Consider the following 60,948-nt stretch of genomic DNA (forward strand, 5'->3'; position numbering starts at 1 on the left):
TGGACCTCAAAATTTCTACCCGAAGCCAACCAAACTTATTAAAACACCTCAAAACATATTTATAATCATTTCATAAACGTAACCTCGAGCTCGTGCAAGAACTTCTATAATTCGTTTTAAAACTTGGACCAGGGTCCCAGTTTTAACCCGAATTAACCCGAAACTCAACCAAATCTTTCCAACATATACCATGACTCGAACCTACATGACCAGCCCTTAAACCAATTTTTTTAGACCACCTAAGGCCCTCAAAAACCCTCGACCAGCTGCGGGAATTTTTTGCACGTTGTAACCTTCAAACCCTACTGCACCTAACCCTCAAATTTTTGACCCTAACACAAACTAGACCGGACCAGCCCTGAACCAGAACACCCTAGGACGTGAATGGACTTTCTTGGAACAACCTAACCCCAGGTCACAACCCCATGCATGCGCGAACTTGCAAGCTTCTCCCGAACACCACAAAATCGAGCTCTATCGTGTCTATCCCTTTAGATCTACTCCTAGCCCGCAACTAGCTATGCTCGAGCCATCCTATGCCATGTCTCGGACCCACCAGAGTCTAGTACACATACTGGAACAGCCCTTGAACCGCTTCACATGAGCAATCGTCTGAGCTAGCCAATAAGTACACTACACGACCCAACCGATCGGCCCCCTTACCTAGACTCGATCTTGGCATCTAAGAACCTTCAAAACCCGCTGCAAATCGTCTCTCACATGACAAAGGTCGTAAGCCCCTTAGAACATATAAAAAATGTTAGTTTACATGAAGAATAATGGAAAGAAACCATGTAAATTTGATTCATGTTCACATAAACCCGATGTTCCTCATGCATAAACACACAAATAGACATATATTGATGTGAATGATGAGAAAAAAGAGGTATAGGTCGTGCCTTTACTTATTTACGATCAAAATTCTCGAAATAATCGCGTAGAACGGGTACCACAAGGACGGGGAGGAGTTCCTTTGAAAGTTTTTGAGAAAAGCCAATGGAAATGGCTGCTGAAGTTCACGAAAATCTACTGCTAGAGTAGGGTGAGGGGCAGCCGAAATGTGTGTGTGGTGTTTAGGGTTTTGGGATGTAGGGTTAATTATAATAATTAGTGTATAATGGGCCTTTAATTAAAATAATGAGTTTGAGTAGGATTTTAGGCCCATACTGCATTAAATTAGTCCCATTAAGCCCAAACACACTCTCGTAAAATATTTCATTTTGGTACGTTTCTGAAAATATTGTCCGAACCCTCAAAAAGTCCTCTGATTTGCTAAAAATTGCATACCGATTTAAAATATGACTCGATGAGTAAAATACATTACAAAGGCCCATTTTCTAAAATCACACATATTTACATCATATATTAATAATTAAAAATAATTATTTAATAAAACATGTTTCGTTAACTGTCCCCGGTCTCCGTTCCTCGTTCGAGCGTGAAATACTGCTAAAAGCCCTAATAAATGAAATCTTAACGAACCATGAAATAAAACATATGTTAATGTCACAATCATTAAAACTAACTGAACACTCATTTTAACAAACCCTAGATTTGCATGCGGTCAGGTTACATTGTTCGAATTTCTAGACCTTACAAGAAATCTTCATTGGACTTTTTTTAGGTAGCTTTTTCCTTTGATACAGAACAAATCCTAATTTTTTTAAAATTATTTAATTTATTTGTTCAATCTTCTCAAGCCACTGTTCACATGGAACGAGATCATGGGTACATGAACATCCCTCAACTACTTAATGACTTAGTCAGAGCATATATCATGACCAAGTGTGTCGTTTAAAATAGAACTGAGAAATTGAAAGAACATAAAAAAATAGCCACCACAGTGCAAACATCACATATAACAAAATGAATGAAAATGCAAAATGCCTAATTTCCTAAAAATGTATATGCATGCTAGATGTTGTCCTAGATATTGTGACATCCAAGACAACATCTGTGAGTGATCAGAATGTACACATGCTGAGAGATTTTCTAATATTGGAGAATATCTCGAATTTTAATGTTTTTGTGAATATGTCTGTCTGCCAGTTGGTTATTAGTCTCAACAAATTCCATATGGATGAAGCCTTTCTCTACTGAATCTCGAATAAAATGATGTTTAATATCAATGTGTTTTGTTTGAGAGTGTTGTACTGAGTTTTTTGAAATTTCAATTGCGCTTGAATTATCATAGTATATAATGAGAGTCTCACTCTGAAGGCTGTGGTATTCTACCATTTGATTCATCCATATAAGTTGTGAGCAACAACTTCCAACTGCCATATTTTTCAGATTAAGCAGTTGAGGGTGACACACATCTTTTCTTTCTATTATACCATGAAACTAAATTATTTCCGAAATTGAAACATCCTCCTGTAGTGTTATTTCTATCATCTAAATCTCCAGCCTAATCAACATCAGAAAATCCAACTAAGTTGGTGTTGGTTTCTTGAGTGTACCACAATCCTAAATCTATGGTTCCGGCTACCTATTGTAGGATACACTTAAGAACTTTTAAGTGCGAGATCTTCGGATTTGCTTGGTACCTAGCACAAAACAAACACTTAACATGATATTGGGACGACTAACAGCCAAACACAAAAGTATACCGATGATGTTGCGGTAGAGGGTGTTGTCAACAGCTTCGGCAACATCATCCTTGCTCATTTTTTTAGTGTTCTATTTCTTCTCTCTGTGATACCATTTTTCTGAGGCGATCTTGAAGAGAAAACACAATTTTATTCTATTTTCATCCATATAGGTTGAAAGGAGCTGATCGAGCAAAACTTTCCCTGTATAATCCTCAGTAAAAGATCAATAAAATTAAAGCTCGATATAATCGCAAGTGTACGATGTCGAGTAATAATAAAGTGTACAAGAGTACAAGTATCGTTCCTCCAGAGATTGTAATTCACGATTATTATTCCCGATTATTTAACTTTCAGCAACGATGATTGGAATAATTACTTACTACTAAGATGATTAAATAATAACTCAAAGAAATGATTCACGGATTAAATGATGATTAAATTACTTACTATCGGTTCACCTAGCATTCGTTCATTTACTTAATTTGTTTGACAATGATCAATGCTTTCGACATGATTTCCTAAACAATTGAACACGTCCTCTCGAGCTATGCCAAACTAATTCAACTCAGTGAAATAATTAAATCTCTTTAATTATTTATCAAAGGTGAATTGCATGTCGTTCTATGAAATCTCCCAACTTTCGACCTACTGGACTATGACTATCGACGTGTATCCAACTTTGTATCTCTATGCAAATTGTAAATCCACGGACTATGCTACTAGTTCCTATCACAAGTTATTCTCTCGAACTCACTTGCAATATGAGATTATTATTAAAGTTAACTACGCTTTAATATTGCAATGAAAATAATACACAATCAAGAATCAATCAAAAGTCGATAAATAAATTAACTAAACACAGTTTCGAGGTAGGATCCCTTTAAATCCCAACAAATATGAAAGTTAGCTACTAGATTTCATGATAAAAATAAGTAAAACGATGTTTAAACAACAATTTTTAAGCTAGAAATACAAGATGTGACAAAAACGAGAAGAAATGTGCTCGGAAATCTTGAATTTCTTCACGTCAAACTTTTTTCTACTCCCCAAACTTTGTGGCTGCTGAAAAGTGTGTCTTTTTCGTGCCCTCCTCTTTCCCATATGCCATCTTTCCGCCCCACTTGGTAAAACTCCAGCAAAAGGAAAGTAATCACGCACATATTTTTTCCAAATTTGAGTCCCGCTAGGGCGGTAATATTTTACCGCCCGAGCGCCGACTCCTCTGTCTCAGCTCTTCTAATCTACAGCACTCGTGCTCGAGCAGTAAGATTATACCGCCCGAGCACCGAATCTTCTGTATACATTCTCTCTTTCTCGCGCTCAAGCGGTAAGATCCTACCGCCCGAGCGCCAACCTCTATGTCAACATCCTTAGTAAATCAATATTCGCGCTTGAATAGTAAGATTCTACCGCCCGAGCGCCAGTCTATTCTCTCTTTTTTCTTGTGGCTTGTGTACTTCAACACCTATTTCAGTTTTCCAGCAATTTCACCGGCAAATTCATCAAGTACGAGTGAGCCACGATCATATGCATATGTTAATTATAAAACAAATAAAATGTAGATGAAATGAACAAAAACAATGCAAATAAACGCAAAACTAATGCAATAAAACGTAAAAATAACACATTTCAACCCCCTCATACTAATATTTTGCTTGCCCTCAAGCAAAATAGGTCATAGACCATAACTACGACACGAAACAAGACACCAGATAAAAGTACTAAAACAACCAACTCAATGACGAAACAGCAAACTAGTATTTCTTGCCCCGTGGGTTTTTGAAGTAAACCGCATCACTCAAATCACAAAATCCATTAACACCCCTTTTAAATCACCACATATCATTTTTATTTGGACATAAAGTATGTTTGTGTGTGTGATGTGGGTCCGACAAGTTTTTTTTACTTCAGATAGCTTTATTTTCAAATCATGTGAGTCACCAAATCAACAATTCAATGCAATTTTTCACTCTCCTGAGTGCAGTTTCCATTTGTGACCAACCAGTAAACACAATGTAGTAGAATTTCATGGTTCCACAATGATGTTTTAGGGAGGTATTGTCAACATGTGTTCAAGTTGTCCAAAAATATTGGGAGTACACCGATCATTTTCATTATGCACTTGTCAGAATTTTTTATCCGACATTCCTCAACTCTGTACATCTCCCTCTTTTCAGCCTAGGGATAAAATTTCATCCCCTTTTTGGCTCACGTCACCTTACATCCCTGTTTGTTTTTCTTTTTATTTATTTATTTTTCATTTTCATTAAGTGCATAATTTTCTCATGTGTACTCTCTAGGCTCTGAATATAAGGCATGTATGTTTATTTGAACCAGGGAAGAATTTTCAGGTTCTATGCACGATTGAGGAGAAGGTTATTCCAGGTTTACACATGATTTCTACTCGAGTTCATGCTACTGGTTAGTCACACATTTCCACAAATATTCATTCAAGTTCTACTCACATCTCATGCCTCTCAAGTTTCTCCCACAAATTTTTAAACACAAATACTCACTTTTGTGTGCATATAAAAGAAATCAAAATTCAAGTCAAAATGCATGTTTTTACCAAATGGAGTATCAATAACAAGTGACAAGACTAAGGAGCATGTAAATCATCAATCAAAATCATCATCGGCTACCAACATACTTGTTTCACCATCAATTGGCAACATTACATGCAATACACAACCGACTGACCCTCGACACCTTATACTAAGTGTGTGCCATGTCCCCATGGCAACAAATGACTGAAACAGACACAAACGAACACAAATGCACAACACATAAACTAATGCAATTTAAATGACAAAATGAAACAACGATGATAAAAAAAAAAACATAATGCAGCAGAAAATAAAAAAAGAAAAGAAGGGGAAACAGTGAACTTTCCTGATCAATTCTCGTCCTTGTCATGTTCCGAAGGTGGTACCCCAGGTGCATCCTCGTGCTGCTGATAGTCATACTGAAAGTGGAACGGGAGAATAAACGGCGGAGGTGGTAGAATGGCTGCTAGGTCAGTGCCTCCTTGGATGAGCATGGTGCGTATCAGAGACTCAATATAGGCAAAATGGTCATTAAGTTCGCATTGAATCGGTCCTGATGTGTCATGAAGGCGAGAGACTCATCCATCTTATTGTTCTGGGATCGCCTTCGGAGTTGTGACTGCAGGCAGCGCGGTGCGGCTATGCTCGATCCACCCTCATCTCCCTCGTGAGTGGGAAAGTCAATTTGTCGCTTTGCACTCTTCTTCTGTAGGTCCTCCACACAAATGGAATTCATCGGCTGCAACCATTCCTCGTCATCACGGAAGACAACTCCCGCACTCGCACACAACTCTGAGATGATAGTGGGAAAGAATATACCAATGTGGCTGTTGTGAACACTCACCATGATTTGAGAATTTAAGAGCTTTCCCACATTGATGTCGTAATCCTCGGATAAGGCAAACAACACCACTGCCCTCTATTTTTGCACCTTGCTCTTATGAGAGACTGGCATCATCCGTCTTGACAAAAATAGGTACCATAGAGCATTTTTTGCCTTCAAATATTTCTCATCAAAGCAACTCGGCGGCCCGCTAATGGTTTTCAGGTCACTCCCGGATGACACAGTGTATCTCGAGTATCATAGCATAATTGGGGGCAGCGAGCAATGTCTCGAATTGAGAGTCATCGACCTCGGTTGTTTCTAACAGTGTGTTAATAGTGACAAAATCAAATGAAACGAGTCTACCTCGAACAAACGCTTTACCATCTGTCCTTTCAGCTGCATTTGCATAAAAATTCCCTAACAACCGACACAACAGCTAGATTTGGGTTATTTCCAAATTTCTCTCATCCATGCCTACTCAAATCACAAAAAGGCCTAGATGTCATCCTCTATCTGCCTATGAAAACCCCTCTCGGCAATCCGAACATTAACAAAGTGATTCCTATCAAATGATGAAGATGAGAAAGAACCGAGGGTACCTTTCAATTTCTTTGGAGGAATGGTGAATGGTGATGTAGATGGTGGCCGGAGAGTGGAGACTGCTTAATTCCTGCCGAGAAGTGAGAACCATGCCGATTGAAGCTGGATTTGAGCGATTTCTTACTGAAAACGACAAAAGTGCGCTTTTAGTAGGGTTTGGGGTAGAAATTCATGCAGAATGAAAAAAGAGGAAGGGGAGGCGTGTATTTAGCCGCAGTAGCGCCCGAGCGCTAAGAATTTACTGCACCAGCACGAATTGCTCTGTAAATTCGTTTGTGCAGTGGTGTTTGTGCTTGAGCGGTAAAATCCTACAGCTCGGTTGCGAACACAAATTATTTTTTCCCTTTTTCAAAAGTTTTTTCATAAAAAAAACAAAAAACTAAAATATATCTTAAAAACTTAAGTAAATAAAAAACCGATTAGGAAGGGAAATAAATTAGTTTTCAATTTATAGTCTAGAGTTAGACTATAGGTTCTTCTCAGCTTTGACTGTTTGGGAATCGAGTGACTCCAATTTGTGGCTCCACTGTACCACCCAAATAGTGCTTAAATCATTGAGCATTGACTGTGAACAGCTCATTCTTTCCATCTCTCAAAGTTATGGCTCCCGAGGGGAACACCTTAGTAATCATTTAAAAAATGTTGTAACTGAGGGTGTTGTTGAAAGTCTGTTCAACAACAACGGTTAAAACCTATTTTTGTAGCTCAATTTGCGACGGAATTCATTAGCGACGGGTTATCATAATCTGTGGCAAAAATTACCGACGGAAATCAACCAAAATCATCGCTAATTAGCGACGATTTTCTAAATCGTCGCTAATATTAGGGACAGTTGAAATTAGCGCCGGTTTTTTAATGATGTATGTCGCTAATATTTTATTTAAAAATAAAAAAAATTACTTTTAATAATTTAATAAAGATAAAAAAATACTTATAATCTGACAATGCTAACAATATTCATGATTTTAAGCAACACTCAAAAATTTTAAAAAATTAAAGCGTAAAATATTTATCCTAAATCAAAACTAAAATTGTGTAAGAGAGAAAATTTTGAAGTGATGTGAAGTGGTGTGGAAAAAATGGATTGAGTATGTTGATATTTATAGACAATTTAGCGATGGATTATGGTTAAACAGTCGCCATTAGCGACAGTAATTTCATTTAACTGTTGCAAATTTAAAAATTTTCGCTCATTTTAGCGACGATTTTTATTAGATAGTGGCTAATTTAAAATTAGCGACGGTTTTTAATCCGTCGCTAAATGAGCAACGATTTTATCAACACCTTCGCTAAATTAAAACACGTACAATTGTCGCAAAATTTAGCGACGGATTGCGATGGTTTCAGCAAAATAGTCGCTAATTATAGCCACAGTTTAAAAACCCTTGTCGTTTGTCCAAAACACGCAATCGACAACGGTTTTCAAAAATTGTTGTCGATTGTCCAAAAAAACATGCCGAAAGACAACGGTTTTAATGTGGGAAAAAACGCTGAAAGACAACGGTTTTTAGAAAGACAACAGTTTTTAATTTGGTGTACTTAGGTCCCAAAAAAATGTTGAAAGACAAAAATTTTTAGAAAACCGTTATCGTTGACCCTTTAAAAGACAGCGGTTTTTACAAAACCGTTGTCAAAACGTACCTACGACAACGGTTTTCACTAAAACCGTTGTTAAAAACTATACGACAATGGTTTTTCACAAAAACCATTGTCATAGGTGCGTTGTTGTTGGGCGTTTTTCTTGTAGTGCATGTATGGGCCAATCCACCTTGATTTGAGTTTGCTAGGAAACAGGTGCAACTTGGAGTTGTACAGCAGCATCGCTTCACCTTCTTTAAATTCTCTTGGCGTGATGCACTTGTCGTGTGCTTGCTTTGTATGCTCTTTGTAGGTCAATGCCAGGTCATTTTCTTGACCTCTGAATTCTTCTAATTGATCCAACTAGAGCAACATGTTCTCACCTAAGTACACGTAATTCAGGTGTGGAGGCAGTGGTTTGAGCTCAAGTGTCAGTGGTTCCTCAATGCTTGACTTCTTAGGGGTCAAGTCTTTCGATCCCCCAAATCCTCCAATTTCATCCTTACTGGCTTCTTCCATAAATACTTGACATTAAAGTATGCCACTATTTCATATTTTTCTTCATCCAGTTCATCCTCCTTCAATTTAGTGGTGAGAGTGGTTTCCAATGGATCATTTATAGCATCCTACAAAAATTATACACGAGTGAATCCAAAGAATCAACTTTAGAACAATCTATAGTGTGCAGTGTGTTCTTAAGAGAGTTAAAGACATAAAAAGTTATTTCCTCGTCTCCCACCCTCAATCTCAACTTCCCTTCTTGATTATCAATCAAGGTCTTGCTAGTTGCAATGAACGGTTTCCCTAAAATCAAAGGCATCCCCTATCCTCCTCCATGTCAAGCACCACAAAATCTGTAGGAAATATAACTTTTCCACTTTCGCCAATACATCCTCTATGGCTCCTCTTGGATACTTGACATATATCTCTTCTAGCTGCAAAGACATCCTTGTTGGTTTAGGCTCTCTCAATCCAAGTTTTCTAAATACAGAAAAAGGCATAAGGTTCATACTTGCACCAAGATCACACAAAGTTTTATGAAAAACAACATCACCAATCATGCAAGGAATATAAAAACTCTCTGAATCCTTGAGTTTTGGTTGGATCTTGTTTTGCACCATTGCATAGCAGTTTTCAGTTGAGTTTACCATCATAAGGTCTTTCAACTTCCTCTTATTTGCTAAGATGTCCTTCAGAAATTATGCATTACTAGGCATTTGCATAAAAGCAATAGCAAAAGAAATATTAATGTGCAATTTCTTAAATACTTCAAGGAACTTAACGAATGGCGCATCAATTTTTTCTTTTTTCAATGCATTTGGAAAAGACGGAGGAATAAAAATTTTAGATTGTGTAGTGGGTGCAGGCGTAGAGTTAGAAGACTTACCCTTGGATGTTTCTACATGTTCCTCTTGCGAGTGGATATTTGCGTCCTCCTTTGACTCTAAAGTCTTCCAGCTCTTTAACTCAATGGCATTCACTTGCTCTTTAGGATTATTCTTGGTGTTGCATGGCAAGGTGCCTGGATCTCTGCTTGAAATTATCTTGGTCAGCTGTCTTATCTTAGTTGCCAAGCCTTTGAGAGCTGCATCTTGATTTTGTAGTCTAGTTTCCGTTGCGGACATAAATTGAGTCATCATCTACTCTAAATTGGATTTCTCCTCTCGAGGCTCAGATATATACATCGATTTCTTCCCATATTGTTCGCCTCCTTGTAGAGACCCAGGCTGTTTTGACCACCCTATGAGAAATTTGGGTGCTGCCTCCATCCAGCAATAAATGTGTTGGAATATGGGTCATTCCTAGGACGGTTATGAGTCTCCACATGGTTCATTGGTGCCTCATTTTGCATATAATTAAGATTCCTATTCTTGTAATCCTTCGTGAAGTGCTGACCTCCACAATCATCACAGAATATCTCTTGCAGTCTCATGGCCGTACCACCAACATTCATATTATCTATTTTCCTACTCAGAGCCTCTAATTGTGCAGCAACCGCAGAAAAATCACTTACTTGGTGAACTCCTGCACTCCTTCTCTGATTGTTTCTCTTCAATTGAGGATGATAACTTCTGGTAGCCATCTCATCCAACAATTCAATCCTTCTTCGGCGGTTTCCTCAACAAATTCCCACATGTAGCAGCATCTATCAGAGTACGATTGGCAGTGATCAAGCTATAATAAAAAATTTGAACCACTAACCCAAGAGGCAGTTTTTGATGTGGACATCTCCGCAATAAATCTTTGTAGCGTTCACACTCCTCATATAAGGACTCTTGCTCTAATTGGGCAAAGGTAGTGATGTATGCCCTCAACTTCATGGTCTTAGAGGGAGTGAAGTATTTGATGATAAATGTTATTGCCATGTTTTCTCAAGTACTGATGGAACCTACAGAGCACAGTTTAACTACGCTTTGTCTTTGTCACGTAAAGAGAAATGAAACAAATGCAATCTAACATCATCATCATAAACTCCATTGAATTTAAAAGTATCGCAAATTTCAAGAAAGTATGCTATGCGATGTGAGTGTTTGGGTCATCTAGCGTAGTTCCCCCAAACTAGACAGTATTCTGAATAATCTGAATAATGGCTGGCTTGATCTCAAACTGATTTGCCTTGATGTTTGGTCGCACTATGCTCAGACGTGCTCCATCCAGCAAAGGCTGTGCGTACTCGAGCATGGGTATGCTCCTTGGCTCCTCGACACATAGGTCTTCATGATTCTCTTTGTAATGCCCAAGATTTTGATTATTGTAATCCGGAATGATTTGAGATTATTGATTTTGGAACTTTTGGAACTGATATGATTATAGATGCATTATGCCGAGACCGAATGGGGCCAAGTAGATGAATTATACAAAATTGGACAGAACTAATGGCGCCCGAGCGGTAGTTTTTGACTGCCCGAGCGCCAATGTTCAACAGAAATGTGTCTCGGGCAGAAGATGTGGCGCCCGAGCGGTAGAATATTACCGCCCGAGCGCCAATGGATGATAAGTCTCGACATCGGGCAGAACATTCGGCGCCCGAGCGGTACTTCCTTACCGCCCGAGCGCCGACGGGGATTCAAGAAAATAGGACACGTTTCTTGAACATGCAAGTTGAAGTATAAATATATATACATTAAGTGCATTCTTTCAGAAGAAACGATAAGAATCGAGAAAAGTTTTTTTGAAAAGAGTGAAAAATCCTTACGCCTTTTGTGAGAAATCCGTCCGTCCGATTTTGAATCCGACTTCGGTATTGAGTTCCTATCGACGTAGGCTACAACTGGACGTAAGTTTTGCTACGTTTTGATATGTTTTGAAATTATGGTATTGTCAGAATCTGATATGATTCACATATGATGTTCTTAGCATGTTAGACATCGTATAATCGAAACCGGACTGAGGAATAGATACCATATGAAATTGTTATGATTTTTAGAGTTGAGTTGATTGAGAATTTATATCAGGATCGGAGTATTATCGAGTATGAGATGTAGGATTGATATCTGACTAATATGGTAGTGCTGGATATATTGAAATTATGACGTTATGTTGTTGAAACAGAATTTGATTAAATTCTGATTATATCCAGTATTGATTGAGTGGTGTATTGATATTGTACCCTCGATATTATTATTGTCAGATTTAATATTGACAGGCTTGGGGTTCGAGACTTCGACAGAGCCAGAGTATCAGAAAGAAAGGTATAAACTAATGTTGTGTTGGGATTGCACAACTCGAGTGAGGTTTGACTCGAGTTTCCCTAAATCACATACTTAGTCTATTGCATTGATAATTGTAATTGATGAGATTGATGTTTGTAGTCTATTGATTTATAGTCACTGCATGTATTGACTACTGATTCGTTTAGTCATTGGTTGATTCGCCTAGTCACCGGCTGATTCGTCTGGTTATTGACTGATTCGTCTAATTATTGACTGATTCGTCTAAACTCTGGCTGATTCGCTTAATTATTGGCTGATTCGTCTAGTTATTGGCTGATTCGCTTAATTCTTGACTGATTCGTCAATCCTGCGGCTGTTTCTCCCAGACACTGGATATATGAATTATATCGATGTCGTTTAGGGATTGATTCATTCCTATCGACTAAGATTCGGTATATTTATCATTATCCAGATATCGGGATCCCTAGGTTATAGTTGAGTCGAGTCTGAGACGACGCGTTGTTTGAGTCGAGTCTAAGTATGAGTGTGATTCATTGCTTGATACTGATTTATGTTTCTGATTTGATACATGATAGGAATAATTCTTATATGCTTTTGCTTTTATATGATTTCATGTTTACATTGTTTATACTGGGAAGTAATTCTCACCGGAGTTATCCGGCTGTTATCTTGTTTTGTATGTGTGCATGACAACAGGTGGGGCTGGATCAGGGTCAAGAAGAGGATGAGAGAAGACAGTTACCGTGGAGATCCGGACTTAGGAGTATAACTGTTATATCACCTGAAATGTAGTGAAGAAACAGTAGTTATTATGATTTCTTGTTATACAGGACTTGTACTTAGATCTGATTAGTGATCTTATAGATGAGAAAAGACTTATTTCATATGCTGCGTACTCTCGTGTTTTAAAAAAAAATTAGACCCTGTTTATTTTAATTGATTAATTATTCCCAGAAAGTGATTAAGAATTGAATTAGCGTCTGGGTTCCCACACTCTTCCTCATGCTCGTTCTTGTTCACCATGTCTTTAAGCCTTTGTTGTTGCCTTCGTCTGCGGAGGGTTCTTTCAATCTCAGGATTGAATCCCTCAAGTTCATATTCAATAAACTTTGGCATGCGCCGAAAGGGATATCAGCAAAGAAATGAAGATCTCAATTCAAATAAAATATAATAAAGAATGCTAAAGTAAATAATTGAGAATAAAATTGTGAATTAACAGTTCTTGGCAACGACGCGAAAAATTTTGATTGAAAAAAACTTGCACTGTATAATCCCCGGTAAAACATCAATTAAATTAAAGCTTGATATAATCGCAAGTCATGATGTCAAATAATAATATAGTGTACAAGAGTATGAGTATCGTTCCTCCAGATACTATATTTCACGATTAGTATTCCTAATTATTAAACTTCTAAAAACGATGATTTGAATGATTACTTACTAATAAGATGATTAAATAATAACTCAACGAAATGATTCATGAACTAAATGATGAAATAAATGTGCTAATGTGATTGATTAAAAATTCAATGAAATATGAATTTGTTGGGAATCTCGATTCACCTATCCCTCATTCATTTACTTAATTTTTCCGACAATGATCAATACTTTTGACAAGATTTCCTAAACAATTGAAAACCCCTCTAGAGCTATGCTAAACTAATTCAACTCAGTGAAATAATTAAATCTCTTTATTTATTTATCAAATGTGAATTGTATGTCGTTCTATGAGCTTTCGACCTACTGGACTATGACTATCGACGTGTATCCAACTTCATATCTCTATACAAATTGTAAATCCATGGACTATGCTACTCGTTCCTATCATAAGCTATTCTCTCGAACTCGCTCGCAATATGATATTATTATTGAATTTAGGTACGCTTTAATAATGCAATGAAAATAATAGCACAATTAAGAATCAATCAAAATTCGAGAAATAAATTAACTAAACACGGTTTCGGGGTAGGATCCCCTTAAATCCTAATATATATGAAAGTTAGCTACTAGAATTCATGATAAAAATAAGTAAAGCAATGTTTAAACAAGAAGCTTTAAGCTACAAATACTAGACGTGACGAAAAAGAGAAGAACGGTGCTCGGAAATCTTGAATTTCTTCACTCCAAGCCTTTTTCTCCCTTCCCAAACTTTGTGGCTGCTGAAAATTGCGTCTTTTTCGTGCCCTCCTCCTTCCCATATGCCAACTTTCCACCCCACTTGGTAAACATCCAACAGAAAAAAAGGAATCATGCACAAAAGTTTTTCCAAATTTGAGTCTCGCTCGGGCGGTAATATTCTACCGCCCGGCCGTCGACTCCACTGTCTCAACTCTTCCAATCTGCAGCACTCGTGATCGAGCGGTAAGATTATACCGCATGAGCGCCGATTCTTTGGTCTCCATTCTCTCTTTCTTACGCTCGAGAGATAAGATCATACCGTCCGAGCACCAACCTCTCTGTCAACATCCTCATGAAATCAATCTTCGCGCTCGAATGGTAAGATTATACCGTCCGAGCGCCAGTATTTCTGCCAATTTCTCTCCCTTTTCTTGTGGCTTGTGTATTTCACCCCCGATTTCAATTTTCCGGCCATTTCACCTGCAAATTCATCAAGTACGAGTGAGTCACGATCATATGCATATGCTAATTCTTAAACGAACAAAATGTAGATGAAATGCACACACACACAATGCAAATACACACAAAACTAATGCAATAAAACACGTAAATATGACACATATCAGGAGATTGTTGGTAAATCAGTTCCTCTGTCATTCTTTATATTATCCATCACTGAAATTCATTTTTAAGTCTCTTAGTGATCACACGATTACTTGTGGTTGTTTAAAAACCCTCACTTCATCTTAAACAACAATACAATCCAACCGTTATATTTTGACGATTTGAGTTGGTAGGATATCAAAAATTGATCCTTAGATGATCTGATACAATCTGATACGTGTGTGCTAAGACGAGCAGCTTGAGAGTGCTAGAAGATCTTGGAATAATGTAGAATACGAAATTGTCGTATTTTTATTTTCTCTTAAGTTATCGTATACACTATTAAATGCTAATGCTTCTTTGCTTTTGCAACTTAGCTTCTGAATAAGCTGATTTGACTTTAGACACTTTGAGAAATAATATATCAATCTAGAGTTGGTAGGATACTTGTGCTTTGGTTATTTAAGCGATAGTCTCTGAATGGTTGGAGTTAAAGTATCAATTTTGATCTGCTAAACTTTGACTAGCTAGACTTATACGGTTATATGTAGAACATTTTAGTAGTGTGGTTTGAAGTAGATTCTTGAGATGATCTCCCAACGTTCTGCAGTTTGAACTCTTGATACTATGTTGAGCTGCTAGATTTGTCCAACGACTGAAAATCCTATAATACAAAAGAATTAGGAGCTGGAATCCTGAAACAACTCGATGATGTTAATGTCATTACTTTTAACGTAGATATATAGTATCTGTCATGTATGTGCTTTTGGAGAATGAGCACGTGAAGATGGGGCAGCAATTATGAAAATTATGATTTTGTGTTGGCATAAAATTGTCCAAAACGATTCGCCAAATTATTCAAGACCCTTACTCATGCAATTATACACATCATAATGCATTATCTGATCAATAGTACGTTCGTGTTGCTTTCGATGATTCGTTGAGATTTGTGGCAAAGTTTTTAGCTCATTGTGTGGTTGTGATTTAGCTTAGGCATGGCAAACAAATGTTATCATGAGTCATACATTTTGTTTGATTCATCAATTGGGCAAATAATTATCAAATACGAACCTGAAATTCTTATATATTGTATAATTTATAAGAATGAGGTACGGGGTATTATCCAAGTGTATATAGTAATCTATTTTTTAAGACGATGAAATTCGCGATCGTTATCATTCCGTGTATACTGAATAAATCTGAAGGTCTGCAAACTATGCTAGTCAGGTAAACCGTACTGGATAAACTCTGTGCGGTAAGTTCCGCGTCCGGAAAAGTGCTTTTAATCATTTGTCAAATGTTCAACTACTGCACCAACTCGGACACCCCCTCAGGGATGCATCGATAATCCATATATTACTCTTACATATTGTGAATTAATGAATTTTTACGTGGACTCCGCATATAAGAATGAACGAGGACCATTTGTTATAGATCAAATAATTTCAAAAAAAACTGCGAAAATAAAATTTTGTAATTCTCGACATTATTATCATATAATTGATACAAATGTACTTTTTGTCGAACAAGAAAATTGAGCATGATTAAGATAGGATTATTAAAGAATAATCAAAATAAGCGTTTTTCGTGGGGAGATCAAAATTTAATGAGAGTCGGAAAAGAAGTTTCATTTAATTTTGAGACAAGTTGATTATAGGAATAAAGTCAGGTAGACCCTAAATAAAGAACTACTGGAAATTTCATTCAATGGAAAATTAAATTTTACAAGTTATAAGCATATGGTACATATTTGAGTGAGTTCTCACAGTACTATTAATTGTAAAAACATTTATTATATTTGTATAGTACCAAACCCAATAGGTCATTGTCTTTCTTGTTATATTTTGCATTTAAACTATTCAAAATCGATTGCATTTAGCACGTAAAACCTTTTTTTTTATATAGAGAATTAGTACTGCTTTAGTTTTTATAAATTAAATGTGCATACTTTTTTAAAAACAAAAAGTATAAAACTCACCAAGTACTATTTTACTAAACTATATATAATTAAAGAGTGAGTCTCATGTGAGACCGTCTCACTGATCATTGTGAGACAGGTCAACCCTACCCATATTCACAATAAAAAGTAATACTCTTAGCATAAAAAGTTATATTTTTTCATGGGTGACCCAAATAAGAGATCCGTCTCACAAATACGACCCGTGAGACCGTACCGTCTCACATAAGTTTTTGCCATAATGAGTAGGTCTCTTATGAGACGGTCCCAAAAATCTTTATCTGTGAGACGAGTCAACGCTAACCGATATTCAATATAAAAAGTAATACTTTTAGCATAAAAAGTAATATTTTTTCATGATTGATCCAAATAAGATATCTGTCTCACAAAATACGACCCGTGAGATCGTCTCACACAAATTTTTATCTTTATGTATAAGGCTAAGATCTCCAACTTTCTAAAGTCAATTCTTGAGATAAGAATGCCATGTTATGTAACATGACATTGTGACAACAATAAATATCTAATAGCAAATCAAGCTCCGCAAAAGTACCCGTCAAGTAAAGTACAAGCTGTAAATGTACAATTTCATCATATTTTGTAAATAATATCGCATGTTGGTACATGTGAGTCTATATATCTCAGAATCTAAGTCCTAATCGTGAACTGACATCCATCCAGTCATGAATCAATTAAAAAATTTAATATGCCTCGTCGCATACACAGACTACACAAATAATTTTTTTAAAAATGTTGCCCCGCCCCTTCAATTCCTCGTCTCTCCAACCAGAGACGTAGCAAACCGAACCGACCGAACTTTACTACGTAAACCTAAAAACCTAAATCGAAAATCAATTATTTTGGTCAATAACACAATTAATCAAAAATTTAGAATTTTTTAAATAATCATGTTTTAAATAAAAAAAGATATAAAAATAGGATTAAATAAATTTAAATTTATTTATTAATTTTTTTTTTCAAATATAGTGCTATTGTATAATAAATTTTATTAGAAATTGTAATATTTATTTCGTTTTAAACTTTATTAGAAAATTTAATAATATTAATTTTATTTATAAAAATTTAGTTTGTTAGGTTAATTGAAATTTTATATTAAAAAAACTGAAATCAAACTAAACTAACCTATATTTTAAAAATTTTAAACCGAACTTCCGAATAAACTGATTATAAGACCAAACGCTTGTCGTTTATCAAAAGTTATAGCTGATGCTAATGGCGTAAGGCAAATATTTTAAATTGCACAGCAACCCCAGCATCATGGTTCGATCACTCTACCTAGTAGGGACAATTATTGCAACTTAACACCGAACCGAATTTTCAAATTAATTCATTTCGGTATGTTATTTGGTTGAAACCAATATTTTGTTCACTCATAGACTGTAATTGATGTTCGCCTGTTATTTGTTGATATATGCTCTTTTGGTTTAAAAATAAATTGACAATTTTTGTTTTCTTCACTCCCCGAGTTTAACTAGAAAAATTCAGCATTCCCAATAATTTACAACAAAGAATTATTTTTCAAATTTCATACTTATTCATTTTTCGGTTATTATAAATAGAAAAAACAAGCTCCATATTAATTGTACATCAATAATCATCAAACATTTCAATCAATTGATTATTATTCCAAAAGACGAAAATTCAAACTCCAAAATTTATATACATCATAAGACAATATTATTACAACTCGAATAATTACAACTAAATATTCAACATAATTTTAGAATCATCGAATTTTTATCTCAAAGTTTCATAATTTCAGAACATACGACAATAAACTATCCAATACACAATAAAGAATTATGATTTATGAGAGTTGCTTTATTTTTACTTTCTTAACGTGAGACTAAAAAATATAAAAATAAATAAAAACTTTGTTCTAATTTTATTATAAGCTAATAAAATTTAAAAATTTAAAAAATTAACTTTTAGAAAAAAACTAAGTAGGGCTGGAGCCTACCCCAGGCCGAGGGTGGCTCCACCCCTTTTACCGCAGGCGAAGCATTGAAATTATTAAAATAAATTTATTGATATTAAAATAGTAACTACAATTTTAAAAATAATATAAATTAATTATAAATTAATAATAATAATAATAAAATTAACAAAAAATATAATATTTATTTTTCAAAATTTAATATATGTATATTTTAAATTTAAGAATAAAAAAATAAATAATAAGTGTAAATTTAATATCTAAATTGATATTTCTTAACTTCACAGACTAAAATTAGATAATAAAATGGAAAATAATGCTAATAAATACTATAATAAATAATTACAATAATAATGTAAATTATATATCATTATTTAATAAATGATAATACAAAAATAATAATAACAACAAATTACTTTAAAAAATATCTTCGGTAATTTAAAATATTAATTAATAACAAATAAATTACAACAACATATAAAATAAATACATATAACTACAAGAAATATTTGTACAAAAAAATATATATCACTATAAAGATAAAATATTAACTAATATATTTTATAAACTACAATTTTTTAGTATTATTTTCTTTTTTACTATCTAATTTTAGTCTGTGAAGAATTTAGATATTAAGTTTACGCGTATTATTTATTTTATTACTCTTATAATTAAAGTGTGCAAATATTAAATTTTAAAAAATAAATTATTAAATTATTTTTTAAATTAAAATTATTTTAAAATCGTAGTTACTAAATTAAAAACAATTACAATATTGTAATAATTTAAATTCCCCGTTGAGGTGGGGGTGGGGCATTGAAATTTTTTACAAGCCTTCCCCGCCTTTTTGAATGGCAGGACAAAATTTTTAAAAAAAAATTATTTGTCGTGTATATGGAGATGTAAATGAACCAAATTGTTTTCGAGCTACTCAGATATCTGATCGATAAAAAATTCATTTGAATTCGTTTGTTAATCATATCAAGCCAAATTTGAACTCGAAAATTTAATCAAACCAAACTCGAGCAGGGGCGGAGCCACCCTTTTACAATTTTTTTTAGTTTTTCTGTATTTTTTTATTTCTGTCTTTGTTAAGAAAATATTATTCCCAAGAGTTTTGGAGTATGACAAAAACAAGTCAGCTCGAAAACAGCTGCGGTTCGTATATGAGATATGCATCAGTTCAACCGCTCGGCTCATCAGCTGGTATATCTTCCTAACCGGCTAAAGCTCAAAGAAGTCTCAACCGCTTACTTCAGACCATTAGCAGATTCAGCTTGGACTTTAATGATTCTCAGAACCGAATCATTAAAGAGAATCATTTATTGCTCAAAGACATTCTCTAACCGGCTTAATACATTCAAAGTATTACACCGACTTGGAGTTAACGTATACATTCATCAGCTCCAAGAATGATCTGCATTTATATCTTTATTCCAGAAAAGAAAGACCAAGTATAGACTTCATGTTCTTATCAAAAAAGATAGTTACCATAAAAAGAACTCCTCAGGTAAAGCGCTTCATAACTTCGCTGAGCAAAAAGAACATTAAATGCTTTTATGAAAGATCATTTAATGCTCATAAAGTCGACAGCAACACATCTGTTCAGTGGATCACAATAACGTTGATGCATCCTTTCCGACCGTTAAGAAGATCACATATATATTAACGGAGGAGTGTGCTAGCTCCACTACCTCTCGATCTACAAGCTAAAAAATCTCGTTGCTAGTGTACACAAAGATCTCATAACGCAATCACAAGCTTACATACTTCATCGCTCTCTCAGCACGCTAAAAACATCATTACATTCGGTCTTCTCAGGATCAATTTCGTGCTACTAAAAACAAACTGATTGTTCACATCAGTAACATTTTGGTTATTTGATTTAGTCTCAGTTTCTGGTGAACTAAGTGTTCTTAAAATCCAGAAGTATAAAGTGATCACTAAGAGTTCCAAAACAGACAGTGTGATAAGTCTTGATTGGAGTGGGCTGTTGCAAAAAGTTTGTAGAGAAAAAGTTTTTTAGTGGAAACCTTCATAGGAAGGAAAAAGGGGTGACGTAGGAGTATTCATTTTCCGAACATCCATAAAAACAATTGTGTCACTTTTCTTATCGCAAGCATTTTCTTTGGTTCTAATTGTTGAATAAGCTTGTTAACGTGTTCAAGTTTCTATTGGAAATTGTGAACCGACTTCCGCACTAAATAGTGGTTCATATTTCCAACCATTTGAGAAAAATTGTCTCAACCGCCTAAAAATGGTCGAAACCAACATTTTACACGAGAAAATTTGAAAAATTTCATTCACCTCCCCCCTCCCTCTCTAAATTCTTTCCCGATCCTAACAAGTGGTATCAGAGCGGGGTTTTCTCAAACACTGATATTCTTTTTGAACACTTATGGCTTCTTTCAATAAAATTCCGATGTTTTCTAAAGAAGATTATGATGATTGGAAAATTCGTATGCAGGCACATCTAGCAGTCCAAGATGATGATATGTGGTATATTATCACTGATAAGCCAATGAAAATCTTGAAAGTTAATACAGATGCCGCTACAATCGAAGGTGCTCCTCATATGGTAGAAAAGCACATATCCGAATGGACAGCTGAAGACAAAAATAAGGCAAATCCAACGTTGCAAAAGACATCCTCTACAAGACTCTGGACAAAAATATGTTTGCCAAAATCAAAACTTGCACTACTGCTAAGGAAATATGGGAAAAACTCATTCAATTATGTGAAGAAAAAGATCAGACAAAAGAAAACAAGTTAACTGTCACCATCCAGAAGTTTGATAATGCGAAAATGAAACCAGGAAAAAGTCTGGCAGAATTTGATGAACGGTTCTGCGGTATTATCATCGAACTCATTTCATTAGAAAAAGATTATTCTGACCGTGAAATTGCCTTAAAGGGAGAATGGGATGTAAATACTATAGCAATGCGAGAATCCAAAGATCTAAACAAGCTGGAACTTCATGACCTCTTCGCCGACCTTAAAGCGTATGAGTTCGAGCTTGGGATACGAACTAAAGAAGAACCATCCACCTCCCAACAAACAAAAGCATTGACAGCTACCACAGTGAATCTTCCGGTCGATGTAGTATCCCGATGCCTAATTTGAGTTAATTATTGGATTAATTGTATTTCGGTGGGATCGAAAGGACCGAACCGGGTTCGGATCGTCCGAAGTTGGTTCGGATCGTCCGAAGTGGGTTCGGATCGTCCGTTCTGTTCGGAGTCAGACGAGTCATGTCATGTCAGAGTTCGGATCGTCCGATCAGGGTTCGGATCGTCCGAAGACAGGTGGCTGGACACGTGGAAGACATGCAATGTTCGGATCGTCCGAAGTGGATCGGATCGTCCGAAGTGTACCGGATCGGAGCGTCCGAAGTGGATCGGATCGTCCGATCGTTGTCTATAAATAGAAGCGCGAGGCTTCACTTTTCACTCGCCAATTCCGAGAGTTCCAGAGCGTTTTAGTCGTTTCTGATGGGTTTCTAGTCTTTTCCCGAGGTTCGGGCACTAGCGGGGAGCTACTGGTTTTGTAGCGGAGCTGTGCTCTAGTTGGGGGCTAGCGGCATCAGTGGGCTGACTACGGACGCAGGTATAGTTCTGGGTTCCCTTTGAGATTTGGGAGTATCTATTAGTCTAGTTAAGGCTTTTAGATGTGGTTTAGTGATATGGTATCACTTGGATTGTAGGCTTGATTCTAGGGCTGATTGCTAGGATCTACTGGTTTGAGGTACGAAAGTACTATCCGAGATAGCAGGATTGAGTATGCTTTACTATGTGTTGCATGTTTATATGTTGCATTATTATCTGTCATATGATGCATGGTTTATTATGCGGCATTTGCATAATCATGTTGAGCCTGATTATCTTTGAGATAGCCTGTTGAGAGGGTGCTCAGCCCTCGTTTGTTGTGGATGGTTGGACCCCGTTGGCCGACGGTGGTCAGGTCACCGGTATATCCACAGGTTTATTTTGGTATGGGAGCCACCTCCTGGTGCGACGGCGCAGAGTGCTACATACCTTGACGTCATTTACCTGAGCAGTATTTCGATATACCCAGATCCTGGTATCCAGTTCATTTTGCATACATGCATGTCATAGTCTTGTATACTCATGCTTTCGGTGCTGAGCGTTTTATGCTCACGTCCTCGGTTTATCTCTGTTTTGGACACCCTATTCGATGGGGCAGGTCTCAGGTTGGGCGGTCCAGGAGGGAGTGGACAGGGAGCTGGCAGAGGTTGACCTGTAGTTGTTGGTATTTATTCTTGGTATTTAGTTCGATCTGGTTGTTTAAGTATTTTGTACTTACAGATTCGATTGGGTTGTATTACTGTTTTTCCGCTGTTTACCTGATTCAGTTTTAAATGTTAATTTTGCATGCTTAAGTTCTGTTTAGTAGGTGATTCTGGAACGGGTCACTACATTTATGGTATCAGAGCATGCATTAAGATTTTGGGATTTAGAATTGTTCTTTTGGGTTTAATCTCTGGTAACTTTTGTAGCTAGAATGTCTGGTTTTGACGACGATGCTAGTAGTCATGGCAGCATTGGACGCTGGGGAGACCGCGACGATCGGGAGCGTCGTCGAGAGCATCGAGAACGTCGTCAACACCGTCGTGATGAGCCTCGGAGTTTTAGTATGCATCGATTCTTGCAGATGGGGCCGAAACCTCTTTCAGGCGGTGAGACCCCGGATGTTGCGGAGAACTGGCTTGAGAGGATGGAGAGCTGCTTCAAGACTTTTCAGTGCTCGGCGGAGCAGCAGATTGATACCCTTGATTTCTTGCTGGAGGGTGGTGCGCGCAAGTGGTGGAGGTCTACCTCTGCACCGATAGTTCAGCGACAGGGTCGAGTTCTTTGGGCCGATTTCCGAGCCGCTTTCATGTTGCTTTACTTTCCGCCAGCTCTTCTGCAGACCAAGGCGATTGAGTTGATCAATCTGAAGCAGGGAAGTTTGTCTGTTGATGAATATCAGCAGAAGTTCTTTGAGTTGCTTCCGTATGTTCCGCATGTCAGTGACAATGCTAGTGCCAAGTATAACCATTTTCTTCAGGGCCTCAATCAGGAGATTTATGATCGGGTTGTTGTCTGCGATGATCCGACATTGTATGAGGGCCTTGTAAATCGTTGTCGCCAGGCTGAGGGCAGTTTGTTGAGAGGTCGAGCCATGCAGTCTGCTCGTCCTACTAGTTCTTTGGGTCCCCGCGCCCAAGCATTTAAGAAGGCTGGATCTACTTCTTCTTCCTCTGGATCTGGAGGAGTTCACCATTTTGGGAAGAAGAGGGGCCCGTGTCAGCACTGCGGGAAGGATCATCCGACGGAGCGTTGTCGCAAGGTTGCGGGTGCTTGTTACAAGTGCGGTGAGATGGGCCACATGAAGAGAGATTGTCCACAGACGGGCGGAGGATCAGGATCTGGTTCTCAGGCTTCAGTTCATCAGAGGCCACAGCAGGGACAGTCTACTCAGGGTTCTAACCTCCGACCGCGTAGTCAAGGGCAGGTCTTTGCTCTTAACCAGGATCAGGCGGCTGAGGAGAACGAGAGAGTTATCGCAGGTGTGTTTTTATTATGTGGATTACCTGCTTACGTTCTCGTTGATACTGGTGCATCGCATTCATTCATATCTGCGAGATTTGCTAAGCGTCATGCATTACCCTTCACTTCTTTGGGCGTTGTGGTATCTGTTTCCACACCGATGGGTCATTCGGTGTTAGCTAAACGTCTAGTTTTGGGTTGTCCTCTAGAGTTTGAGGGTAATGTTTTAACTGCTAATTTGATGGTTCTTGCGATGGAGGATTTTGATTGCATTCTGGGAATAGATGTGCTGACTGTGTTTAGAGCTACTGTGGACTGTTATCAGAAGTTTGTGCAGTTTCGTCCAGTTGAGGGCGACAGTTGGTTCTTCTATGGAGAGGGAGCGCGACCCCCGATGCCTGTGGTTTCTGCTCTGAAAGCCTGTCGTGCTTTAGAGTCGGGCGGGGAAGGCTACCTTATCTATGCTATTGATTCGTCCGCAGTTAGTGTCGGTATCAGTGACATTCCAGTGGTTCGCGATTTTCCGGATGTTTTTCCCGAGGAGATTCCTGGTTTTCCTCCCGTTCGGGAAGTGGATTTCGGCATTGATTTAGTGCCAGGCACGGCACCAATCTCTAGGGCTCCTTATCGTTTAGCTCCATCGGAGATGCAAGAATTGAAACAGCAGTTGCAGGATCTTCTTGACAAGGGGTATATTCGACCCAGTGTGTCCCCGTGGGGAGCACCAGTTCTTTTTGTCAAAAAGAAGGATGGTTCTATGCGGCTCTGCATAGATTATCGGCAGTTGAATCGTGCTACGATAAAGAATAAGTATCCGTTGCCACGGATTGATGATTTATTTGATCAACTGCAAGGTACCTCTGTATATTCCAAGATTGATTTAAGGTCTGGTTATCATCAGCTTCGAGTTCATCAGGGAGACATATCGAAGACTGCATTCAGGACCCGGTATGGGCATTATGAGTTTCTGGTTATGCCTTTTGGGGTGACGAATGCACCAGCAGTTTTTATGGATCTGATGAATCGGGTTTTTCGGGAATTCTTGGATAAGTTTGTTGTGGTGTTTATAGATGATATCTTAATCTATTCGCATGATCAGCAAGAACACGCACAACACTTAAGGATTATTTTACAGACACTTCGCGAGAATCAGCTTTATGCGAAGTTGAGTAAATGTGAGTTTTGGATTGACAGGGTTGTATTCCTTGGTCATGTCATTTCTAGCGAGGGAGTTTCAGTTGACCCGAGCAAGGTGGAAGCGGTATTGAACTGGTCGCGTCCGACGACAGTAGCCGAGATCCGCAGTTTTCTGGGATTGGCTGGGTATTATCGCCGTTTCATTGCCAACTTCTCTCAGATTGCTAAGCCACTCACTCAGCTCACTCGGAAAGATGTTTCATTTGAGTGGACATCAGAGTGCGAAGAGAGTTTCTGGGAACTTCGCAGACGTTTGACATCTGCGCCTGTTTTGGCTTTACCGTCTGGATCTGGTGGTTTCAGTGTTTACACCGATGCCTCTTTGCAGGGACTAGGGTGTGTTCTGATGCAGAATGAGCATGTGATTGCTTATGCGTCGAGACAGTTAAAGCCTCATGAGGAAAACTATCCTGTTCATGATCTGGAATTAGCAGCGATCGTTTTTGCTTTGAAAATCTGGCGCCATTATCTGTATGGTGAGCGATTTGAGATCTTCACTGATCATAAGAGTTTGAAGTATCTGTTCACTCAGGCTGAGTTGAACATGCGTCAGCGTCGTCGGATGGATCTACTCAAGGATTACGATTGTGAGATCAAGTATCATCCAGGATCTGCGAATCTCACGGCCGATGCTCTTAGCCGCAAGGTGAGGTTATCTGCTCTTCAGACTTGTGCTGTATCTGGGATTATTCAGGATTTCTGTTCGATGGGATTCAATTGTAAGCATCGGAAGGGAACAGAGAGTATCCGTATAGCTACTATTTTGTCCGAGCCAGTTTTGTATTCTCGGATTAGAGATGCTCAGATGTCTGATTCTAAGGTTCAGAAATTAGCTCGGTTGGCTGATGGAGATAATACTTCTGGATTCCACTATCAGTCCGAGGGTCTTTTGTGCTTATCTGGTCGTGTTGTTGTACCGGAAGATGACACTTTGAGGGAGGAGATTTTGTCCCAGGCTCATCGTAGCAAGTTGAGTGTTCATCCAGGGAGCAACAAGATGTATAAGGATTTGAGGACTCGATTTTGGTGGAAAGGTATGAAACGTAATGTTTATCAGTATGTCTCCAAGTGCCTAGTCTGTCAGCAGGTGAAGGCTGAGTATCGACGACCTGGAGTGGAAGTGGGAGCATATCACGATGGACTTCGTGACTCACTTGCCTATGTCTGTGGGAAATAGAGATGCTATCTGGGTGGTAGTGGATCGACTTACTAAGTCTGCCCATTTTCTTCCGTATAACAGAGATTTCACTTTCGATCGGATGGCACGGTTGTACATTCAGGAGATTGTACGGTTTCATGGTGTGCCCGTGAGTATCGTTAGTGACAGAGATCCTCGATTTACGTCTAGATTTTGGGGCAGCTTTCAGCAAGCTTTGGGCACTACCTTGAGTTTGAGTACTGCATATCACCCAGAGACTGACGGTCAGTCAGAGAGGACTATTCGTACTCTTGAGGATATGTTGAGATCTTGTGTGATGGATTTCGGGCCAGCTTGGCAGGATCATCTGCCACTGATAGAGTTTGCATACAACAACAGTTTTCATAGGAGTATTGGTATGTCTCCGTTTGAAGCATTGTATGGTCGACGTTGTCGTACTCCCCTGTTCTGGGAAGAAGTCGGAGAACGACAGGTCGAGGGTCCGGAATTGATTCAGCAGGCCATGGACAAAGTTCTTGTGATCAAACAGCGGATTAAGACTGCTCAGGATCGACAAGCAAGTTATGCGAACTCCAAGCGCAGACCTCTTCATTTTGATGCAGGCGAGAAAGTGTTTCTCAAGGTATCACCTTTTCGGAGGATTCTGAGATTTGGACTCAAGGGTAAGCTATCTCCGAGATTCATTGGTCCTTTTGAGATCTTAGAATGTGTGGGAGATTTGGCCTACAGATTAGCTTTGCCACCGTATCTGTCTAGTGTTCACAATGTGTTTCATGTGTCCTTGCTGAGACGATACGTAGCGGATGAGTCTCATGTTTTGCATCCGACAGAAGTTCAGCTGAATCCGGATTTGTCTTTTGTGGAAAGACCGGTTTCGATCTTAGACCGGAAGGATAAGGTACTGCGGAATAAGACTATTCCTCTTGTCTTAATGCAGTGGCAGCGCCGAGGTACTGAAGAAGCTACTTGGGAACTAGAGAGTCGCATGCGGTCAGAGCATCCAGAATTGTTCTAGTTGTAGTATTTTCAGTTATGATTGTAATTTCAGTTGTGCTTTCAGTTGTAATTCATTCTTAAGCTGAATGTATTGTTGTTCAGAATTGTCATTCTTCAGACTCGATTTCGCGGACGAAATCCTTTTTAGAGGGGGAGAATGTAGTATCCCGATGCCTAATTTGAGTTAATTATTGGATTAATTGTATTTCGGTGGGATCGGAAGGACCGAACTGGGTTCGGATCGTCCGAAGTTGGTTCGGATCGTCCGAAGTGGGTTCGGATCGTCCGTTCTGTTCGGAGTCAGACGAGTCATGTCATGTCAGAGTTCGGATCGTCCGATCAGGGTTCGGATCGTCCGAAGACAGGTGGCTGGACACGTGGAAGACATGCAATGTTCGGATCGTCCGAAGTGGATCGGATCGTCCGAAGTGTACCGGATCGGAGCGTCCGAAGTGGATCGGATCGTCCGATCGTTGTCTATAAATAGAAGCGCGAGGCTTCACTTTTCACTCGCCAATTCCGAGAGTTCCAGAGCGTTTTAGTCGTTTCTGATGGGTTTCTAGTCTTTTCCCGAGGTTCGGGCACTAGCGGGGAGCTACTGGTTTTGTAGCGGAGCTGTGCTCTAGTTGGGGGCTAGCGGCATCAGTGGGCTGACTACGGACGCATGTATAGTTCTGGGTTCCCTTTGAGATTTGGGAGTATCTATTAGTCTAGTTAAGGATTTTAGATGTGGTTTAGTGATATGGTATCACTTGGATTGTAGGCTTGATTCTAGGGCTGATTGCTAGGATCTACTGGTTTGAGGTACGAAAGTACTATCCGAGATAGCAGGATTGAGTATGCTTTACTATGTGTTCCATGTTTATATGTTGCATTATTATCTGTCATATGATGCATGGTTTATTATGCGGCATTTGCATAATCATGTTGAGCCTGATTATCTTTGAGATAGCCTGTTGAGAGGGTGCTCAGCCCTCGTTTGTTGTGGATGGTTGGACCCCGTTGGCCGACGGTGGTCAGGTCACCGGTATATCCACAGGTTTATTTTGGTATGGGAGCCACCTCCTGGTGCGACGGCGCAGAGTGCTACATACCTTGACGTCATTTACCTGAGCAGTATTTCGATATACCCAGATCCTGGTATCCAGTTCATTTTGCATACATGCATGTCATAGTCTTGTATACTCATGCTTTCGGTGCTGAGCGTTTTATGCTCACGTCCTCGGTTTATCTCTGTTTTGGACACCCTATTCGATGGGGCAGGTCTCAGGTTGGGCGGTCCAGGAGGGAGTGGACAGGGAGCTGGCAGAGGTTGACCTGTAGTTGTTGGTATTTATTCTTGGTATTTAGTTCGATCTGGTTGTTTAAGTATTTTGTACTTACAGATTCGATTGGGTTGTATTACTGTTTTTCCGCTGTTTACCTGATTCAGTTTTAAATGTTAATTTTGCATGCTTAAGTTCTGTTTAGTAGGTGATTCTGGAACGGGTCACTACAGTCGAAGAGTCCACAAGTAAGAAATCGGTCGAGCAATTAAGCAATGAAGCCATGTCTTTATTCGCTAAAAATTTCAGTAAATTCATGCGTAAGAATCAAACACAGATGAATAAACCTCACTTCAACAAGGATCATACTGATGATGGTCAAGGTTGTTTTAACTGTGGAAAGAAAGGATACCTTATTGCAGAATGCAATAGGCCAAGAAAAGAAATAAAGTGACAGAGGACGAGTTAAAGACAACAAAAGATTCATAAAAAAGAAGAGTCAGCGAGTCTTAGTTGCAGAAGAAGATAAAGGCAAATAGGCTGAATCAGAATCTGAAAAATCCATTTCTGAATAATCTTCAAGTGAAAGCGAAGATGAAAAAATAGAATGTCTCATGGCCAAAGAAGATCAAGAATCTACTGTTGAAACGGTATTTGACTTTAACTCTGATGAATTCACACGAGAAGATCTTGTCACCACACTACACGACACGGTAAATGAGTTTAAGAGGCTATCACAGCAGTTCAATGAAGCCAAAACAGAAAAATAAAACTTGGAAAACAAGTTAACTCTCTCTAGCTGTTCACAGCAAAAAGAGGTCTTGATGGTTGAACTAGCTGGACTGAAGGTGGACACAACCCGAGAACCGTCGCTAGTTTCCGCAAATAAAAATATGTTTATGATTTATGATTACTTAAAGATTTTTATGACTTATGATACTTTTGAGAGGCTTTTGAGAGGATGTTAGAGTTAAATTTATTTTTGAAATAATGTTAGCTTTGGTTTGTCGATGTTTACGATTTTATGGTTTGAATTATTTTCTTTTGGATTCTCAAATAATAGTCGGTTGGTTTATTTTAAATGGTGTAAAATTATTTTAAAAATATATATGTATGTATAGTGTAATTTCGGCCGAATCTCTTAGTGGAAAAAAATTCTAGTATATTTTAAAGAAAAACGAGTAGTGGATGTTTCAATCACATTTTCTTGAAATGGCTCTCATTATTTTCAGTGCAACTTCTCAATTGTTTTCTACTTACAAAGAGCTTCCAGCCTTCATTTTTATGTTGTCAAATTTCTGAAAGCAACCATCAACTTGTTTCCTTTGGTATAGTCATTCTCTTTACAAAGTTGGGTTAGCTTTTTCTAGATCTCCTTTGATGTAGAACAAGTTTAATCTTACTAAACTTATTTTATCTAGAGTTTTATAATGGATATCCTTGACCACTCCATTCTTGGTTTTCCAATAATATGTGGAGCTCTCTCTGATATAGCTAAAAGAGTATTTTCTTTCAAGATCTTCATGATTCATTCTGTTTAGTTACGTTCATTGGGATATCTGTGTCCATCCATTCAGTTGAATCGGATCAGATCAATTTTAAAATCACTGAAACATAAGATCAAAATTTATCTTAACAAAACGTGTATTCAACTCAATTTTTTTAAAAATAATGCATTTATTTTTCATCAAATTGCAAACAATGCACACCATTAATCATATAGACAAAAAATAAAGCAAGAGAATCATAACAACACATATGATTTAAAGACAAAACACAAACTGACCATTACAAATACCAATATTTTGTATTATTGTACTCATCCCACAAAAGATTAATAAGGATATCCCGTAGTTCACAGCGCACCCAGTTATCTTTTATTTGACAATCACATGTTTGATTCATATCAAGTTAGATTAAGTTGATAATAAGTGTGTGCATAAATTGTGTGATGTATTTTTTTTATGGCTTTATTGATTATTTTCTTTGGTGACTAGTTTATAAATTACATTCAATGTAAAAATAGGTTAATTCTATCTTAGCACAGTGTTATTGCCCTTATGCAGAACCCAATTGCCTTAGTTAATATATGTGGATCTCACAATCCCCATTACATTGGAACCACTGGATCTAGCATTAGTGTCCTTATGTTAAGATTGGAATTTTTATTTGAATAATGGTTGTCATTAACAACCATTTCTTAAAATAATGTGGGTCAGATCTATGGTCAGTGTTTCTACTTATATGGTGTGTGGCTTTTATATATATGTTCCCCAGCTATTTTTGTTATTTCATTTTATTTGATATATGAAGATGCATTTTCCTTTGTTTTTGATTTTTTTAAAAGGATATCTATCTACGGAATGTACATTGCGTGTATTTGAGATGTGATTTTGGGATTATTCTATGCTATACATGTAATCTGTCTCTATACATATTATCATCAAATTTTATCTCTTGGATCATCAACATATGTTGGAACATTTCATATTCACAATATTGATTTTAATGATAACAAAACTTGTTATTTTGTTTCTAATAAATTTACCTAAGTGCACAAAAGCTGAAACTGATCAGGATTCGAAGTTATCGAGCCAAAACTGAATATATCGAGACGCAAAACTGAAAGCGCAAACTGATTGCCCAAACTGAATCAGTTTAACTGATATATCAAAAACCAGTTCAACTGATTGTCCAGCTGATAGGTGGTTCAGCAGAAGACCTTCAGAAGCCCGACCAGCTAATGAAGAGTTCAACTGATGAAGAGCCCAGATGACCAGTTCAACTGAAGCAGTGAAATCAGTTTAGATGACGAGCCAACTGATTTCACCAAACTGTTGTCGTATGATTTTTAACAACGGTTTTAGTGAAAACCATTGTCGTAGGTGCGTTTTTCAAAATTTCTACAAATCTTTCCATTTTCCAAGTCGATAGGATCCATTCGTTCGTAGAACTATTTACTTGATCGCATACATTTCTAGAACACCTCTAACCAAAAGACAACGGTTTTATAAAAATCGTTGTCTTTTAGGGGTCAAAGACAACGGTTTTTAGGGTCAATGACAACGGTTCTATAAAACTGTTGTCTTTGAGCGTTTTTTAGGGTCAAAGACAACGGTTCTCTATTAACGTGTTTTTGGAACAACGTATTTAGCGAGAAAAACCGTCGATAATTTTAGCGACGGTTTTGCTTGTTTCCGCAAAACCGTCGCTAATTTAAAAATAGCGACGACATATAATTTGTCGCTATATATAGCGACGGTTTTATTTAACCGTCGCATGTTTTAAATTAGCGATGGTGCTTCTGAAACCGTCGCTAATTTTAGCGACGGTAGGCAAAACCGTCGCATATTTTAAAAATGCGACGATTTGTGGTTAAACCGTCGCTAGTAGCGACAGTTTAACCACAAACCGTCGCAAATCCGCACATTCGGCCCATTTCAACACACACCACTTCACAACACTTAAAATTTTTCTCTCTTACACGATTTTACCACTTCACAACACTTAAAATTTTTCTTTGGGGAAATTGCATATACTACCCCCGTGATATCCCGAGTTGGCGTAAATCCCCTCGTGAAAAATTTATCATCTTAAAAATCCCTGTGTTTTTAAATGGCCAGCTCACGCCCCCTGGCCAGTATGGTTTATACAACACGCGCATAAAGCTGCGAATTGTCATTGTTTTATGAGTTTTTTTGTCTAAAATGCCCTCGTTCGGTATAGAAATAGAAGACCTCTTCTTCTTCTTCATTTCGCGACTTCTGCATATTCCCCTTTTAAAAACCCTAGATTCATCCAAAATTATGAATCCAAATGTTGATGTAAGATATCCCCAAACTCCACTATGCAAGTGCAATGTTAGGGCAGAGATTAGAGTTGTTCAAACCGAAACCAAACCATCGAAAGAACGTCTGTATTATTGTTGTTATTTTAAAAAATGTGGCTATTTCCGCTGGTGTTTGCCTGAAATTGTAGAAGGCGTTGATGTTGGAGGTTCCTCCGAAGTGAAGTCTTAGATGGACGCTGGGAATGCATCGACCTCAACGCCAAGGCCAGCAACCGAGAGCTCACCCGACAACGGCAATGAAGAAGTGATACTGCAATTTAAGATTTTTAAAGTCCGATCCAACACTTAATGCAGATGCAAGTTTTGATGAGTTTGTGTAATGGATGCTAGTTATTTAGTAGTAAGGTTCCTTGTGTTAGGTTGCTGTAATTTGGGGTTATTGTGCTTTGCTTGTAATTTGGGGTAAATGCAATCTGCAGTGACTATGTATTGTTGATTTATACAACTTTGTTCAATCAACTCTAATGTAATCTGAAATATAATATTAAGTCTTTCTATTTATATCTTTGTTATTTTAGTATTTTGCATCTTTTTTTAGTATTTTAAAGCATGAATGCAACATGAAATGCAAATAAATACCATTGACATAAATAGGTTGCAAATGTCAACTTTCCTTTAGTTTTTTCTAGAGCAGCTTTCTTGGCCCTGTATGCTTTATATTTGCTCACATCTACATTACATTTTCTTCTGATAAGTCTTATAATCTTCTCCACTGGAATTGTAGGATTCTCGCACACAACCATTTCAATCCTTTTAGACAAATATTTATACGTTGCCAACTTGTTGCTACTGGCCCTAACATATGTATGTTTTCCAGTAAGGGTTTTTATCTGAAATGTTGGCCCTCCCATTACCAAACTGGCATGCAATCTCCATTCACATCCAGCCTTGCAAACTGCAGTAACCCTTCTTTTCTCATTCTTTTGAAATACTAGCTCCACCCCAGATCTAACAGTCCAATCAACAAGAACACTTCTAAATTCATGCACATCTTTGAATTTCATACCCACTACCAGTTCAAACGTTTTCATGTTCATTCTCTCAGAGAATACATGATGTTTTGGACAAGAATAATCATCATCAGAACTTGCCAAACTAATAAGTTCATCCTCTAACTCAATGTCGCTATACCAACACTATGTGGCCTTTTCATTATGTGGCTTCGGTTGGCTTCTTCTTGTATCATCTCCTGCATCATTCTCTGTAGAAGAGTCTGAATAAACATCCTCATCAGATTCATGAAAGCTACCATCTAATGAGTCTTCATCATCTCCAATTGAAACATCATCAAGTCCAATATCATTATCATCTATCGAGTCACTCCCAAATGACTCACTTGTCCCCCCTTCATTATCATCAGTTTCATTCATTACTTGTGGTCCAGCCTCTGTATCATCACTAAGATTACATCCAACACCAATAACTGCATCTTTCAGTGGGGTGAAATTATTCTCAACTGACCACAATGTTATAACACTAATATTCCTAAAGCAATTACACATCGTACGAATCTCTGCATCACCAACAATCTTCACCATTTCAGTGGTAAATGCATTTTTCGACAATTGAAAGAAAAAATGCACATTCATTTGTTGTCCTCCAGCCGCTTTTAACATATCAAACAAGTCATCGAGGTAAAACCTATCAAGATCAACATCTGGAGTCACAAATTTCTTACCACCTCTGTAGAAGTTTTTGTGTTGCTCATCAAATTTCCCACCATGCCACAACTCAATCATAACTGTCGGTTCCATGATGTCTATATACTGTAAAGAAAAAACATTAACTTACAAAGGAGATCTACCATACACAAGTCGCAAAGAGAATTCCCATTTCATCCGAGGGAAAAAAGTTAAATTTAAGCACACATTTTATCAGAAAAACAATAACTTACTGAGATAATCGATGAAAAACCACCCAACACAGGTCATAAAGAGCACTTCGTTGACAATATCATCGCCCAGCTCCAACGCTTGGTTTCGAGAAGGTTATGGCAAAAGCTTCATCGGATTCCAACCCATCAAGAATGAAAATGAAATAATTTAGCTTATTATTTAAGCAGGGATATTTTGGACAATAAAAAATTTTGTTTGACTAAAAGCATGGTAGGCATGCGTGAGCTGGCCATTTAAAAACATAGGGAGTTTTAAGATGATAAATTTTTCACGAGGAGATTTACGCCAACTCGAGATATCACGGGGGTAGTACATGCAATTTCCCCTTTTTCTTTTTACACGATTTTAGTTTCGATTTACGGTAAATTTTTTCGCGTTAATTTTTGGTAAATTTTTAAGTGTTAGTTAAGATCATGAATATTGTTAGCTTATTCAATAAGTTTTTTAGATTTATTAAATTATTAAAAGTAATTTTTTATTTTACTAAAAATATTAGCGACGAAAATCATGAACCAACCGTCAGCTATTTAACGACGATTTTGCATAATCCGTCGCTAATTAGCATAATCCATCGCTAATTTTATTTGCGACGGTTTTCTTTTGAAAAATCGTCGCAAATTGTATCTACAACGACGGATAAAAACCGTTGTCTTTGAGTGCACCATTTAACCACATGGGCTTTAACAACGGTTTTAAAAGACCTACAAAAATGGTAAAAAACCATTGTCGAAGGCCTTTTTTTTAGTGCAAGATCGGTTCAACTGACCACTTCAGAACATCAGTTAGGAATGAATCAGTTTACAGAACACGACAAGCTTATTCAAATGGAATCCAGCTGTGCGCATTGAGGAAAAGCTTTTGTCCAGTCAAAGGATAATAATGAACGTTGCAGCAATGCTTAAAGCCAAAATGTTCCAGAATTGCTGTCGGAAAATACATACATATTTCAGGGAACAGATTCAAATTGCAACGAACATATTTGATGAGTTTTGGTGTACGGTGTCATTGTTTTTATAAATACAAGACCAAGATCATCAATATACAAGTGTGTGAAAAATAATCAAGTGTGAAAATCAAGAGAGAAGGGCATGCTCAATGTATATCAGTTTACAAAAAGCAATCAGCCCAGATTTGAGAGAACACTTCAAAGTGTCATCAGCTTAGATTAGAAGCATAACTCCCCCAGTTTGTGAGAACACTTTCTTATTGTATCAAAAGATCAGTTCTCACACACGTACACACCATTACTCACATAAAAACAGAGAGTTGAGCTTATTGAGTTGCTGAGCGAGTCTTCACACAAAGACGTTAAACAATGTATTTGTAGTCTTTAACACATAGGCGTTAAATAATGTTGGCTGTAAGATGTTGCCTTCAGTCTAGCCTTGGAGTTCAGTTAGGCAGTAGGGTAAGTCCTAAGCTGAGTAGGTTTGTACAAGGCATTGCATAAATCAATTTTTTCTAGTGAAACCTACCTGAGATGGTAGAAGGCGTGATGTAGTAGCAGTTGAAGTCTCCGAATATCCATAAACATATCTTGTGTATTTAACTGTTTAACTATTGTTTTAAAACTGTTTTGATTAGTTCAATCTGTTATCAGTTCAGTTCTCACTATAACTGAACTGATATATGCAAGAATTGATCCCTCTTATATTAGTTAATCAATTTACAAAAGTTAAAAGACTTTTAAACTGATCAACTTTCTTAACGAATTATTAATTCAAGTATTTTCCGCTTGGTTTAAAACCAAACTCGATTTAATTAATCGGTGTTTACATTCTTAAAACACGAATTATTACAGCTCATTGAGAATATTGTGTTTGAAGCACCATCGCAGGTGTCAAAACCGATCCATCAACATATATGTCAACTTCCATAAAAATGTAAGAGACCCTCGTGATCTAATTATATTAAAATAAAGAGAGTAACACTCATGATATAACATAGACTAACTCGTGATATTATGAGTAAATCAAGTTTATTGTGAACTTAAGTCACAAATTTTGGAAAAGATATTATGTTATTAACGCATGATACATCAATTGCGATTTTGGTAGGAGCCCAAAAAATCATTTAGCATCGGTTCACTGTCTTATTTTTTCAAACAAGCATCGGTTTATTGTTGTACCGTGATTCCACCTGTTCAAATAATGTAAATATTAAGATAAATAAATAATTTTTAGAAAATTTATAATAAAAAATAGAAAAGAAATATATAGGTATAGAGAAAAAGTTGGGAGAAGTTGTTTATATCATCTACATTTAAAATTACATGACAAATATTTTGCAATAGTGGAATAAATTTTATTGTCAAATTTGATATATCAAATCAATCTTTTTGAGTTGATAGCTTATGATAATTATAAGATGCTAAAAATACACATAATATCCGCTTCTGATTATTTTATCAGTTTTTTTTAAAAATATATTGTAAAATGAATTTAAAAAATTAAAATTTATTTATTAATTAAAAATTATAGGGTTATGAATAATTTACTTCCAATTATTCCGAAAAAAAACTTTTATAAATTTATTTTAATTAAAAAAAGTTTCTGCATTCGATTAACCAGGTTCATCATTTAGAAACATATTTAAAATCAATAAAAATATTATTAAATTATTTCCACCAATAAGACTATATTTTAAAACAAAATTCCACCACTGATTTTATTACTAAATCTTAAATTAATTGACAGTCTGTCAAATCTAGCTGTTAGCAATGAACCTCGGACTCCGCCAATCGCATTCCCATCATTCAAATTTCAAAATTCAAACTTCAAACAATAGCCGTTGGTTCCTCCCCCCTCTCTCGCTCTACATATACGTTCATACAAACCACAAATACGTATTCAGATCTCTCTCCCACATCTTCCAATTTTCCTCTCTGTTCCCCTCCAATCCCTCTTCGCCTCTCTGTTTTTCTGCTCCCATTCTGCTGTGAAAATGCGTGAGATCCTTCACATCCAGGGTGGTCAGTGCGGCAACCAGATTGGGGCCAAGTTTTGGGAAGTTGTTTGCGCCGAGCATGGCATCGATTCGACGGGACATTACAAGGGAGATTCAGATCTACAGATAGAGAGGGTCAACGTGTACTACAATGAGGCCAGTTGCGGCAGGTTTGTCCCTCGTGCCGTGCTCATGGATCTGGAGCCGGGGACCATGGATAGCATTCGGTCGGGCACGTATGGCCAGATCTTCAGGCCAGATAATTTCGTGTTCGGGCAATCTGGGGCTGGGAACAACTGGGCTAAAGGGCATTATACCGAGGGTGCCGAGTTGATTGATTCGGTTCTTGATGTTGTCAGGAAAGAAGCGGAGAATTGCGATTGCTTGCAAGGTATTTGCGATTATGCCTTATCAGTTTTTCCCCTATTTCGTGTATATGTTTTTGTGATGTTCGTGTTATCAACGTTTCAGATCTAGGATATTTTTCCGTTTCTTTTATTGATTTTGGCGTCATATATCCTTTTGATTGTTATGAATAAATGCCTCTGTGCGTGCTCCAACAATTATCTTTTATTCATCAATCTTTCTTCATCGATAATATTTCATGAATGCATTTTTTTATGCAATGCACTAATATCTTGCTTGTTTTTGTACTCCCATTTCCGTAGTTTAAATTGCAAATGTTTGAAAAAGGGAAAAAACTAGCAATTATTTGATTCTCTTGTCTGTGGTGTTTTGAATGCAGGGTTCCAGGTCTGCCATTCATTGGGTGGAGGCACAGGTTCTGGAATGGGCACCCTTTTGATTTCAAAGATAAGGGAGGAGTATCCGGATAGGATGATGCTCACCTTTTCCGTGTTCCCATCTCCCAAGGTATCGGATACTGTTGTCGAACCTTACAACGCCACGTTATCGGTTCATCAGCTAGTCGAGAATGCAGATGAGTGCATGGTTCTTGATAATGAAGCCCTTTACGACATTTGCTTCAGAACTCTTAAACTGTCTACTCCTAGCTGTAAGTCTCCTATATCGATTGAATGATTGATAGATATTTCTCATGTAATTTGAAAGGTGAATATCGGTCAATTGATTGGGAGTATGCTTTTTGTGATGAACACATATATCAATTGATTTGCCAAGGCTCCTGTCATTTGTTTCATCACAAATTGACGAGTTAAAAGATTTCAATGTATGTGATAAAGTTATATCATTGTAATCATTTTGTGCTCTTTTTTTTGTGTCACAACAGTTGGTGATTTGAACCACTTGATATCCGCAACTATGTCCGGAGTCACCTGTTGCCTCAGGTTCCCTGGTCAGCTCAACTCTGACCTGCGTAAACTTGCTGTCAATCTCATCCCATTCCCACGTCTGCACTTCTTCATGGTGGGATTTGCTCCACTCACCTCCCGTGGCTCTCAACAATACCGGGCTCTCACCGTCCCTGAACTAACTCAACAAATGTGGGACTCCAAAAACATGATGTGTGCGGCAGATCCCCGTCATGGCCGATATTTGACTGCTTCGGCTATGTTCCGTGGAAAGATGAGCACAAAAGAAGTAGACGAGCAGATGCTGAATGTGCAGAACAAGAACTCATCCTACTTTGTCGAGTGGATCCCAAACAATGTGAAGTCAACAGTTTGTGACATCCCTCCAACCGGGCTTAAGATGGCCTCGACATTCATCGGGAACTCGACATCTATTCAAGAAATGTTCCGGAGAGTTAGTGAGCAGTTCACTGCCATGTTCAGGAGGAAAGCTTTCTTGCATTGGTACACAGGGGAGGGGATGGATGAAATGGAGTTCACCGAGGCAGAGAGCAACATGAACGATCTCGTATCCGAGTATCAACAATATCAGGATGCAACAGCTGATGAAGATGGGTATGAGGATGAAGAAGCTGAATACGAAGAATGATGTTGATATCGTATCCGAGTATCAATATTAGTGGTTGTAACCTCAACTACCAAATTTCTAGACAATTTTACATATATTGTTGAATTTGGAGGAGCTTTAATTAGTATTTCTTTAATATCAATTAATATTTGGCCCTCATATGGATCTCTATTTATGTTGAGTCGCCATTTTAGCGTACACAGGGAAACCAAACTGATTTCGTTTTACCATAATGGATCGATCCTTCACTATTTATGGTTATATAGAAAAATGTAAAAGACAAATCTAGTAAAGTTGATATAAAAATTAAATTTTCAATTATATAATTATAAATTTATATTCTTATAGTTGTTATTGATAAACCAATTTAATCGAATATCATTTATGTTCAACACAATATATTAATTAATTTACATTATTAGTTAGTTTACATTAATTTAAATACGCTTAAATGAAGTTTAAAGGTGCTTTTTAGAGAGTGAGTCTACGTGAGATCGTTTCACGGATTTTAATATGTGAGACGAGTCAATCCTACACATATTCACAATAAAAAGTAATACTCCTAGCATAAAAAATAATATTTTTCATAAATAATTCAAATAAGAGATCTGTTTCATAAATACGACGTACCCGTGAGACCGTCTACACAAGTTTGTGCCCTTTTTAAAACATTGCTTTAAGTTCAATTATCCAACAACGAAAAAGTTTTAACCTAAAAATCTTATAAACAAAAATGGGGCTGGAAAAAACACAAAACGAGAGAAAACAACTAGAGCTGAACATTTGGAGTAGACTGAAATGGCGATTGCTCTCAGAGGGTCCTCAGCACTAGAGAAGGCGTCGGCCCTTTGCAAATTCTCGTTTACCTTCCTCAGAAATTGGAGCATCGCCACCCCGGCAGGAAACGCCGCGGCGGAATCTGCTGGCTCCGCTTCCAAGAAACCGAAGCGCAGGAAGAAGAAAAACTTCTTCGAGGTGGCTCAGTTCTTGCCCAACTGGGGTGTTGGCTATCACATGGCCAAGACACATTGGACGAGCGTCTCTTACGAGATCACAAAAATCAATCTTTACAAAGTGAAGATTCTTCCTTTCGTTTGTTGTTAGTCAAATTTCAAATGCAAGTATTTTCATAAAGTCCCAAATTTGTCTGGATTTGGGCTTTTGTGTGGTGCATTTTGGATTATTTTTGTATTAAAGGTTGTTTAATGATTTTGGGTGTTTCACAGGACGGACGGCATGGAAAAGCTTGGGGGATCGCTCACAAAGATGGTGACCCCTTTTCCCCCTATCTTCGCTGTTATTATTAATATTATTATTTGGATATGTCGACTGTTAAGAATATGCTCTTATATTTATTTTACTTATTCATTTATTAACTAGCATCCAAGTCCAAAGGAACAGAATCGAGTTTATATGTAATGTAGAAACTAGAAAGGTGGAGCTTTATGGTTGCTCATAAATTCTGGAATGCATGAAATCAGTGTTCATTTCTTGTCTCGTGATTGAACTCAATATCTTAATTTCTTATTGGATCTCGTTACTGGGATGAGTTATTTTATCACTAAGTCCATTTACCAGATTCTGTCAGCCATAAGCTATGAAAAGTGTGTTGTTGTACTAAGGTTTTAAATATTTGATGCGTCTACGATGGTCAATAGAAGAAAACATGTCAAATTAGTTGGTTTTGTGTATTTGTTATTCTGATTATGTATCTGTTTGTTAACTGGTAAAAGTTCCATTAGGTGCAAGTGAGTGTTATCAGATGCTATCACCATTGCTACAATTTGATGAACCTGTGAAAAATGGAGACATGGTTTAAACATTATAAAAAATTCACATCAAACCTGTTTCATTTTACAGCCATGTTATCTCTACTTACCCTAATAATTTCATACGGTATTTGTGAATTGACTTGTGAATGTGATGGCATGATGCAATCAGCCAACATTGAAATGAGAAATGGTCTGTGATTCTATTTAACAGACTCTTTTTTAGTGATCCGATTATTGCTGGATGTGACTCATATGTGGATAATGCAATTGAGGTTTTAAGTTCTTTTTTAGCCTCGCATCGGTATCACTGATTGGAAGAATAAATAGTTTTGATTTGGAGTAGTGTGATATTTTCTCCCATGTCCCCTTTCTAATATTAATCAAACAAATTGATCTTCCTGTGTTTCGTTACATTGAGATCCTCTTACTTTTCAAGTTTCACCACAACCAAAGTTTTTTCAATGTCTAAAATGTATTTTCACCTCCCCATTTTTTTTTGGCTTTTTTTGTCACCAAGTTCACCCTGTCTTTTCCCAAATAGTGTTTCTAAATTTCATTAAATTGCATATCATTTTGCAGTTGTTTTATGGATGTATAATTACTCACTTATCCAGTGTTTTTTCTTTCATTTTACCTTTCTGCATTTTTTGATCCCTAATAATCTGTTGGCTTTTGCCATAGAATCATCATTTTTTATGTTTACATGATTAAGGGCTCTAAAATAAAGTATTTTCCATTCATTTATATTTCTGCAACGATCTTTTTTTGTTGACAACTGTAAAAGGCACTATGTTAGCTGCAAAATGTGCCAAAATGTAGATGATTATTTGTTTTTCTTCTCATAAAATTTCTTTCAGGATTCTAATGTTTAAACTCTCATAGATTGGGGTCTTGCACTACAAAATGCTTGCATTGAGGATTATGGCTACCCCAACCTGTAAATATGATCACACTGTTTTTAGTTTTGGCCAAAATTGAAATAATGAAGTAACTTAGTATCCTTAAATGTTGCTAATGTTCGACACTTTGCCTCTGAGATGACAATTGATGCACAGTTTGGTGGAAGATATTTTCTGAAATTCTTCTATGAAATGATGAATTGGGGGTTTCATACGGAAATAGATAAAGGATAAAAGAATATTAGATTCATTATAGATTTATTCTCTCCCATTTAATGTTATATTTGCCATTGAACTGCCGGCGCAGGCCATACAGTAACCTCTGCAATAATAGATATCTTGGTTCAATTGGTTTAAGTTATTTCTATAAGTCCCCTCATTTACACAAAATAGGGTAAGTGGATTTAGGAAAATAGTTATCTGTCACACCAAACGATGTTGGAGAGTTAAACCACGAATATGGTATGCAGAGAAGGATTCCTAGATGATTTATGGATGTAATCAAACCTGAAATGGAAATGTGTTAAGTATGTGGATATGTTTAGATGCCTATGTATTCAATTCCCATCTAGTTGTTATAAATGGAAACATGAACTTTGGTGCTCAAGCCTAAATAAGATAAAATGTAGGTTATTTTAAAGGTTCAGAAAATTATGCAGTACACAACGTACTGAACCGGAAGCACTGTTCTAAAAATCGGCTTAGGTGGCGGTAGGCAGCGGCCAATCGGCTAGAAATGGGCTAGTTGGCCAGCCAAGACCGCCTAGGCGGCCTAAGTGGTTAGGGCTTTTATTTTATACATTTTTTCTTTTTAATTTTTAATGTTTTTTTGTCTTTTAATTTAAAATAAAAATCAAATTTAAAAAAATGAAAGGTAATATTTCTATAAGTCCTAAACCGAAGTCCAACAAAACATGTGATTTGTTGGCTTGCCATAACACATCAAACTTCATCTTTATCTAGAGTGGGAAAAATTCACGAGAATGATTTTGCATCCGAAGAAGAGGAAAAACGCAATGATGATATTTAATTAATATAAACAATGATTTAATATCATAAAATAAAAAAATCATCATATTTTTTTATTAGCCATGTTCTCCCCACCTATATAAAAAAATATTTAATACCAAAAATGAAAATAAAATAAAAAATAATTTAAAGATATTGATATATAAAGTCAATAAATATTATAAAAATTAATTTTATAAAACCGCTAGGTGGCGTCTGGGCTAGACGGTAGGTAGCCGCCTGCCTACAGCTTTTTAGAACACTGACTGAAAGAAATATGGATTGATTTCTCAGTTATCAATCCATGAAAATTGTCCATATCTTACTCGGTTCAGTTTTATCAAAATACTTGCAGTGGAGACGTAAATGATACAAACACAATATATTCATAGAGTAAGCTTTAATTGCCAAAAGCACTAATATTGTTGAAACTAAAATAATGTTTTATGCCATAACCGGACAAAGATATCCGACCAAAAAGACTAATTCATTAGGAAGGAAAGTATCAAATATTTTTGTTGCACCATGATTTGTTTTTTTTTTAATGAAATTACTTTCATTAAATGAGGTAAAAAGATAGTACAAGTACAACTACACTGGACATCCCCAGAATGAATCAACCATAGATCTTTCTTAGCTAAACATTACCTACTACAAATCCTCGATGACATTTATCGCACTCGGAATGCAACGAAAGATTAAAAATATTTATCTTCTCATCGTCAAACATTGCCCTCGCATTATGATATATTGTGGCTGCAAGTGCCATGTACCTCATCTTGTTAATCATAGAATCACCACGGTAGACACCTCGGAAGGCTTTGAGAATTGCCGTCACCAATCCCATACATTTCTTCATACCCAACCAGTCTCGAACACCGTCCATACACTCTTTGAAACATTGCACCTGAAATAAATATGTGCACTGGACTCTGGTGCAGCATTACATAACACACAAGAATTATCTAAAACATAATCAAATCGATCCTGAGTGAGAAATTGTGTGTGTGCAAAGAGCCAGAGCGCAAACCGGTGTTTAAGGAGGATGAACGACTTTGATATTAGAGGTTTCCATGGCCACCTGCCCTCTTTGTGCACAAAGAAATCATACGCGTTCGTAAGACCCGCCTTGCCACTGAACCAACAATTGAGGCATGAAATAGCCACATCTAACGTGCCAAGTTCACGAATCAACACATCTCGAATACCAATAATCTATTTAATTAGTGTGATTCCTTTTTATGCCACCCCCAATGCCACACATCACCGAAGTGTTGTATAGGTGATTAGCCCATTTGATCCATGGACTATCCTTCTTCAAATGTATTTTCCAAAGTGTCTTGCAAATCAAAGCCCGTTCCAAGCACGTAGATTCTTCAAGCCCCATCCACCGTCCTCAATCGGTCTACATAATGAACTCCAAGCTATAGGAAGTCGTTTGCTAGGCCACACAAACTTCCTGCACATAACATAGATAACATCCAAAATGTTAGATGAGATATGGGGAATAGATAACCAAAAAGCCATCCACACCTTGAACCACTGATCTGATCAACTCAAGTTTCCCAGCATGTGATGATGAATGTCGAGGCCATGAGTTAAACTTGGCTGCAACTGCATCAACCAGAAGACTATAGTCTGACGATTTGAGCTTCTCGAAGCCAACGGAATTCCCGAGTAACGGAATGGAAGCTCTCATTGACAACAACCTGTAATCCGAAGTATAAGTCGTCGCGCATCCATATTCACGCTGGCCAAGTATATATTAGATTTTAACAAGTTCATTCGCAAGCCAGCCATATCCCCAAAATCATTCAAACATTTCATAACCAAAGACACTTTGCACATCACCACGAGAGAATAACAAGAAGCAAGGTTGTAAGTGGCGGGAGGCGGTGGCGGGGGGCGGTCGGTGACCGCCTACCGCCTCGGCGGTGCCCAGGCGGTGCCTAGGCGGTTGGATTTTTTTAAGTAATTTTTTCTAGATAATCATGCAATATTATCATTTTTATGTAAAATGTGCAATTAAATAATGTTTAAGCAAAAAATATAATATCATCTAGATAATGTGCAATTAATAAAGATTCATCATTATATTAATGTTATTATGCTAACGAAGTAATATATTTTTTTTACCAAAAAACTAATTTTAAATTTTCAAAATTTCAATCAATTATCCATCATTAGAACAAGTAGTAGACTAAACATAACTAATCTTCCAAATCATCTACATATGCACCTTCTACTACATCCATGATCCTCTCATCATCGGACTCAATCAACATTTTCTTCATTCTCCTCCTCCGATGTTTCTAAATATTCATTAAGTTCTCTAATGGGGATGTTCCTTGCACTCCTCCTTGGATGTAGCACTTCATCCACTCCAGAGGCCTCCACTACCATTCTCCAAATAAGACCTTTAAATAGTCTTAATATTTAAAATTAGTTGACTTTGACTTGGTTTTTAAAATTGTTGACTAAGTTTTAAAAATTGTTGACTATGTTTTTAAAATTGTTGACTACTGCCTCGCCCGCCTGCTCGCCGCCTCGACAGCCTGTTCGCCGCCTCGACCCCTCGACACCCCTCAACCCGCCGCCTCGACCCGCCTCGACACCCTTCAACCCGCCTCGACACCTGCCTCATGCATAGGCGGTGCGGTCGAGGGCCGCCTAGCACCGCCTCGGCACCGCCTCGACCGCCATTTAGAACACTGACAAGAAGTCATTTGCATATGCAATGTGCGTGATATGCAAATTTTGACACTTAGGGTGGAAACCAAATGACGTGGATCTAGACATGCGTTTCAATGATCGAGATAATACCTCAGGACAAAAAGTAAACTGAAATGGAGACAGGAGGTCACCTTGTCTAAGACCTCGCTTACCAACAAAGTATCCGTGCTATTGGCCACTGATAGCAATAGAGTAAGATGTCGTGGAGACAGTCCATTATCCAAGAAATGAATTTGGCAGGAAAGTTAAACAATGTAAAAACATCTTGCAGGAAGTCCCAGTCCACTGTGTCATAGGCTTTCGGAATATCCACTTTCAACGTGCACCGCGGGGAACCACGTTTGCGAGGATACTTCCGGAGTAGTTCTTGGGCTAGATGAATATTATCAACAATGGAACAACCTTGAATGAACGCTGCTTGTGCCTCATCAACTAACACTCTGACAACTCTCCTCCTCAACCTCTCAACCAAGACTTTAGAAATGATTTTGTAGAAGACCGTGCAACAAGAGATTGTTCTGAAATCATTAACAGAGGATGCATCCACAGACCTAGGCATCAATGCAATAATGGAGTGATTCCATTGTTTTAACATACACTCACTAACAAAGAATTCCTGAACTGCTGCAAAAAGATCATACCCTACTATATTCCAAGCAGATTTAAAGAAAAGGACCCAAATCCATCAGAACCTGGAGCTTTATCATTATCAATGTCAAACAATGTTCCATTAACTTCCTCCATAGTAACAGTATCTGTAAGTTGGTGCCAGTCGCATTCTGAAATGCGTGGGCCCTCGCTAATGATGTCAGTTTGTACACACTCCCTATCAACTTTGCATCCCAGGAGTCCCTTATTGAACTGAATAAACTGATCATTGATATCAGTCGAGTCAAATGTGGTAGTGCCATCTTGTTTCCGAATAGCAATCAAAGAGTTCCTCTTGGTATTACGCTTGATGAGGTCATGGAAGAAGTTAGAACATCTATCCCCTTGTTTCAGATAATTACACTTAGTCTTTTGTGCAATGAACGATCTCTCAGCTTCTAACAACAGTTCTGTAGACCTCCTGATCTCTTTATATCCATCAGCCATAATCCCATTAGATAACATCGACAATTGCAAAGATTCTACTCGCTTTCTTGTTGCCTCCGCTCGAACAGAGTTGCTGCTAAACTGCTTGCGATTCAAGGCTGAGAGTGGTCGTTTAATACGTTTGAACAATTGCTTCAGTCTATATTGCAAAGTCCCATGTCCATGAAACTACCAATTCTTCTCCGCTATAATCCAAAAAATCTTCACTAAGTGCCCACATGTTAAAGAATTTGAACGGCTTCTTATTCATAAGTCGGTTATCCAACAAGGATAGTAGGATACAATGATCAAAGTATGGTCTGAAGTACAACCAGGAGCAAGAAATTCTGCTACACCATTGAGGTTAGAATTCATCCATATGGGATTCACAAGAGCACAGTCTAGTTTACTTCGAACTCTTGGACTTATCCAAGTTTTGTAACAACCCAAAAACCGTAAATCCAACAAATCCAGCGAGGCGACACAATTCACAAAGTCCTGAACCTCGTAGTTTTTGATTGGCAGCCGACCCATTTTCTCATCTTGTCACAAAACATTGTTAAAATTCCCTAGGAGCAACCAAGGTAACTTACATTGCGCACCAAAATACTGCAAATCATCCCAAAACACTCGCCTTTGCACGATAGTGTCAAGTCCATATATAAATGATGCACATAAGATGACATTATTTCTTAAACATTCCACTCGAACGTGGATAGACTGCTCATTCATACTCAAAATATTTAGCCCAACTGTAATCTGATTCCAAATCAAAATAATACGACAGTTATTAGAAGACCAAGTCATGTGTTGAAGTGCTCTTTCATCAAACTTAGACTCAAGAATTCCAAAAACATCAATCTTATTGGTGCTCATAATTCCTTGGACACTCCGTTGCTTTAGGGGCTTGTGGAGGCCCCTAATGTTCCAACATGCAATCTTCATGGACACCCGGAGGCAATTTTGGGTTGCCGCCCCTTTCCTTCATTGCCAATGTGTCTGCTCCATCATCCGAGTGCCCCTCTAATCTATATTCAGTGTCACATGAATTTGAATCACCGAAGTCCTCAAGGAACTTGGATAGCTTTATGTCTTTTTGCTCTTCCCCCCTTCTATTTTCTTTTTCTTCGCTTTAGTCTTTTCTTATTTTTCTTATTCAGCACGTCAGTAAACAGCTCCTCATCAACACTGGTTTTTTGTGGCATCATCCCCAAGCCTCAATTACCTTCTTCCCTTTATCAATCTGTTTCTGTAAATCTTCAACTGAAATCTCTGGCTGCCCACAATCCTTTGATACATTCTCAGTAGCATCAACAGAATTCGATTTGGTGTGCTGTTCTTTTCCACAGCCTGCATTAATGTCCAACCAATTCACAGTATCAGGTCGAGAAGGTGCATGTCTGTGAGTACTAACCAATCTCGATCTGCCACTCGATCTATTCCGTCTCCAAACTACACTCTTTGATTGTAATCTGTTCCTTGGTGGATACATGATCGCCATTTGTTGAGTTGGGCCAGCAGGTGCTATCATGTCCCACCTTACGACAATCTCCGCAAAATTTGATGTCTTGTTCGTAAACAAACTTAACATACACTGTGCCAATGGGCAGCTCCACTTGAATCTCATGTACTCTTGTAGTAGCTACATTAATCTCTATCAACACTCGAGCAAATTTCACTCTTTTGCGGCCATGAGTGAGCAAGTCCATATGAATCAAGGTGCCATTTTAAGATGAGATGTTGCTAAGAATGAAGTGATTCCAACAATCCGGGGGTAATCCATGAATCTGTACCCAAGACGGAACTGAATTCAAATCTTCCTTCCTAAACCGAAAGCATCTTGGCATCTCTTTAAAGAACAAGTGATAGCCAAAAACCAAGTATGGTCCATCGCTAAGTATCAAATCCCTGACATTCGAGGGAGGAAAGGTAAAACAATCCAACCACTCTCATGTGTTTGGAACTTAATATCTTTCCCCCATCTTCGAACAAGCTCGAGTAAAGCACTTGTTGGTGGTCTTTCACTAATGACATAACCTAACTGGCAGAAACCATAGGTCTTCTCAATCAAATCAATATCATGATAGGTAAACTTCAGTCTATTTGTTCCAGGTGCAAAGAACTCCAGCCTATGATTCTCATTGGACATACGATTGTTCTTAAACAGATTCACAAATGGTACTCGAGGAAGTTTCCTAATGGAGGGAAGATTAGCATTATCCCGAGAACCTGTGGGGTAGCAGCAGCATCTGTCTTGGACCCAGATTCCAAATCCACTTTAGCTTGTGTGGGAAGAGTGTTACCAGATGTGGATGTCTAATCTTGCCGCATTATTTGAGAACGTAACGTTTATGTTGACATTGCTGTTTACTCATGCTTCTTAATGCAGTGTGTAATATAACACATACAATGTCAAAGTTGACTCAATAATATCCTTTTTCCATCTTGTCCCTTCTACTATCAGTTCTCTATTAGAGTACGAAGGTTAGGGCAAAGGCCTAGGAGTGAAGCCTAAACTTGAAAAACTGTCTATCAGGTGTTGAATCCATCCAAACTTGTCACTCCATGATTTGTTTCAGAGCCAATATGAAATATGTAAACTAGATGGTTTCCTCCTGTATATAAATTCCGTCACTAAAGTTACCATGCATTAGTTTTACGAAGAAACATTTTGTTTGTGAATTAATGAATAATAATCATTATTCAATCCTGTGGAATGAAAAATTACGACTTCTAGTTGTCTATATGGACTCAATTTCAGGCATACCTGCTGATGCTCCCAAGAAAATAAGTGGCGTCCACAAACGCTGTTGGAGATACATTGCGAAATCGAAGAAAACCGGAGAAAGTGCCTCAAACCCAGTTTTGCAAGCTGCCTAAGACTATTTTTTTAGTTTGGCCGAATCAGTTTCCATGGTGCTCTTCCTTTAGTACCCTTTCTCGGACAAAGATACAATAATGTATTAGTCTCAGTCAACAGTGTTTCTAGGATTTATAGTTTTTCTGACTTCTTTGGTTCAGTGTGACCGTTTGATTTGCTAGAATTTGAAAGATTTATTTGCCAACATCTATAACATGAAATTTTGGGCAATGGATCTGTATTCTACGTGTTCTTTGGATGGGCCACTTGGGGTTGCAATTTTTCTTTGTTTATAGGAGAAAAGATGTTGAATTATAATTTTTTTAATATCATAATTACAATAAAAGAAATTATGCTAATGCTATAAAGATAATGAAAATAAATCTTATCATACATTTTGAAATATTTTATTATTTACTTTGGTTGAGTATATTTGGGATATAATAAAATTTGTAGGGATAATTTGGCCTTTATAAAATATATATAAAAAATTAAGTTGGGATGACCCAAAGTATTTTTGAAACGGCTGTGATCTCGTTTAAAAAATTTCTGCCTTTCAAAGTTTATAAGATACATCTCTCTAAATAGAATTTAGAAAACCAAATTTACAATATTTTAAAAAAAATACAAGTAAATTTTATAAGTTTTTTATTTTTTGTTTAAAGAGAATTTATCGGTGAGGGTCACTTCTCAAAGACAAATAACTAAGAATCCCAAGTAATGAAATCAAATGTATTTTGTTCGAACAAAACAAGTTATCATTCTCACTAACAAGAAACGTATTTGATTTCATTGCGACACATTTCCTTCCCAAAGAATGCTCATAAATTGTCATTTTCCCAAGCTTTCTCACCTATATAAACAAACACCTTCTTCCATTTTCACTATACAACCAAATAAGCTCCTTTTCCCTGTAAATCAATCATATCTTCTCGGGCTGTTGAAAGCTAAACATCAGCACTAAAATGGCAAAAATGCTCGCTTTCGCCGTGTTCTTTCTCTTCCTTCAAGGAACTCTTGGTACTAATTCTCGTCCCTATGTTTCATTATACGGTTATTTTCTACGACAACATCGCGACATGATATTATGTATATAATTTCTGTAAATATTATGTGTGTGCAGGAGAACTAGTTTGCGAACAATTGCCGGTTGGAGAGTGCTCATTCTCAGTCGCCTTCTCAGGCTACCGTTGCTTGCTCGAGACATTCGAGTCAACTGATGGGGCTGTGGCATACCAATGCAAGACATCACAAGTGATGGCGAATAGAATGGATGAATACATAGAGAGCGACGAATGTGTGAGAGCGTGTGGAGTTGACAAATCCTCTGTCGGCATCTCATCAGATGCTCTCCTCGAGTCTCGTTTCACCACTCAGCTATGTTCCCAACAGTGTTACCAGAACTGCCCCAATATTGTTGATCTATACTACAATTTGGCTTTAGCAGAAGGTGAGAGTTGCTTTTATTTTAAATTTTATTTGAACTCTTTATTCATTTGAAACATCACATAAGTTTAAACCCTTCATTTATCTCAACTTCAAGATCCATGAAAAATAACTAGAAATACAAATGACGAAGATCTAAGAACCGGTGCATTAGACGAGAAAAAATTTGAAAATATTGAAGCATCATTCAAGAATTTGTTATGTAAACTTGTACTAATCCATGATATCATAACATGAATTGACACATACACCATCAGAAATTATATCGATAAATTCGGTTTATTACTAAAGATTACTTCTATGTTTCATCAACAGGAGTATTTTTACCAGATTTATGCAAGGCTCAACGGTTAAATACACGGCGTTCCATGTTCCAACTTCTGAGCTCTGGCGCAGCGGCAGCTGCATCCGCTCCCATTTCTTCTGCTTCAGCTCCGTCTCCATCTTCTGTTGACTGCGCACCGCCTCCGATGTGATCATAAAATTTCAGGATTCTTACATACATATATGTTTGTTTACTTATTCTTCTGTGACATTTCTATGTATATAATTTATATATAGTACATGAAATGCTGCGCGCCTTTGTAAAGATATACATTTAATGAGTATATATTATGTTTTAAAGACTCGTGTAATTTTTATTAATAAATTAATAAAAAAAACTTGGACAAGATTTCGAGTTTAAGGTCTAACTAAGGATAATAACTAGAACAAACTCTCCCAGTTTTTTTTTTTTTTTTTATCGACAAACAAATTTTGAAAATGAGCAACAATATTAACCATTTTCTAATTTTGTTGCAAGTTAAGGAAAAAATTATATTGATATAATTGTCTCTTTATTTGTTATCTTTATAGTCAAATTTCAATTTTAGTACAGTAAGTTGAATTGTTTTAAAATTTAAAGTTTATTTGACACAACTTATAAACTCTTGAAAACAACTTATAAACTCTTAAAATGTGTTCGATAATAATTTTTGCAAACAACTTATATAATAAGCAAGCAAATAAGTTGTTTTAAATCGTTAGAGTGAAATGGAAGCACCCTTTCTTTCAACCAAACAGATGATTGTTAGTGTCGGGAAATAGTTTGGAGGTTGAATAAACTCTTTAAGAAATAGTCGTTTTTAAAATTTGTTTTCAATCGTTTTTAGGTGGTTAAAACTTTTTCCGAACGGTTAGAAATATGAACCACTTAAAAAGTGTGGAAGGCGGTTCATAACTTCTATTGATAGCTACAACCGGTTGGCTATCTTGTTTAACAACAAAATGCAAGTACTTGCAGAAAGTAAAGACATAGGATTTTATGAATGGTCGGAGATAAAACTCCTACGTCACCCTTCTTCTTCTTCTTCAGGAAGGATTCCGCTCAAAGACTTTGGCTGTACAAACTATTGCAACAACCCAATCCAATCAGGACTTATCACACTGCTTGTTTTGAGACTCTTAGTGATCACTTTACAGTTCTGGATATTTATGAACCCTCGGTTCACCAGACCACACATTAAATCAAATAACAAAAGACTACTAATGTAAAGAAACAATATGTTTTGAGTAGCACGAAATTGATCATTAAATGATCAGATATATTTCTGATGAATGCGTGCTTGATGAGCGATGGAGTATGGAACTTTAAGTGCCTTCAAAATCTTCAAGTATGCAAGCTTAGTGATGAGGCAATAGCGCGGTTGAAAAGCTTGTATACCTTAATTGATCGATCTGCTTATGCATTCTTCAACTCTTCTTTTTATAAGCTATCATTCCAACGGTCGAAAAAAGATGTGTAACATAAATCTGTAGCATTGAAATTATGTGTCACTATCAGCTGCAAAGACATTTAATATTCTCTTTGCTTGTGCAACTTTAAATCTCATTCCTCTGAAGAGTTGCTACTCAATATCCTTTTGTAGTAACTGTTAGCTCCATCAGAACTTGTAGGATATTTGAGCAATCTTTCAAATCTGGGATAATGACATAAATGAAGCTCTTTATCGGGACTGGTGCAAGACCTAGTTGACTTAGCGATGCAAAACTATTGAATGTCCTGAGTCGGTCAGATAATGTTCTTCATTAAGAGTTCAATAAATAGCTCTTTAAATGAAGTGGTTGAAGTCGTTGACAGCCGGTTGGAAAACTCTTAATGGTTGAAACTCTTTAAAATGCTGAGATGTTGTAGGCAGTTGAGCTCCAAGCGGTTTGAAGTGTTCCTGTTATACAAGATAAATTACGGCTATTTCCTGAAACAGTTTAGTGATGTTTGTTTTTGTCGATCACTAAAATTTAAAGGTTATATCAATAATTTAACAATGATCCATAACGTTTTTTTTGAAAAGATCTTATTCAAACATTTGATTTATCCAAAATATCATTAAATATTTTCTTAAATCCACACTATATCCTTCACAAATTTTGATAAATTTTCACTAACAATTTTTTCAATATATAAAATGTACTTGAATAATAATATTAAAAAAAATTTAATTTAATTTTTCCAAAATATAGGCATTTTCTAAATTATAAATATAAAATAGTTTTATTCTTTTAATATAGCTTTAATGTGTATGATAAAGCCCTAAACTATTTTCACATACATATATCTATACTATTATCTATACTATACTATTATATATATATTATATTAAGTGTGAGGACCTTAGAATAACTACTTTTGAGGACACCAAAATATTTAATTCCATAATTACCCTTCTTACCATACTTAAAACCTTTTCAAATCACTCCATATTTTAAATAGAAAAAAATCAAAATAAAACTTCTCTTTTAAATCGAACAACTTTTCTAAATCGAAAATAATTTCGTGTTAATTATTTAGTATTATTTGATCAAATTAAAAATAATAATAGCACATGCAATGCATGTGCATCTTTTACTAGTGTTTATATATATGTGTGTCTAATATATATATATATATATATACATAAAACTACTGTTAGGATAATGTTTAAAGTTTATAGAGAGGTGAATAAACTCTTAAATTTTTTTTAAAAATATTTGTGCATGAGATGATTCTCAAACTGGACTCAACAATTGTTAACTGTAAAATCATTTTCTCGACAGTACAGATGCAGTTGAACGCCTTTTCAATGTATTTTGTAAAGTGGAGAAAATTTTGTCTAGATCTAGATCAAATAACAAAGCTTTTAGAAACATAAAATGAAATAACAAGCGTAGAAAATTAAGAAACACAAAAGATTTTATGGAAGTTCGAATATTTAATTCTTCTACGTCTTTGTTTTCTTCCACACAAGAACAATTCGCTACAAAACTTTGATTAAACAATAACTTATACAAATCTACTTTAATCAGGACTTATCACCTCACTAAATTTAAAATCCCGGTAAAACTCAAACAGAATACAAAAACTATAAAAGCATGTGAATCCTTAGCTTCAACAAAATATATGACTATCAAGGTCACAATGATTCACCAATTAATTCCTGAAAACAATCTCAACATCGTAAATCCAATCATTTCCAAAACTCATAGTTATACCACCGTAACTATATTTCAACTCGAAAATTCATTCAATTAATTATGATAATCATGATAACATTTTAGATACTAATTAACCAAGCTAAAGTGGGTTAATCAAATGATACCTAAAAATCGGAGGGTACCTATACCATACATCTAACAATAATCGATATTTAATAAATTAAATCGAGCCAAAATAAATTAAATCGAATAAACTATTTTTTCCCTCGATATTATAGTCGAATCTCTAACATATTAACGTGCTAGGATCAAGCCTAAACTTTCTGAAATTCGAAGCTAAACCTAAGTTGGATCGGTCCAGGCCCAGTTCTCTCGGTTCACGGTAAGAGAGCCGGCTGTTCGTGATTTTTACGGCGGGTTCCCGGGCGGTTCTCGGTGGCAAAAGAAAGCTTATGGTCCGAGATTTATGTTAAGTCTAAGCATGGGAATCAGAGCTGATGATGCCCGGGTAGATTGGGTGAGCTTGGGTGGGCAATCTACCGAGCAGAGAAGAGTACTTTCCCTGTAAAGATTTTGACATGATGAGATGAGTATGAATGGCATGATGGGATGATCCCAGGAGGTCTTGACTGGTCTCCTGGGTGGTTTGTCCTGGTCTCCCTGGTGCTCTATCCTGGTTTGTTCGGGTGCTCTGTACTGGTCTGCCCGAGTGATCTGTCCTGGTTTGTCCGGGTGATCTGGCCTGGTCTATCCGCCTTGGTGGGATGACCTCGGGTCAGACAATCTGCACACACTCAACAAGATAATATCAATGGGGCGCCGGAAGGGTTTCTGGCGTAGCTACTCCGACGCTCAAGGACATACTTCGATTACAGTGCATATACACTGTTCTTGATTAGACATATACCAATGCCCTGTCATCTGTCAGTAGGCATGGTGACCCATACTGTTCGGATCTAGTCATGAGCACTGATTATCATGCTAATGATGCATGGTGACCCATACTGGTCAGGTGACTTGAACCCTGTCCGAACGAGAGAACCCTGGTCAGGCTAAAGTACCCTGGTCGGGCGAAATACCCCGTTCGGGCGAGAGTATCCTGTCACCGAGCCCTTTCCAGGGTATCAAGAGCTAACATTCAGGTTTTGAAGAATGGAAGGGTGCATATTTCCTAGCATTACCGTAAGGATTCCAAATCTATAACCAATTCAGGTTTTGATTTCAAATCGAGAGAGAAATTGTAATAAAAAATCATGCTAGGGTTTGCGCTTGATCTCTCCTCCTCGGACAGATTGAAGCAATTTATCCCATGTATATATACAGTATGATATAACTTTTTTTAAAAGCTATTTTATTGTATTCCAAATTGCCTTACAGTCCCACAAAAACAAACTTAAATCCTCATTCGGAATTATTATTATTCTTGGTGAATAAAATATATTTCATGCTTCCGCTATATGTTAATCAAATTTATGCATCTTCAAATTAAAGAGCCCGGGAAGATTTTTGAATTGTTTCAAGTTGATTTGAATTTTTTAATATTCTACAAGGTGTGAATTTCCTTGACCATCAACTGTTTCACGCTTGATATTATTGTTCATCATTTGCTACTCTCTTTGCTTGATAAGTCATGACTGAATGATGTTGTCCATTGTTCGGTTGCTGTCATGCCAACCCTTGATTGCCTATCGAATGTTTTTTTCCATAGCAAGTTGTCAGGTGGTAGGACGATTTGCCAAAAATTTTAGTTAGTCAATCGATTGACAAATCAACACTCACCGCATTCAAAACTAGCCGTAACTACGAAGATGACTAGTCAAATATATTGAATTTGTCCATTTAATCGACAAAACAACACTTTCTGCATTCAATACTAGCAGTCCAAAATAATTATATATATTGTCCCACCACCTGATAACTTGCTACGAAAAACAACATTCGATAGGCAAGCAAGGGTTGGCATGACAGCAACTGTTGATGAAAATTGCGATATATATTTGTCGAAAAGTTGGCGAAAGGTCCCTAACTTTTTACTTTAAATAGATAATACTGATTTAAAGTATTATCAATCTATACACCAAGTACCTGAAAGCGGCGAGTCAGCAACTCTCGTCACTGGTCGTGGCCAAAAAAGTAAGTTCACCGCCCTTCTTAAGACAAATCCTAACAAATCCTCTGTGTCATAGTCAATTAACATCCTTCAAAATATTTTTTATTTCTTTTTATTTATAAAATATCTTATCCTCCCAAATAATCGTAAAATAAGCATTTTCTGGAAAATCGCTTGACTGTAGCATTTATCGTAAATATATCATAAATTCACCATAATCTTTTTAAAAACCATTTAACACTTATTATGATCTATCGGGACACTTTCAGGACATTTAAACTATCCGAGGACGTAAAATGATCATTTTACCTCTGGATCCCGAACTTCCCGTTTTTCACTTTTAAGTATGTTTCTTGAATCGAGCATATCCTGAACTATCATATAACCTTATTTTTCCCTTCTAATAATTTTCTTAAATGTAAACTCGTGTCCTTCAAATTATTTAACTTAATCGCTAAACCGTAATTCCGTTTCGTAACTAGATTTAACTCAATACATAATAACTTTTTCTCAAACTCGAACCACAACTTACAAGACCCTAGTCCACCCTCATGAGCCACGGTCCAGCTCACTCAAGACCATGGTCTAGCTTCTTCCCTCAGCCCCTAGCCAAACCGCACGTTTTGTCATGATTTGCGTCGCGTCGCAACTTTACCTCAAGCCACATTCGACCAGCCCCTAGCTAGACCAACTCCAGCCCCTTAGACACCCTTTTAGGACCCTACTGGAACCCTCACGAACCGGCCAATTCCCATGCACAGCCTCTATGTGCCGTCTTTCCTCCTTTTTTCCCCAAACTGTGTACCCTAGACCACAAACCGAGCCCTCAACGCTTCTCTATCGTTCTACCATTGTTTCCAGCTATGATAGAACTCTCTATGAAATGTCCACTACTCGTTTTTCTTAAAAATATATTAGAATTTTTTTTCCTTCCTATACTATTTTGCCAAAATACATCTATACATACATATAAATATTTTGACATAATTTAAAAATAAATCAATCAATTATTATTTGAAAATCCAAAAAAAAAAATAACTTCAACATAAAGTTGTAAAACGTCAACCAAACCTAACTTAAGCATTTTCAAAAATAACTTAACTCTAACATCCTCTCAAAACATTCATAAATCATAAAAATCTTAAAAGTACGTAAATCATTTAGCCTAAGTCATAAACGTAATTCATAAACGTAAGTTCATTGCGGAAAACTAGCACTGGTCCTCGGGTTGTGTGCACCTTCAGTCCAGCAAGATCAACCATCAAGTCACTCATTAACATCAAACATCATGCTCACATGCATCCTTCACACCTAGTGAGTATAATGACTCATCAAACATTAAAAATAATAACAAGTAATACATATACAATCATATGCAACAGTGAAAATATTTTTACTTAAAATAGCTTCTCATTAACATGCATAAACTTAAACTTTTTTCCTTTCATCATCAACATTTTCCTTTTTATCATATACATTTTCCTTTTCATCATTTACATATACATTTTCTTTTTCTTGAATTCGGATAGTTAATTGTGACTTTCATTTCAGCTGAAGGTCAATGGATCTATCTACGTATAACCAAGTACTGAGCGACGGGAACATCAGCGACACTCTCACCTATCAACCGAGCCTTGGCCTATCATCTCATCTTATCATGTCGATGGAAATATGATCGTCGGGCTCCCTCTGAGGCCTTTTCCCTCGAGATATCTCCAATCATATCATCGTATAATCATATTAGTCACAATCACCTCACCTCCTTCAATGTTTCATAATTTCATCGCTTATAAAAATTCATGTATATATAAAATCATTTTTCTTTTAAACCAAGGATGAACATGTATTTTAGCATTAGCATTTCATCATTAATTTCATAAACATTTAAAATAAATATTTTAGCATATATTACAATATTCAGGGAACTGACATGACATCTAACATTTTTCAGGTGTAAAATGATCGTTATACCCTTAGACTAATAATTTTCCGTAATTATCCCTAGACCTCGACCCGGCGTCCCAAATCATTCGAAACTTAACATATTATCTTAAAACACTCCATTAAATATTCCTTAGGCTTAAAATTTAGGTTTCGATAAATTCCTCGATTCCTTTTTAAACTTAGACATACATCCCGGTTTTGAGTCGTATTGACTCGAAAATTAACCAAACTTTAACCAAAGCTTAATAACACCTAACTAAATCATATTCAACCCATTTAGGACCCTTGATCAAGCAAATTCTGCCCTATGTTGATCAAACCCTAGCCCAAGCCATCCTCAAATCTTTCGAACCTAGACCCTAATCGAGTGTACCAGACACTGACCGACCTTGCTAGGACCTAGACCAAACCCTTTAGGACCTTACTGGACAAGCCTCTACAGCCCATACAAGACTAGCCCCCAAACCCGAAATCTTCAAGCCAAGTGCGCCTCCTCCTCATGTGCGATTCCTCCCTAGCCTTCACTCCAGCCCTCATGCGCCTCTCTTAGGACCCTTGAACATGCACCTAACAGCATCTCATAGCCACACACACCTAGGAAGCAAGCCGCCCCCTAGCCGAACCCTAAATCATGCATAACCTACGTTTTTGGTTTGAGCTATCAGCCCTTAACACCTATCATCTTACAGCCCCTCTTGATCCACCCTACAACCCCTTTAGGTCTCCTGGACACACCCTATCAGCAGCTAGTAGCCGTGACCCTCGAAGACTCCTAGTCGAAGAGTCCTAGCCCTTAAGGAGTCTATTTTCGTTCTTATTCCTTCCCTATCTTTTCCAACCCTTAAACACAGACTTAAGTGCCCTCAAATGAAAAAAAAACATCCCTTCCCATAGCCCTATAATGGCAGCCCATTTATACATCATTAACACAAGTTTTGGATCATAAAAACACAAGTTTTGTCCATGACATGTCATAAAAACGAAAATATAAAAAGTGTATAATGTTTTTCATGCAATCGTGTATCAAACATATAATATGATGCGATAGATTATAAAAATGAGATTAAGGCATGCCTTTACGTATATTATGCACAAAAACGTTTGACGGTGCAAAGAACGTCGATGGAGCACCTTGCTGAATTTTCTTCCTAGAAAACATGCCTTCTTCCTTCCTAGATTTTTTTTGTGTGTGCATGTGTTTTGCTAGGGAGAGTCCTAGTTGGGTCCAGGGGTGAAGTGTGCTTGTGTTTTAGTATGTTTAGGTTAGGGTTTAGGGCCTTATTAATTAATTAAAACACTAGTGCAAACTTAGGCCCATTAATCATATAATAATAGGTCCATTAGGTGATATTTAAAATATTTTGTTACGGAAAGTTTGTGAAAATATTAGTCGAGTTCACAAAAAGTTTATATTTTCGGTGAAAATCAAATACTATTTTAAATTACAACTCAACGTATAAAAACAGCTCAAAACACTCAATTTTCAAAAAAACCATATAATATATACCATATTTTAAACAATTATAAATAATTATTTAAACATTTTTTTTGAGAGTAGTATTTAAACAATGTGTATAAGATATTGGAGTAAAGATGCTAAATTATTAATTTTTAAAATTATCATAATTACAATAAAAGGAATGATGCTAATGCTATAAAGATAATGAAAATAAATCTTATTAGACATTTAAAAATATTTTATTATGAACTTTGGTAGAGTATATTATGAATATAATAAAATTCGAAGGGATAATTTGGCCTTTTAAAAATATGAACATAAAAAATTAAGTTGGGATGACCCATAGTATTTTTCAAACGGTTGTGATCTCTTTTAAAAACATTAAACCTTTCAAAGTTTACAAGATACATCTTTCTAAATAGAATTTAGAAAACCAAATTTACAATATTAAAAAAAATTACAAATATAGTTTATAAATTTTTTTATTTAAAGGGAATTTGTTGAGGATCGAACTTGAGTTTAGAGGGGGGGAGGGGGGTGAATAAAATCTACTCGTTTTTCGTTCTGATGAGGTACTAAAATCCTGTTAAGGATAGTAGTTGATCTTGTGCGAATACTTTCACCTGATTACAGTAGAGCGTGCGGAAACAATCTGATGAAGTAGTTGAAACAACAATAAAGCAGTAGACAACAGTTGTTTATGGAAGTTCGAAGATAAACTCTTCTACGTCTCCCCTTCTTCTGTTTCCAGAAGGTATAACTAAAAGACTTTGGATATTACAGTACAACACTTGTACACACCCACTTCAGAAGGACTTACACCTCAGCCTACTGAAACTCTTAGTTTCTCAACTCACAAATATGCGAAACACAAAGTTCTGAAAAGACTCTTTTCAGATTACAGATTCTTTTGATAAAATATTAGTGCAGTAAAGATCGTGAAGAGTGTAAGAATTAGTAGCACAAGATGATCTACAAAAGATCAGA

At 36.9% G+C, this 60,948-nt stretch overlaps 3 protein-coding genes and 1 long non-coding RNA gene across 5 annotated transcripts; 3 read left to right on the top strand and 1 right to left on the bottom strand.

Moving 5' to 3' along the window:
- The first annotated feature begins 37,154 nt into the window (after window positions 1–37,154).
- On the top strand, window positions 37,155–39,279 carry LOC140834017 (tubulin beta-2 chain-like). The gene is made up of 3 exons (XM_073198590.1): window positions 37,155–37,698; window positions 38,053–38,322; window positions 38,557–39,279. Exons 1-3 carry the CDS (start codon window positions 37,305–37,307, stop codon window positions 39,225–39,227), a joined length of 1,335 nt encoding a protein of 444 aa, XP_073054691.1. The 5' UTR covers window positions 37,155–37,304; the 3' UTR covers window positions 39,228–39,279.
- A 640-nt stretch (window positions 39,280–39,919) lies between these two features.
- On the top strand, window positions 39,920–49,759 carry LOC140834018 (uncharacterized). 2 transcript variants are annotated; one of them, XM_073198592.1, is made up of 3 exons: window positions 39,920–40,280; window positions 40,433–40,475; window positions 41,836–46,925. In XM_073198592.1, exons 1-3 carry the CDS (start codon window positions 40,005–40,007, stop codon window positions 41,841–41,843), a joined length of 327 nt encoding a protein of 108 aa, XP_073054693.1. In that variant the 5' UTR covers window positions 39,920–40,004; the 3' UTR covers window positions 41,844–46,925. The 2 variants fall into 2 exon arrangements, with proteins under 2 accessions (XP_073054693.1, XP_073054692.1); XM_073198591.1 differs by lacking the exon at window positions 41,836–46,925 and adding an exon at window positions 49,454–49,759 and having other exon boundaries at window positions 39,922–40,280.
- On the bottom strand, window positions 47,831–49,551 carry LOC140834019 (uncharacterized). The gene is made up of 2 exons (XR_012118634.1): window positions 49,421–49,551; window positions 47,831–49,292 (listed from the first exon to the last, which is right to left on the bottom strand). It is a non-coding gene; the product is annotated as an uncharacterized lncRNA (long non-coding RNA).
- A 594-nt stretch (window positions 49,760–50,353) lies between the features above and the next one.
- LOC140833406 (uncharacterized) lies at window positions 50,354–51,547 on the top strand. The gene is made up of 3 exons (XM_073197752.1): window positions 50,354–50,572; window positions 50,676–51,002; window positions 51,314–51,547. Exons 1-3 carry the CDS (start codon window positions 50,518–50,520, stop codon window positions 51,472–51,474), a joined length of 543 nt encoding a protein of 180 aa, XP_073053853.1. The 5' UTR covers window positions 50,354–50,517; the 3' UTR covers window positions 51,475–51,547.
- Window positions 51,548–60,948: the final 9,401 nt, after the last annotated feature.

The sequence above is a fragment of the Primulina eburnea genome, chromosome 6, assembly GCF_022965805.1.
Source record: "Primulina eburnea isolate SZY01 chromosome 6, ASM2296580v1, whole genome shotgun sequence".
In the NCBI taxonomy this organism is placed as follows: domain Eukaryota; kingdom Viridiplantae; phylum Streptophyta; class Magnoliopsida; order Lamiales; family Gesneriaceae; genus Primulina; species Primulina eburnea.

Excerpts from the sequence above, each read along its gene's own strand:
- LOC140834017 (XM_073198590.1), top strand. The coding sequence starts at position 37,305 with ATGCGTGAGATCCTTCACATCCAGGGTGGTCAGTGCGGCAACCAGATT. Across the intron at positions 37,699-38,052 it reads GAATTGCGATTGCTTGCAAG|GGTTCCAGGTCTGCCATTCA; the intron begins GTATTTGCGATT and ends TTTTGAATGCAG. Across the intron at positions 38,323-38,556 it reads TAAACTGTCTACTCCTAGCT|TTGGTGATTTGAACCACTTG; the intron begins GTAAGTCTCCTA and ends GTGTCACAACAG.
- LOC140834018 (XM_073198591.1), top strand. The coding sequence starts at position 40,005 with ATGGCGATTGCTCTCAGAGGGTCCTCAGCACTAGAGAAGGCGTCGGCC. Across the intron at positions 40,281-40,432 it reads CAAAAATCAATCTTTACAAA|GACGGACGGCATGGAAAAGC; the intron begins GTGAAGATTCTT and ends GGTGTTTCACAG. Across the intron at positions 40,476-49,453 it reads GGGGATCGCTCACAAAGATG|GCATACCTGCTGATGCTCCC; the intron begins GTGACCCCTTTT and ends ACTCAATTTCAG.
- LOC140833406 (XM_073197752.1), top strand. The coding sequence starts at position 50,518 with ATGGCAAAAATGCTCGCTTTCGCCGTGTTCTTTCTCTTCCTTCAAGGA. Across the intron at positions 50,573-50,675 it reads CTTCCTTCAAGGAACTCTTG|GAGAACTAGTTTGCGAACAA; the intron begins GTACTAATTCTC and ends ATGTGTGTGCAG. Across the intron at positions 51,003-51,313 it reads CAATTTGGCTTTAGCAGAAG|GAGTATTTTTACCAGATTTA; the intron begins GTGAGAGTTGCT and ends TTTCATCAACAG.